This window comes from Silurus aristotelis (assembly GCF_946808225.1).
Source record: "Silurus aristotelis genome assembly, chromosome: 21".
Lineage (NCBI taxonomy): Eukaryota > Metazoa > Chordata > Actinopteri > Siluriformes > Siluridae > Silurus > Silurus aristotelis.
In genome coordinates, this window is record NC_139594.1 from 8430332 (window position 1) to 8496475 (window position 66144).

The 66144-nt window shown below is 38.0% G+C and overlaps 2 protein-coding genes across 3 annotated transcripts in view; both read right to left on the minus strand.

The window, feature by feature from the left end:
• gna12a (guanine nucleotide binding protein (G protein) alpha 12a) overlaps positions 1-555 on the minus strand; it is a 41906-nt gene extending 41351 nt beyond the window's left edge. Inside the window, exon 1 of the mRNA XM_083524552.1 lies at positions 1-555. This exon is cut by the window's left edge and continues 207 nt beyond it. Within this exon, the coding sequence (XP_083380678.1) occupies positions 1-111 (111 nt within the window). The 5' untranslated portion in view covers positions 112-555.
• A 5887-nt stretch (positions 556-6442) lies between these two features.
• card11 (caspase recruitment domain family, member 11) lies at positions 6443-44639 on the minus strand. Of its 2 annotated transcripts, none has more exons than XM_083524357.1 (24): positions 44462-44639; positions 29197-29414; positions 23379-23516; positions 22822-23147; positions 22472-22651; positions 22222-22368; positions 20787-20912; positions 20474-20674; positions 20102-20269; positions 19949-19997; positions 19777-19862; positions 19561-19667; positions 19430-19470; positions 19223-19346; positions 18897-19095; positions 18647-18773; positions 17829-18069; positions 16600-16684; positions 16393-16485; positions 16169-16289; positions 14607-14792; positions 11565-11689; positions 10776-10891; positions 6443-8561 (listed from the first exon to the last, which is right to left on the minus strand). In XM_083524357.1, the coding sequence occupies exons 2-24, from the start codon at positions 29396-29398 to the stop codon at positions 8357-8359; spliced, it is 3393 nt and encodes a 1130-aa protein (XP_083380483.1). In that variant the 5' UTR covers positions 29399-29414; positions 44462-44639; the 3' UTR covers positions 6443-8356. The 2 variants fall into 2 exon arrangements, with proteins under 2 accessions (XP_083380483.1, XP_083380482.1); XM_083524356.1 differs by having other exon boundaries at positions 19949-20015; positions 44462-44638.
• Between the last annotated feature and the right edge of the window lie 21505 nt (positions 44640-66144).

Below are 66144 nucleotides of genomic sequence, written 5' to 3' on the forward strand. Positions count from 1 at the left end.
TCGCGCCCGGTTCGCGTCCCGTTCGCGCGCGCCGTTCTTCCCGTTGCTCCTTTCTTGGCCTGGATCCGCGGGGAGCAGACACCGGCTCAGGGTGCGCACCACGCCAGCCATGTCTTTCGCTTCTTTTAGCCCGAAACACGAGATAAAACCGAACAACAGAAAGCAAAAAAAAAAAACAGTCTTGTTCAGCGCTCGTGCGTTACATAGATCGGGTTTGTCATCGGTAAAGCAGCGCAGCGCGCTCAGTCCTGCGTGCTCACACCACCACAGTACACATCAGCTGAACGCACAGGAGACTCATCCCCTGAAGGAACACACACACACATCACATCCCCGATGGTCAAAAAAACTTTTAAAGTCATGCAAAAAGTTTGACGCGTCAAAACAAATCCAATTTCGAAAAAGAAATACAGCTTCCTCCTTTTTGACGCATTTCAAGAGTTATCTAGATTTTATAAAGTTCTGAGAGTGTGAGACTGTCTACTCTTTACCACTGCTTCCAAACTTCTCTCTCTCTCTTTCTTTCTCTTTCGCCCCCCGCGTAGAAATGTTCATTTCTAAGCACTAGCACTAGGGGGCGCTCTAGGGCAACATCAGTATAACGCAAAAGTATTGTCCAAACCCTCCACCACATCATTAAATTCAGCTTAGGTCCAAATGTCATATCCCCCTTTTTTTTTTCTGTGGACACCTATAACCTTAGACTCATTCGGTCCCATTCCAGATGTATTCCATCTTTCCTGTTATAAAAAGCTCCACTCTTTTGTTCCTCTTCCTCTTTTTCTTCTTCTTCTTCTTTATTCGGCTTCTCCCATTAGGGGTCGCCACAGCGGATCATCCGTCTCCATACCCCCCTGTCCTCTACATCTGCCTCTTTCAAACCAACTACCTGCATGTCTTCCCCTCACCACATCCATAAACCTCCTCCTTGGATTTCCTTTATTCCACCTTCCTGGTGGCTCTATCCTCAGCATTCTCCCACCAATATACCCCATGTCCCACCTCTGCACATGTCCAAACCATCTCAATCTCGCCTCCCTCACTTTGTCTCCAAAACGTCCTACATGCGCTGTCCCTCTAATAAACTCATTTCTAATCCTGTCCATCTTCGTCACTTCCAACGGAAACCTCAACATCTTCAGCTCTGCTACCTCCAGCTCCACCTCCTGTCTCTTACTCAATGCCACTGTTTATAATCCATACAACATCGCAGCTCTCACCACAGTCCTATAAACTTTCCCTTCCACTCTTGCAGATACTCTTCTATCACAAAGCTCCACTCTTCTGTTAAGGCTTTTAAATAGTTTTAGGGGTTTGTGATCATTCAGCTACAAGAGCATAAATGAGATCAAACGCTGATGTTGAGGGAGAAGGTCCGGGGTCCAGTTCATTCTGAGGTGAGGGCGTTGTGGAGGACATTCGAGTTCTTCCACTCTAACCTTTTCAAACCATGTATAGCGCTTTTAACAAAGGACGTTGTTCAAAGGAAGCTTTACAGAGATAAAGATGTTATAAAATGTGAATTTTTATTTTAGTGCCTATAAGTTAATGCCTAATGAGTGAGCCAGTGGTGACAATGGCAAGGAAATTCATTTCAAGGATACAAGAAAAAAAAACCTTGAGGAACCAGATTAAAAACGGAACCACATGTGGACCAAATGTCCAGTCATTACAGATCCATCGTTGTTTACTGGTGTACTGTTCAGTGGACTGTTTATTTGAGCAGATTGTTTATATGAATTACAGTCAGTAAATTCATGGCTCTTTAGGCTGCTCATGTCTTCATAGAGCTCACTTTGTGCACAGGTACATTGTCATGCTGAAGCAGTTTTGAGATCTAGTGAATAAATCCTTCAATAAAGGTGCAATTTCGAGCATATATACTTACAGCCTGTTTGTAACCTATATGATAAATTTTGTGATTTCTGATTCGGCTTTGCTGCTATTAAAAAGAGGAAGGGAAAAGCCTGAAGAAAACTCACAGGACATCTACAAATATCAAATACAGACCTGCTCACAAAAATATGATAACATTATACCGACATGTCCAGCCCCTCATACAACTGGGCAGTGTTACAATAAATGTTAATTGACCTAAAATTCAATTGCCTCAGACACTTGCCCCTTCTTTTTAATCAGCATAACATGTCTTCTCTTTCTTTTTATGTGGACATTTTATATGAACAAATTATCTATCTATCTATCTATCTATCTATCTATCTATCTATCTATCTATCTATCTATCTATCTATCTATCTATCTATCTATCTATCTATCTATCTATCTATCTATCTGCATTATACAGTATGTGGGTTAGTGTTAGTCTACGCTAGGTATATATTACAGGGTTTTTTCAGTAGGGGGCAGTGTTTGTCTGTGCTTTGATTAGAGTTCATCTGCTCAAACTTATGCTCCTGATATTCATCATTGTTTAAAGAGATTAGTTATTAAACTCATATCTATTCAAGTGAACTACAGGAAAGAGAAAATGTGAAATGATGATGTAAATCATCAGTGAGAAACCAACAAGTCATAATTTAATAACGTAACTGAAGAAAAAAAAACCTTTTCTTTTTTTACCATGTTAAATGATCCACTATTATTTAGAAAAAAATAAATACATATTCATATTGTGATTAACTAAATAATTGCATGCAACCAGTAAACAGTAGATACAATCTGGCATTTAAGTAGCAGAAGTGTAAAAAAAAAAAGTAAGAAGTAAGAAGAGTAAGAAGTAAAATTAAGGAAGTATTATGATGAGTACTGCTGACCCCAAACCTGTGACAGAGATCTTTTAGACCCACATTAGCATATAAACAATATAACATCCCATCTCTGCATTTGGCTAGGGAGTAAATTAGGGGGTGGATTTTTATGCTTGAAAACAAACACTTTCTGATTACTAGAGGCTCAAAGCTTAGCCATTATTTCATTGATGTGTGTAGGGGAAACATTTAATGGAAAAGCTTTCACGTTGATTTTAAAGGAGGAGGTTAATTGGCCTAGTTTTTTTTTCAGGGAGAAAAAAGAAATTAGCAGAAGCTGGCAAGATGGTGGGAAAGAAGGATGGAAGGAAGGAAGGAAGGCAGGAAAGAAGGGAGGAAGGAAGGAAATAGAGAGAGAGAGAGAGAGAGAGAGAGAGAGAGAGAGAGAGAGAGAGAGAGAGAGAGAGAGAGAGGAGAGACTTCAAGAGAGCAGTGCCACCATGATTACACATTTTGAACACTACATCAAAAACCGAAAACATAAACAGGCATTTTTCTTGTTGGTCGAAAGGAAAATTGCTCTTGTGAAGAGGGGGCTGAATAGAAGCTGGATGAACAGCAATTGGCGCAATCTCTTTACGCTGAAAAAAAAACATTGGAGAACCGAAAAGCGGATAATGTTCGGTTTCCAAACAACTCGTTCACGATGGAAGCCTCGGAGGCCTCGCCACCATGATGCAGAATGCGAGACATGCACGTTTAATACGTCTATGAGTTTAGCATTTGGCATTAAGCAACAAATAGGGTAGAATATGACACGAGCACAGACCCGGCCAAGTTTCTCTCTAACAGCCAGGAACAAGTGCAAGAAAGAACAAAAAGAAGGAAAAAGCTCAATGTGAAATCGGACTTCACTTTTAAGTTTTGTCTCATTTTCGTTCTGAGTTTAATGCTTGAGATAATGAGAACGACTGATTTTTTGGACTACAATAGCACACTTGCTATGCATTAGGGTTGTGACATTTTATGCTCAGTAGAGCTATTATTGCATTCTTTTATAGATTAAGGAAAAAACAATTGACTATTTTGTTTAGATAATATCTAAATGTTTTATTCACTGTTCTGCCTTAAATGTGTAACATTACTGGAAATAAACATGAAGCGTAAAATACAATCATTTCCAAATGTATTCAAAAATATACTTCATGCATAATTTATGCCTAATAGAAAATGTGTTAATAAAAGAAAGTCTGATTTCTGTTAGATGTTAAGCCTTATTATTTATAGACCCAAGTATCATTTGGCTTTCAGATGTTTTTCTCTTTGCTAAGGGTTTGAAACAACTGAACAATTAATAATAAAAAAATAATCATAAACAAACATCAGTCTGCTATTCAACATGTTGTTCGACCTAATTAAGGGAAATGAACAAATCTCATCAGGCATGAAGCCTCTCTGGCTGAAATCATGAATTCTTGTTAAAACATCAAATTACTTTGTACTGACATGAAAGCAAATAAATAATTAAATCCCTTACTGCTACTGTACATCCTGGAATACTGGGATCTAAAATAACATGCTGTGGGAACATTAGATTAGTCTGAAAGATGAATAGAGAAGGAGTGCCTTGGATTTTTATCTCTTATTTCTCTCATCAAATGAGACTTTATTCTATTCGGATGTGATTATTCAGGAAAAGTGCTCTTTTATAGGAGCTCCTTTTGAGAAAGCGAAGCACAGAAAGCATTTGACAAACAGGAAAGCAGGTTGAAACAAGGAGAAAAAATATTAATTATCGTCTCTATATGACTGAGAAACTCTGTGAGAAGTCAAGACTTTTGTTTGTTTAATGGCTCCTTTGTCAGACTGAGCAAACCGGGAGACATGCACGAGACGAAAATGAAGCTGGTGTGTTCAGCGCCTCCGCTTCACTGAGCACGATACTTCCCAAACATACATTAGGAACGTTTCACAATTCTAATCAAAACAATGATCTAGAAAACATGTTCCATCACAGACAATAACAAGAGACAGTGGGCTTCATATGTGAGAACGAAAGCCGCATATTAACCCCCAGTTTAGTGAAAGCAGGACACTCAAGATGACTTGGGCTCTGAGTCGTGGGTGTAACAGGAGGGCTGTTTAGAAACATCTTGCATGGTGCAGCGAGGTGCAGATGGCGAGCGCGAGTCTGATGTAGAAATCCTGATGTCTGACACATACACTCACACATAAACACGCACTCACTCTGATGGAGTGTTTATGACGACACATCAGCTCCTACGATCCTTGCAGATTTGACTGACGGCCGCACTGAACAGTCTGCTAAGCCATCTGCCAAAGCGACACCCCAGTGATGTGTGCGCTGCTTCCTGTGGCAGCTGGCTGAAAAAAGGTTTTAAATACTACGTTCTTCAATGGAAGTCCAACCCTTTTTAGAGAGCATGCTTCTCGGATGACCTGCTCACCTCTTAAGCCTCCGAGGAGCAGATGTATTGCACACATGACTTCTGTAACTGGAGCAGTAACTGGTGCACCAGAACCAATCTACAGTTACTGTATGTATAGTTATTTAAAAAAAATTGCAAAATGTGCAGATTGTTTATTTCATTAGTATGGACTATTGTGTGTAAGTACATGATATTAAAGTCCATGTTAGACAGATGTTAAAAAGGGTTAGGGGCATTAATACTTATAAAACCCCCTTGTATGTCTGTGAGTAATAATCATAATTCTATTGTGATTCTCACTAAACCCTGAAAGCATGTGCGTTTGTCTGTGTGCAGTATTTGTGTGCACTTCGGGTTTAATAACAAACTTGGATTTTTTTATGTGAAGAGGCTTGAGAAAAGCTATATATAAATGAAATCATATTATTCTTTCTGGAAATGTGAATTCTGCTAATTAGAGGTTGAAGAAGTCTCGAACTGGATGCTAATAAGATAAATTGTTTGTGACATTTCTAAAGTCATTAAGTCCAATTTAGTGCACATTAATAGTTAATAGTTTTGCAGCTACCCTGAGAAACTTCACATTTGAATATCTTGCAATGCGAAGTCAGGCATGTGTGCAGTTGTGCAAGCTCGATATTCACACCTCTGCCGTCCTCCTTCCCTTGTATGGTTTGTGTTTAGGGCAACGACATAATCATGCTGACTATTTACCAGAGTAAACAGGACTTTCCACTATGCAAAACACACAGTAAAATAAAATAAAAAAGAAATCATGCAGCGACACAGGATGATTCGTTTACTTTCTCTCTCAGGTACACATTACCAGGCACCAGCGAGTCAAAGCACTCGAACACACTCATGAATCATTTTCAGTGTAAAACCAGGAGAAAAGATGACAAGTCTCAAGTGCGTGCCTGTGTGTTTTTGTAAATCAGGAGATCCAGGAGTGTTTACAGAGTGATATTTCCAGTCGCAGTGGAAACTCAAGTTTTACCGTAAGAGCTGTCGTCTTCAGTGACGCTGCTCTGAGAGGAACCACCGCCACCACACATGGTACAGACCTGTCAATCGCAGCCCTAACCAACTGAAATTTCCACTGCTTGACTCGTGACAGGTTTAAGGATTTCTTGTCTGTTTTTTTTTTCAAATGCCCCGTTTCAATCTGTTTATAGTTTGCAAAAGTGGAAATTGGCAAAGCTTCAGAGAAATTAGTGAGGAAACAGGCTGAAACAAGCACTAGACTTGTTCAGAAAGCAACAGCTCCAGTGGCATTACAGGAAATAGGGCTTTCAAAACACGTTTAATGTACAACAAAACGTACAGTTATACGCTGCTCAAGGAGACCGGAAAACAAACGAAAAAAAATAATAATACAATCGGTTTATACAAACAGTTGCTACTGTATTAAACTGAACATGACTGTACTTGTAATAAATATAGTTGAAACACAAAAACATTTATGTAAAGGCAAGACACTACAGTCAAAAACAAACCCAACAAAAAAAACAAAAAACAATAGATATCGCATTCAGCATTTGCCAGCTGATTGCTTCCAAGTATATTTGTGTAATGAAAAAAGAACATCAATTTATGCAAGTGAGCTTTTGCATAATTAAATATGCATACATTTGCATGTTTGATAAAACATAAATCGAGCCTTTTGATGCTGTTAGGATTGAAATTTCACTGTGAAGATGCTCTTAAGCGTGAGACTTGGAAAATCATTTCCTTACTGTTTCAACAAGAAAATAAAATGCCTTCAAATGGCATAATTTTGTACACCATTCCAACAGCAGTGTGCATTATGGGGAATTTCCTTTCTTTATTCCTTCAAAAATGAGGGGAAGACATAAACGTCACGTAAAAAAAAACGAAAAAAAAAACAAAAGAGTTGGCTGACTGTACAAAATCTCCAAATGATGTTCAGAAAGGGTTTTTTTGTAACGGTTAAGAGCTTTTATAAACGGTTTATAAAAGGAAATCTTAGACGTATGTTATAACGGCACATTAACTGACTTATTACACAAAACAAGCTTTCTCTTAATTTAGCTCATTTTGAACGATATGGATGAATTTTTGATATTTCTTAGGCTACAGTTTAAGAGAAAACATGTTATAGATGTATCCGTAATTGATGTAAGTACCTGTTGTGTCTTGCCATCAACATAATTGGTAGCGACACTTCATTATTATGCAATTACACAATTATGCACAAGTTTGACTAATATGAAAGCTTGGTCCAACAGTGCAACACCCCTTTTATTCACCGTAGTGAGAACGTTCGGCCTTCCGAGGCAAACAGTCCAAAAACCTTTTGGTTTCTTCCGGTTTCTTTTTTCCTACAAATAACTTGTTGAAGTGTTTCAGAGCTAAAAATTTGACCTTTAAAAGAAACATCATAATATTCATACCACTGAGACAATTGTTCGGTCAACTTAATGCTGCATGTTTTTTTTTTTCGATACCCAATTCACTATACAGCATACACATACACCTACAGTATGAATAGATCCTATAACAAGCAAAGAGAAGTCATCCACCTACACATCGTCTGTGCACACTACAGAAGAGGGAACGACGCAGCCTTTCGGTTTAAAAAAATAAAAAATAAATAAAAAATACAGTGCATGTTGGCTATAAAATAAATAAACCGACAACACGAAGATGGAGTGAAATAAATCAGAGCGCTGGTCTATCATTTAAGCGACGCAATGATAAGGGCATCGAATTCGTTTTTTGGATTATCAACATTCATCTTGTTTGTGGTCACTCAGTATGATAAATGAGAACTGCAACGAACATTTGCGAGGGAAAGGGGTAGTGGAGGGAATCCAAGGAAACGCAATGGACCGTGCCTTATTGGGTATTATACATAGAACGTGAGCAAAATAATGTTTTATTGACCACAGCAGCACATTTGGAGGATGAATGATGTACGGTGAAAAGAGGCCGCTTCCATCTCTGGCTGACTGTTAACAGAAAAGGCCATCCTTCTAGGCGCGCTTTCTTTTATCACTGCACAGGAACCACATACCTCTGCATCACTTCCTCTTTGCATTGCAGTGGCTTTGCGAATACATTCCAGCTGCACCACAAACTCTGACAGAGTGTCAGAGATCAGTGTAACCTACACTGTCACTGTGTGTCTTTCTGTCGGCATCTGTGGCTCTCATTCTGTTCTCACGGTCAGGTGTTCTACAGCAGGTCCTGCTCCACCCAAACGGTTTTCCTCTGCTCCTCCAAGATCTTGTCCTTAATGAGCCTGAGGAGATCTTCCACTCCGCTCCATGAGTCAGGCTCCACGGTGGCATAGAGACATGGCAAGGCTTCCAGCTCTTTCTCCTTAGCGCGACACATCTTGAGGAAATCCTCCTCCGAGTCCACCTTCAAAGGCAGCCTCCTGCAAAAGGTTCAGGACCATTAGTCACAATTCTCAAACAGGAGAAATGCTGCTGCTTTTATGTGTGTAAAATGAAGGCAGGAAGCTACACATTTGCACTCATGGTGAACTACAATAATTCAGTCAGTATCAAGTGTTGCTCATTAAGTCGTTCACTGAGACCAAGTTGCCAGGTCTGTAAAATGTAATTAATTGGGTTTGGACAAGCGAGATAAATTTAGCCACGTTAGAGCTTGTGGACACATTACAACCTTCCAAAAATCATTGCAATTTATATGTCTGCTCTTTGCTGTTATAATAAACTTCACTCTACCGGGAAGGCATTCCTACCGTGGCCGAGAAGTGCAAAACACATTAACAAATCAGAAAACTAATTAACAAATCAGAAAACTAATTAACAAATCCAAAAACAAAACAACAAATCCAAAAACAAAACAACAAATCCAAAAACAAAACAACAAATCCAAAAACAAAACAACAAATCCAAAAACAAATTACCAAATCCAAAAACAAATTAACAAACCCAAAAACAAATTAACAAATCCGAAAACAAATTAACAAATCCAAAAACAAATTAACAAATCCAAAAACAAAACAACAAATCCGAAAACAAATTAACAAATTAAAAAACAAAACAACAAATCCAAAAACACTAACAAATCTGAAAACAAATTAACAAATTAGAAAACACTAACAAATCCAAAAACAAAATAACAAATCCGAAAACAAATTAACAAATTCAAAAACAAATTAACAAATCCGAAAACAAATTAACAAATTCAAAAACACATTAACAAATCCAAAAAACACAACGACAATCCAGACAAACCGGAAAAGGTAGGTATAGTTTGCGAATGGAAACTTACAGATCATTGGACAAGACACCTGTCAGTCAAGATATACAGGTGAGTGACAGGTGTCTCGTCCAATGATCTGTAAGTTTCCATTCACAAACTATACCTACCTTTTCCGGTTTGTCTGACTTGTCGTTGTGTTTTTTTGTGCAACGATTCAGACAAACCGGAAAAGGTAGGTAATTTGTGAATTGAAACTTACAGATTTTTGCATTTGTTAATTTGTTTTTGGATTTGTTAATTTGTTTTTGGATTTGTTAATGTGTTTTGCACTTCTCGGCCACCGTACATTCCACTAGATTTGGGAGCATGGCTTTAGAGATTTCTCATCAGTCAGCAACAAAAGCATTAGAGAGATCAGGAATTGATGTTGGTTGAGGAGGTCAGTGGGGTGCAGTAAGTGTTTCAGTTCATCCCAAAGGTGTTCTGTATGGGTAAAATCATGATTCTGTGCAGGATACTTAGTTATTCTGTATAGGAGCTTTGTCATTAACAGAATTGAGCTCCGGTGAGGGGAAAAATGTTTCTATACAGTTGTGGCTTTTAATTTCGTAAAAACATTCAAGGGAAGAATCGCATGTAGGTGTAATGGCCAGGAGACCACAAACCTTTGGACCTATTGTGTATAATTTATAAATTGTACTAATACAGTTGATGAAATTAGCGATGTGTGTTTCTCTATATATGATGTTGTGGAGCACTGGAATTCACATGCTTATAGCTGTTGGATATCCTGGATATATTCACTTGAACATCATGTCTGGATTTTTCCAATTTGGTCTGTTTGAGAAACTAGGAGGAGGTTTAATAATAATTATAGTAATAATTAAGTACAATTTCTGTACTTCAGCTTGGGAAAACCCTTTTCCATAAGAGTTCCATATTTTGTACTAAAATACTACATCTATATCTCTAAAATCCAGGTTAGGGTTATATATCAAACTAATGTTCCATTCCACCATCACTAAGTACATCATATACCTGCTGATTTGTAGCTAATAGCAACTTGAACAAGATCACACTTAGCTAGGAAAGGTTCTGTAGGCATAAAGCTTGTTTATACCAACGAATTTGTTCATTTGTTAAAATTCCTTACTGAACCTGATATCTGCAATAACACACTCATGGCACGTAAAAAAACATTACAAACACTTCCATGGAGTAATATTAAGCATATTTTTCGTTCCTTTATAGTGGGTTTTGCCTGTTTGGGGTTTTTTTTCTCTTCAGAATTTAGCCATACACAAAAACGTTGAAAAAACAACAGGATTAAAGACAAAAAGTCAGTTGATGCCTACATGTTTACTGAAAGTCTGATTTTAAGGCTTTGGGGTATTTATTTTTTAGGCAAGATGCTTACTTTAATTTCTTGATGTTCCTCTCGCAGATTTTGATGAAGATAACGATGGGGTAGATTTCTCTCCTGAGCAATTCTTTAGCGCAGCTCAGATCTGCTTCCAGGAGACAGTGTTTACTCTGCGACAGAACATTAGCAGTGTTAGAACAATGAACGCAGTTAATGTGCAGCTTTAGCTATAAATAAAAAAAGAACGCAAGAACTGTACAGATTCCAACAGCGTAGACATGCAGTTTGCTTGTTTTCTGAATTTTGGGTGTTCAACCGTGATTAAGGTTTTGTTTCCCAACTCGTGTTGTGCCGTTCTTTTTTTTTTTCCACACAGCTCTGTGTGGTTCACCATTCACTGTGGAAAAAAGTTCATGCATCTCCTGACAGGTTAATAACTGAAGCATGAAAACGAAGCCTTTGACCACCTGACAAAACCCCAAGGAGCTCTCTCCCTCTCGCTGGTCTCAGGGGAAGGCCAAGCCCCAGAGTATCACTTCTTTCACAGCCAACCAAACCAATTTCTTGCTTAAGCTCTACACTGCTCTCCAGCCCTCTGTGTGAATACAAGTGGAGGATCAGAGCAGATCTCTATGAATTAGATGTCAGAGTGTCAGTGCAATTGTCACCCAAGAGCTTCGGGTCAGTGAGCGATCCGTATAAAAAATGACACAGCTCATACAAGGGGACATCTCTTTCAAACGAGACGCATTGTGACAAAGAAATGGCGGTACAAAAAAATAATAAATGAATAAATCCATCACTGTACTAATCAAACTTATCGTCAAAGAGTCCTTTATATACCTTAAAGGCAACGGCTTCGATGTTCTCGGGGGTGATGCACTCGTACGTGCTCGCCTGCCTTTCCTTTGAAAAGATGATAGGCTCTATCTTCTGCTTCATGAGGAACTCTTCTTTCGTCAGGATGTCTAAAAGGATGTAAAATACAAATTCAGTCCACAAGAAAATGTTTAATATGTGGACAGGGAAGATATTAGTTCAATTCAAATACATAGATTGAGAATGTACGTTTTTAATTAATACATTTATGCCTATAAGTTTATCTCTAATTCCCAAGTCCATTCCCAAACAGTAGCTGGAAGCTCAGTTCTCTTGTAGCTTCCAGAGAAAATATGGATAAAAACTTGAGAGGAACCAGACTCAAAGGGAACCCATTAAAACATGTAAGATCATGCTGTGTTATCACAATTATAATACGCCTGTAATTACGCCTAATCTGTTCCAACATGTATGTTTACTTATAACAAGGCATATCTCTTCAGAAGATCCCCAGCACCTACAATCTGCCACTGTTGTGCTCTATCCACTGTATCCACCCCAGTGGCTCTGTATCATGGCTGACCCTGGGCTCTGACCCCATTTACCTAACAAACTTATTACATATGAAGCGAAACATTTCAGTATGCTGTAACATACATTATAACAAATAAAACGGCTAATTGTATATCCAGTTTAAATCCATTACATTTTACAAAATAATTTTTTGTATAGTCTTAATTTTTACACACCATGTAATTGAAAGATGTTGCTTTAAAATATTATCTCTAGCAAGAAAAACCTGTCCACTTCTTGTGTACTTTTTTAATTGCTGAATTTTCAAATCCTGATGCCCTGTGACCTCAGCGTGTGGTTGAACTGCTGATTTCAGCATGAATGTCTTACGCATTAAAGGACGATCTGTCACATAAACATAGCGAGAATGATGCATGGGTTTTTAATATCAGGAGTTCAGAGACTGTTTTGGCCTATATGTTTGTCTAATTCAGAACAGGTGACTCATCAATCATTTGTGATATGATTTCGTTTTGATTGCATTATATGGTGGAGTCATATAGAATGGAAAAAGCTTTCAATTTTCCTGTAACTAACAAATAAAATAAAAAATTGCTGAGGATTGCATTCACATCTGAATTAAATGTTACACTGTAAAAGCAGAACTTTTCTGTGTTGATTCATGTTTTATAATGATTTAGAAATTCGGTCCTGAAAACCTGTATTTCTTTTACAGAAAATATACATTTGAATTGCCTCTTTAACATACAACAGTGGTCTCCAACCCCTGGGCTCAATTGGATCAATTGGTACCGGCCCGCACAGAAAGAATACATAACTTACATTATTTCCGTTTTATTTATTATCACATTCTGAACGATGATTTATTTAGGAAAACATCTGTCTATGACTCACTCTTGATGCATGTCAAGATGCCTCGGTCACATGTCTTACCTTCATCCACTACCTTCTTAAAGGGGCTACTCCGACCGCTAACACATAATACATTACCGCTAAACTGAAACCCCCCCAAGCTAGCACAATGAACAACACAGTGGATTCACGTTTATTATTATATTTAGAAAATACCAGTTTTTATGCCCGTCTCATCACTTTATTTTGTTGTATTTATCCGCCACACCTTAAAGGCCGGTCCGTGAAAATATTGTCTGACATTAAACCGTTCCGTGGCGCAAAAAAGATTGGGGACCGCTGACATACAATATACGGCTGAGACTAAATGTTTCTTACATGCTCAAAATGCAAATGTATGAGAATATCCTGTCTGCACATCATTTGCATTATTTTCAAAACTCACTGTAACGGATCATGTTTTCTTTAGCACATACATATTCCATATATAAATAACATATCAATACCAAAACCCACATTCATCTCCATTAAAATCAGCAACTTTATTTGGATGTATTAGTACGGACTCACTGAGACAGAATTATTAATACAGTGTCTGTCAAAAATCACCTAGTCTTTTATCACTTGCATAGACACATACTGTACATGTTCCTTTTGTTTCTATGCAACAAACTAGGGTAACACTCAAATAATGGACAGTGAATAAAAGTTCTGTGGACAGATGAGTCCAAATCTGACACTTTTGGCTCTTACAGAAGAAATGATTTAACATGCAGAACACCTACCCCACCATCTAATTCAGTCTGGACTGTGGCTAATTGGAATTCATTCAAGACAATGAACCGAATTGTACGTCCGAACTCTGTAGGCATTATTTAGAAAGCAAACAGTCGACTGCAGTGTTCTATATTAAGGAAGGTCAAAAAGAAACATCCAACTAGATGAATTATTTCAGCTGTTTATGCTATTCATGCTATGGGACAATTTTACAATAAAAATAAAGGTTTAACATCTGTACATTTATATACTTTGTTGGTCAAAGTCAATCAACATCTAACATCTTTTCACCTGTTCTCCATGTTAAATCATTTTTTTTCTGTTAAGAGTCAAAAATGTCACAATTTTCTTCCAGTCATTTACTGTACAATTTTTGTGTTTTTGCCTTTTACATGGTTGCATACAAACAAAAGGAAGATGCATGTGTCTATGCAAGTAATAAAAAAACTTTTACATATGTTAAAGATTTACCTTCTATTTACATTAGGGAATTGGGCAGACACCCTTATTCAGGATTGAGATGGTTCGGACATGTGCAGAGGAGGGACATGGGGTATATCGGTAGGAAAGTGCTGAGGATGGAGCCACCAGGAAGGAGGAAAAGAGGAAGACCAAATAAGAGGTTTATGGATGTGGTGAGGGAAGACATGCAGGTAGTTGGGTTTAAAGAGGCAGATGTAGAGGACAAGGGGGGGTTTGGAGACGGATGATCCACTGTGGCGACCCCTAATGGGAGAAGCCGAAAGAAGAAGAAGAAGAAGATACAACTAGCAGATATGGGTTTGAGGGCCTTGCTTAGGGGCCCCAGGACTGGCATCTTACCACTGAAGCTACCACCTCCCACCTTGTAAGAATAGATCTTGTATTTCATGTATCAGTCTCACACTGTTAACTATTGCTTACCTGGCTTGCAGATGTTAAACTCCATTGCTCCTCCTGAGTTGAGGAACTTCTGGATGATGGTTTTGGCCAGGATGTTGGGAGAGAAGAGCACGGGTCGTTTGCGAGGGCAGTGATGTGGCGTCACCGGACTGTACGGGATCAGGCTTAGATCGCTCTTGTTCAGATCATTCTCTGAGTCTGATGAATCTAAAGGATGATACACACTGTTCATATAGCAGGATTTGTAGAAAAAAAAAACACAAATTTTTAGCTTATCCACAATATAACTGTGGTCTAGTTAATGTTGTTAGCTGCAGGACAGCTGGATGCCAATTATGTAAGGTTGAAATAAACATAACATTCCCAAACATGGCTCTCAAAATAATCCAAATGTGTACTGTTTATTGTAAATGTTTACATATAAATATGTGCTTGATGAATAATCCAATCACAGATTTATTCTGCCTTCTGATATTAATAATAACCTCCACTCTTCTGGTAATGCCTTCCGTTACCTTTTCGAGCATGGCTGTGAGAAATCGTGTTCAATACGCTACGAGAGCAAACCATGCCTTAATACCGCTCACTTTGTCCATGATTGTGTTTTCATGAAGACCGTGATGGCCAGGTGTCTAAAAATGGTGTACATTCCTATCAATATTTTATTGCAGATTAAATTATATAGCTGCGCTGCCCGCTTATTGTATTCTGCCATATTTACCTTTAAGAACAGACTGACAAGATGGTGCGAAGTAAACAGGAGTTCTATAAAACGCAGGGGTGTCTAAAAAGTGTACTATTATACACTTGCTAAAAATTTCCTTAAGCAAGTTCTAAATAATTTTCAGGTTTGTTGTACATTAAATGATGCTGTCAAGGTAGCCTTCTGTACCTACATGAACCAACAAGTCAAGTTTATTTACAGCTTTACAGAAATTAACAGTTAAGGTGAACAGTGTGTATTTATCTCTGATGAGCAGCAATGGCGACTGTGGCAAGAAATAAACTCCCTTAGTTATAAGGAAAGAAACCTTGAGAGAAACCAGACTCAAAAGGGGAACCCATCCTCAGTTGGGTGACATCAAGAGTGTGATTATGAATCTTTAAACAATACAGAACACTGGAGAGTGACACAACCGCATACTTAAGTTTCCCCATGTGTATTTAAAAGAGAGAAGAAAGTCATTTGTAAAATAAAAAAAATTATGCAATTTTAGTATACATTATACTCACAGCTATAGGTATTTATAGTCTGGTATACATGATTTAGAGACACGGTATAAAGTAGAACTAAAAATCATAAAAGAAATTTAATGAGGACCAGTTATCATTATCACATTTGCATAAAGCTAACATGCTTTTCGTTCATTATTATCCATGTTGACATTTTGCAGTGACGTGTCTTTGGCAACCCATCAGCTTGAAGCTCAGCAGAAATTGATGACAAATTCTAAATGATGTACAGTACTCTGAGCAGAAAAAAGTTCATAAATAGTGGAAGCTATAGATCATAAAGCTATTATATGAGCCTTCAGACCCATGGGTGAGAATGAAACAAAGCAGACTGAATCTGTCATGCTTACCCTCAGGCTTCATGGTTTCAAAGCCTGGTTTGGGAAGATATGACAGATTGCCGGCGTTGAGGATGCGTACGCGATCGTTGCTGTCCATCCTCTTGTACTTGTTATCTGCCCTGCTGACAAACTGACACCAAGAATCTCTATCAATCTCTGCAGCACACAGCCATCATCTTTACTCAGAGCTACTCTCTCATCCTGTCTAAGTCAGGCCAGAGGCACTCTTTTACCTGCAGGATCTGACAGATGAAGATGCTGGCTCTGGACAGGCGTGGACTGCTCTTAGGGTCCGACAGAGCAGATTCCTCGGGCTGCAACGTATTCTAAGGACAAATAGGAGAAACACAATTGTATTGGGATTCATGCCTAGCTGCACTTTGTTCTGTTCTGTTTTTGCCAAAAAAAAACACTGCACATAAACTAAGCCATTGGCTAACCCTGAGTCCCCTCAGACTATCTGTCTCTTCTCGGCTGCCACGACACATCAGCTTCTGGATCTTCACCAGGAGGAGCTGCTGGGCCCTGAGGGGGAGGAAGGACGGTAAGTTCACATCGCAACAAACAGTCACATTCACCACATACAAACACTCTCTGGTTTGTTTTGTACTTTACAATGAACATCCAGCTGAACCATTTCATCATTTCTAAAACCTTTGTTAAATTCCCTATATTGTGTAGCTTTTTCTGCTCAGTAAGGAATGCAAAACATGACCTCACTGTTACAAGGTTCAACCTGGCATTATGTTTATATTCGCATTCACCTGGTGAGGGGGGTCAAATGATTTTATTTCACATTGTTGTTTTTTTTAGTGTAATGTTTCTAAATTCAGAGAAAAACTTGCATAAGATCTATAAAGCAGACAAACACCCTCTAGAATAAATACAAAACTGCAACGCAGCATTGAAAAATCAATATCTATATTCGATTTATACTCTGGCGATCGGAGGATTGGAGCGGTAAATGTTCTACATATGTTAAATGAGAGGAACAAAACCTCTCATGGTACAAAACAGGTTCTAAGTAATTCTCAGTTTGAGTTAAAAAAATCAATAAAAAATAAAAATTAGAAAGTCTTTAAAAGCAGAAAGCTCATATTATATCGAACATTAACGCACTCATAGCAGACAGCATCAAGAATTCACTAGCAACATGCTTTATATGCCTAAAATACATACAGAACATTCTACTGTAATTAGTAAAGACTGAAATGATTCAGAATTAAATTTCAGGTTTACAAACTACAGCTTTTATATACAGAGAATTGATATTGTACATGGTAGGAAATAACATTGTGTGTTTCTAATTGTCTCATGATCTTTTAACACTTTTTAATTATGAATGAGATCCAGAGACTGCTTAATAAAAAAGGTCAAAGTTATAAAAAACACAAGGTATTTGACCTTACAGAATAACACGTCTAACTGTGTTTGCACACAGTTTTGATGTAAAATTAGAAATTTTAAACCGTAGGCCTTGCTGAGTTATAAAGATTTCTACTATACGGTTTTGTTAGCTGGAATGACAAACCCTACCACAAATGATCTTTATCCATGTTTACATTTGAAATGTATCTTGCTTGTAATTTTTTTGTATATTTTAAATAAAGAAATCACACTATTTATCATTCTGAGACGGACAAGACAGCCTGCAGAAGTGGGTCCTGACCTGCTGTAGCTGGGGATGGTGCCTTTATCCAGGTCCTTGTCAGTATACGGGTCTACACGTGCACACAGCCACTCGCACTTGCCATGGTACCGTGTATCCAAAACGTGGAGCACCTCGTCACAATGTACGTTTAGTGAGCAGCTGTCTGATTGGCCCGAGATGTTCAGGTTGGTTCGGATATAGAAAGAGTCGCCTGACACTGCTCGGCCCTCCTCTATGTCCTTCTGCAGACGCCGATAACCTGGAGAGCGGAGCAGATGTAGGCACACCCACATACAATAAAAAAAAAAAAAATGCTTCTGCTCTGTTGCTCCATGTGCCTTTAAGGCTGTGATCATACGAATAATAACACAGAGCAAAAATGCCAGTGACCCCTAATTCCTGTGGGAGGTAAATGAACTACTGTGAGGATTTCAATAGTGAGCACTAGTTTTACATTCACATCTGCTAATGGATGGATGGATCCTCCATATATACATACGCTATTTGGAAAAAAGTATTGACCTGACTTTCCCAGCTACGGTATATGTGGTTCTTCTACAAACTGTTACAATTAAGTTGGATGCACACAATTTGCTGTGAATGTAATAGAATTTTCCCTTCATTTGAACTAGGAGACCCAAATCTGTTCCAGCATGACAATGCCCCTGTGCACAAATCTATCTCCATGAAGATACGGTTTAAATAGATTGGAGCAGAAGATGTTGAGAACTGAGCCCCAAGACTCCTCACCCTACATCACTACCTATACTTTTTACTCATGCCTTTGTGCACACAAATCTCCACAAAAAAAACAGAAAACAAGCATCTATTCTCACCCTCAAAGTTACTTCTGTAATGAAGCTGGACAGGGCCAGTGCACCTCTGGAGTGTCCAATGAGCCTCTTCCTGAGTGCATGTATCCAAAGATACGCTCTGGCTTTCTCCCCGGATACAGCCGTTTAACTAGGAGAAAATAGAACACGAAACGCTCATGAAGTCTTTTAATTTAAATCTGGAAAAGAATGTAAAGTAAGGTAAAAGCCTGCTTAAGTAATTTGGATAAAAGCTAAGACAGAGCTGAGTCACCCATAAGAGGTGATGTCCCATTCTTAAGCCAGCCATTTCAGCATTGGAGCCAGGAATAACAGAGGAAACGAATATGCCACTGTCGTTGCCTCCCACCAGAGTAATGTCTTCCAGGAGAGAGTCTCCTAGGAGAGAAAGCTCCTGCACTGGGGGCAAAGTGGTAGGACGAGCACACGATGTGAGAGATGGACGAAATGGTCTGGAGTGAGGAGAGAATAAACACACATTAAAACACACACATTTAAGAAATTACTAATGGGTAAATAATTATAATCTATGACCAAATTGCTAGCAGAGGAAAATTGGCATTGACTCGATAAAAGTACCTCTCTAGTGAAAATTTTCTGAAGATGTTGTTGACCTGCTCCAGATCGTAAGAGTCCATACCCTCTGACTGATGGGAGGATGACGAAGAGTGGATGGAGGGTGGGCCGTATGTGTCTCCATCATCTATGGCAAAGTAAAAGAGGGGCAAAGGAGATGTTACTGAGGGAAAATGATTTTTAATTATATAAAATTTGTCATGTTTTTACCTATGTCTACACCGTCTCCATCAGAGTCAACTGTGTCAAGGCTGAAACAAAACAAAGAGGTTCAATTGCATTTCTTTGCGTCATGCTTAAAATCTGTGCTCAGGAAAGTACAATACTGTACTCTTGAATACCATCGTGGCAGAAATTCGTGGTCTCCTTCTTTAGTCCTCCTGAGGATGGAGGCCTTCTCTGGAGGCTCAGCTGTTGTGGACATGATGCTGTGGTTTCTGCTACGAGCCTGCAGGCAACAAGAACCAAAAAGAAATATATTAGACAAAAAAAACCCCACGAATTAAAAAGTAAAGAAACACTGAAGCCGAATTTAAGAAGAATGTCCATTCACTTACTTGTGTGCCAAAAAGTGGGTTTACCATCATGGGGTGAGCATCTGGGCTTACGGCATCCGAGATCTCCCCATTGGTGTGATGCATAGCTGTACATAGGCAGAAAAAGTCAGTGTGGTCTGTGCCACTCACTCTGACATGCACAGGCTGTCAATTACCAAAAAAATATATTTACCTTGGAAGTCCAACAATTTGGGTGGTGAGATTGGCGATTTTGCTCTTGTCTGAGGAGGGTAGGGGAACTGTGTCAAAAGCACAACATTCTGGTCCAGAAATATGTACTTTAAAAAGCAAAAATCAATAAAAGTTTAATTTCAGCCAGGCTTACCCCTTTGAGATTTGGTCGCCGTTTAATCTTTGTTTGGACATCAGTGATTGGTGGGGAAAAGAAGTCCTCTGATGTCTCCTCACCAGAGTCCTCAGATGGCCCTTCCATCTTGCTGTCTACAGGTTCACTGAGCAGAAGCTTGGTCATTGGTATATCTCGAGGTAAACTCTATAAAGCAAATGGTAGAACACAAAGTCACATCATACTCTCACTTATACAGTGATTTTCGGTGGAAGAATGGAGACTGTTACTCCCTTTTACATACCAGAACAATTTTTATTAAAGATAATATACAATTGGGTCCATAAACTAGTGCCTGTCTGCATAACAAATGGCTTTCTGTTGTCATAAAAATCAGTAAACCTTCCACACCTGGGTAAGATCCAGGCATTGGTCTTTGGAGAGGCGCCTTATTCTTGACTCTAATGTGACAAGCCTAGCTTCTTTACGCATTATCTCGATGTGGAGCTCATCGCTCCTCTCCTCCAGCTCCCGGATCTGCTTACGGTACTTGTCTTTGTCAATCAGACACTGAGACACCTGGTTCTGGGCTTCGTCTCGAGCTCGAAAAGCCTATCAGACATACAACAGTTATTGTTTTTGTTTCTATAATACACACCATTAATAGCATTGTGTAATAACATTCAGAATTTGGCATTATCCAAAAGGTATCATTGTGTCCAACCTGGTCCCGCTCACGTTCCACTTCCTCCAGCTGGAACATGATGGTGTTTATACGGTTCTTATACATCTCGCAATCTTTGACCAGAGTGGAACACTTCAGCTCAAGGTCCTCCTTCTCCTCAAGGTACTACGGATGAAAGCAAACATTTCTAATCTCAGTGACCCCGGGCAAAAAAAAAGACATGCACAAATGAGATTAATAGAATGCAGAGTGCAGCAAAGCTCTAAGGCACCTCCAGACTAGAAACTCTGGGTCTCAAGTGGCATCGTGCTATAAAACTTACACTTTCATCTTTCTTTGTCAGCCTCCAAAAAAAAAAAAAAGAAAAAAAGAATTGAGACAGAATGTGAGAAGAGCTCAGCGCTATTTTAGTCTGAGACAAGTTCCTGTCGTTGGCAGAATTTTAACACTTTTTTTTTTGCATGGCAGGTCGAAACCACTGCTAATTAAAAATGCAGCACATTGAAAGACTGACTTCACAGAGCAGTCAGCGTTATCAGGTCGTGTTCTATTGCGACAAAAGGAACTGGTTTCGGCCTGATTGAAAATGTTTAGCCAATTATCTAATGCGGTGCTGGGATCATATCGTGCTCAGGACACCCTCAGGAAAAGTTTTGAAAAGCATAAAACAACATATAAGATAATAAATACATAATGGTCGAATGCATCATTATGCAAACCGCAGCAAAGCAAATATTTTCTAATAACTGCATGTGAGTGTGTTTTATTGCTCTGCCAAGTTACAGCAAATAATTAAGGAATGACATGTCTTTTTCTTTATCGGTTTACAGTAACGTTTGAAACAATGCAAGCTCCTCTTATCACTTTTCAGCAGTTTAAACATTCTTTGACAAGTCAAGTAAAGTTTATTTCTATAGAGCTTTTCACAACAGACATTGTCTTAAAGCAGCTTTACAGAATTTTAAGAGATAAGGTGAACGGTGTGTATCCCTGATAAAGCTGCCATGGCAACTGTGTCAAGGAAAAACTCCCTTAGATGTTATGAGGAAGAAACCTTGAGAGGAACCAGACTCAAAAGAGGAACCCATCCTCATTTGGGTGACATCAAGAGTGTGATTAAAGTCACTCCTTAAAGCTTCAACATTTCAACAATAAAATGTTTTTGTCACTGTGTATGAACTATGAACTGGTATACTACTGGTAATAAGCACATTATTATTGTTATAGAAACCTGTGATTTGCCTTGCAGTAGTTCTGGACTCAGAGCTGCTGATGTATGTTAAATAAAATAACTCACAACCTTCTGACCAGTCAAAATCAAGGATTCGACAGTGCTGATGTAAAAGGCACAATAATAACCAGCACAGATCGCACCGCGTTCAAACTGAATTATCTTGACACCGAGCTGACCTAAACTGGACAGGAATAAACAGAAAATGATGTGAGAGCAAGCAGATCGAGTAGCTGGACTCACCTTATCCCTGAGTTCTTCAGCTTGGCGCAATTCTTCATGCAGGTTATAAAGTCTATTCACCAGCTCCTGACGATCCTCCAGAGCTTCCTGGCGGTCATGTTCCAGAATGTCCCTGAGAGCCTTGTCTGAGTCTGTTAGTGGCCCAGGCTGCACCATGAAAATAATAATAAAAAAATAAACTTTAGTGAGAGAGTTTCAGTAAATAGACATAGTCCCTTCACATTTCAGAACCACTGTTGCTTCATTTGACCTGTATGAGTGACTGAAGCTCCTGAAGTTTGATCTTCAGGACTTCGTTTTCGCGCTCCAGCTCATAGATCTGCTCTTTGCGTGGACGGTTTTCTATATCGTTCTTCAGTTTCAGAGACTGTTTCCTCTCCATTTTGCATTCCTCCTCCAACTTGTTCAGTTTGTGCTTCAGTTGGTCAATCTGAAAGGCGATGCCAAGAAAAAAGGAAAGGAGGAAACCTTTTTGTGCTTAAAGCGTTTTGGCACACAATATTACATATATAATTATTATTATACAGTATGTGTAAGAATAGAGATTAAGAGTGGATTAAGATTTTATTTCAAAAAAATCTTTTGTCCCTGCCCTCTGACCTCTAGCTGCAGGTCTCGACTCCTCATGACGGCCATGTTCTTCTCTTCGCTGAGCTGAGCGTAGCGCATGGCCAGCTGGTAATTGTCATCTTTCACTTTAATGAGCTCGTCGTTGCAGTTGTTCCGCTCCTCCTTTATCTTGTTGTAGCGTTCCTGGAAGGTGCGCAGCTCCTGATTGGCCAGCCGAAGCTTCTTCTGTTCGTCCTCCAGCGTGCGGCACTTGGCCATGATGTCTACACGCTGCACATCTCTGGCCTTCGCCTGTTGTTGCAGCTTCATGACTTCATTCATTAGGAACTGGGTCAGGCCCTCCGGGCCCTCCTCTACTATAAATGCAAAGAAGAGCATGAGCAGTTACACACTTTTTACATGCTCTGCAAGACACCGACACACCTTGAGAACATTTTGGAGGAAAATCGGGAAATAATTATTCAAATATTAAAATGAATGAGAGTTTAAAAAACGTGTGGACTACCGAATGGAGTTGCGCTAATGGGCTTCTTTGATCATTTATCATTTAACAACACCGTGAGCGATTTGCAGAGTTGGAGATTTACCGATGATAGAAGAGCACCTCCGAGTGGGTTCTTTGCCTGTGACCATCTTGTACAAGTCGGGGTAGTATAACTCCAGACTTTCCAGGAATACCCGATAGCCTCGCTCACCTTTAGAGTGAAGAATGTCCAGCAATCGACCTAAAAAAAAGTTTCACAGTTCTCCTTACTGAGTGTGATTGTGGAGGTTTTAAGCCATTGGTGAAGAAAACAACCAATTAACTAATACAAGGATTAGGATTTGGAGGATGTTTAGCTTTTTAAAAACTACAGCGTTTGAAGGGATAAAATGCTAAAGCAGTAAGTGAGGGTAAATTCAGACCTGGAGATATAGCATTATTCATCCTATTTATATCACAGCTAGGTTCACAAGGACCTTTTTTTAAGAACGATGCTTTGATTGACAGCACAGACCAACACATGCATGCATGAAAAAGATCCTGTCCTGTTCATGCTACATGAACGAGTGATATATGATCACATGAATAAATGCATATTGTGTCTAGTTCTGTAATCATTCAACTGAAAGGAAGGCTCTGTTGATGGACACAAGCTTTCGTGCTGCATGCTAAATGATTTTAGCCAATTTTAGACATTTTACATCTGTCATCAATTCATCTGAACTGTGGAAAAATAATCAAAACAACCATTAAAAAAACAAACATAAGATTACCTGTGAGGTACAAGCTGACATGCTAATCAGCTATGAATTGATATCAGTTAATCAATGCCATGTGACAAGGTTATCTGATGTGCAGAGGCTGATGGGAGACATCGACCTAGGCATAATCCTTAAACAATAAAAGTCCTGAGCACTAGCAGTTAGCAAACTCAGTCTCACAGAAAATACATTTGCATCCAGCGTTCTTTTGCAGCAACATCTTTTTTTTATTGTATATACAAATATTCTGGTGCAAGGAAATGTCACAAATCTGTGTGACTGCTTCTACAGCAACATAATGTAACCAGGCTAACATATATCACTGTTTCATAACACTTTAGTGCTCGAAAAACAACTCTACACGGCAATCACGCTCAGGCATGTGGTTATGTGGTATGGCAACATGAGTCTTTTTTAAAAAACAGGCAGTATTTAGGCTGTTTCTGAAAATAACATTTCCATACCACATTACAACGTGACTTAAAAGCCTGTCTGTGTTTGTTTTCGCATGAAGTGGCTAATGTTACAAATAGGTACAGTTTTTAAAATGCATATCAATTGTATTCAACTCGCTGAGAAACGTGTCACACAGAGCATTCGAGTGAAAGTTTCATTTGTTTCAATGCACCCAATCTGTTTCCCAGAACGTCCGTATACAGAGAGGATGCTGCAAAGAAAAGTTGTAGCAATTCTTTTTTATTTTTGTTGCACTTAAGTCCCGACCTCACGTTTGATTTTGCCTTTCTCGGTTCCTGTTTCATCTATTCTGCATTTGGATGATTGGTGGAAGATTAGTCCTACAGCACTGTCAGCTTCTTTAATACTACCAGATATTTGAATTGTATTCTGCCTCGCTTGTCAGCCACTTTGGATAAAAGCATCTGCCAAATGATTAAATGCAAATGTACCCCCCCCTCCCCCCGGCCTCTAAGAAGTGCATTTTCTGCAAACTGTGTTTGTATTTTCTGTAAATAGTAGTATCAGTACATGTAGTACTTTGACTCTAAAACAGCACTAAAAACTGATGATGTGCCTGCGCCAAAGTCAGATGGAACAGAACATTAGTCACTAGAGAGATGTTTACATGGAGTAAGATCTAAACAAGGTCTGATGTTATTTTTCCAGACAGCAAAGACTTGAAAAATATTATACAAAATTTGTTACACAGATAGATGTATATACATCGATCAGGCATAACAATAAGACTGCCTGCCTAATATTATGTTGGTCCCCCTTTTGCTACCAAAACATGGGTCCTGACCCACCGATCATAAACAGCATTAATTTCGTCTGTTAGATCGGACCACACGAACCTGCCTTCGCTCCTTACGTGCATCAATAGGCCTTAGCCACCACCCATCCTCACGTTTGCCCATTTTTCCAGCTTCTAATACATTAACTTTAAAGACAAAATGTTCAGTTTCTGCTTAATATATTCCACCCACTAACAGGTGTAATGATGATGAGATAATCAGTGTTATTCACTTCACTGGTCATAATGTTATAATTTTTTGCCTGATTGGTGTGTTGTATATGTATAAACAACATTATGTATATTAATTGCTTTTACAGCCATATGTATGTGGTTCTTCCCCAAATTGTTACCACAAAGTTAAATACAAACAATCGTATACGATGTCTCAGGATCCTTCACTGACACTTGGAGACCAAAATCTGTTCTTGAATGACAATGTCCATGTGCACAAAGCCAGCTCCATAAAGATTTGGTTTGAATGGTTTGGAGTGGAAGATTTTAAGTGGTCTGCTAGAAAGCTCTGACCTTAACCCTATTAAATGCCTCTGGAATGAATTGAGATGCTGACTCCACCCCTGGCCTCCTCACTCTACATTACACTGTGGCAAAATAAGCACAAATCTCCTTAAGCACACTCCAAACTTTAGTGGAACATCTTCCCTAAACACTATTAGAAGCACTGACCTACATCAATTCTAATATTTGTTCCATAAAATTGTATTAATTTATTCCCAATAGTTTATTCGTAGCGTTTCTCTTGGCTGCACTGCTTCCAGTATGTGTATGTGATGCCATTTCAATCTAATCTGCCCAGGGTCTTCAAAGTCAATACTGCTGACGTTTTGACAATAGCCTCTTTAAGAATTAGCTCTGTTTCTTTAACCAATCAGATGTCATATTCTCCTCACAGGGCCTGCTAACTGGCACAGAATAGCATCAGCATTTTTTCTTCCTCTAAATGGTTAGTCAGAGAGAAACTGTTACACCTTCGACTGCCAAAACACATTTGTAGTTTTTTGCACACATTAATACATTAGAGTTAGACTTTTTTTTAAACTTGGTTTTTTGCTTTAGTAAAATTATATTTACCCTCTATATGCGAAATGCCTCTCTCTGTAATGTATTGATGGTTTCTATAATCACGACATGATAGTGGTGGTATTAAGAGGTGGATTAAGTCAGGTAAGTCCCAGGTACCAAATGCACGGCCCGCCACTTATATATATACAGTGAGGAAAATAAGTAAGAAATCACAATATATGATTTTTGAACTATTTATTTGTATGATACAGCTGCAAATAAGTATTTGAACACCTGTCTATCAGCTAGAATTCTGACCCTCAAAGACCTGTTAGTCTGCCTTTAAAATGTCCACCTCCACTACATGTATTATCCTAAATTAGATGCACCTTTTTGAGGTCGTTAGCTGCATAAAGACACCTGTCCACCCCATACAATCAGTAAGAATCCAACTACTAACATGGCCAAGACCAAAGAGCTGTCCAAAGACACTAGAGACAAAATTGTACACCTCCACAAGGCTGGAAAGGGCTACGGGGAAATTGCCAAGCAGCTTGGTGAAAAAAGGTCCACTGTTGGAGCAATCATTAGAAAATGGAAGAAGCTAAACATGACTGTCAATCTCCCTCGGACTGGGGCTCCATGCAAGATCTCACCTCGTGGGGTCTCAATGATCCTAAGGAAGGTAAGAAATCAGCCCAGAACTACACGGGAGGAGCTGGTCAATGACCTGAAAAGAGCTGGGACCACCGTTTCCAAGGTTACTGTTGGTAATACACTAAGACGTCATGGTTTGAAATCATGCATGGCACGGAAGGTTCCCCTGCTTAAACCAGCACATGTCCAGGCACGTCTTAAGTTTGCCAATGACCATTTGGATGATACAGAGGAGTCATGGGAGAAAGTCATGTGGTCAGATGAGACCAAAAAATAACTTTTGGGTCATAATTCCACTAAACGTGTTTGAAAGAAGAAAAATGATGAGTACCATCCCAAGAACACCATTCCTACTGTGAAGCAGTAGCATCATAGCATCATGCTTTGGGGGTGTTTTTCTGCACATGGGACAGGGCGACTGCACTGTATTAAGGAGAGGATGACCGGGGCCATGTATTGCAAGATTTTGGGGAACAACCTCCTTCCCTCAGTTAGAGCATTGAAGATAGGTCGAGGCTGGGTCTTCCAACATGACAATGACCCGAAGCACACAGCCAGGATAACCAAGGAGTGGCTCTGTAAGAAGCATATCAAGGTTCTGGCGTGGCCTAGCCAGTCTCCAGACCTAAACCCAATAGAGAATCTTTAGAGGGAGCTCAAACTCCGTGTTTCTCAGCGTCACTGAGCTCCGTCCAAAGATTCTCTATTGGGTTTAGGTCTGGAGACTGGCTAGGCCATGCCAGAACCTTGATATGCTTCTTACAAAACCACTCCTTGGTTATCCTGGCTGTGTGCTTCGGGTCATTGTCATGTTGGAAGACCCAGCCTCGACCCATCTTCAATGCTCTAACTGAGGGAAGGAGATTGTTCCCCAAAATCTCGCAATACATGGCCCCGGTCATCCTCTCCTTAATGCAGTCGCCCTGTCCCATGTGCAGAAAAACACCCCTGAAGCATGATGCTACCACCCCCATGCTTCACAGTAGGGATGGTGTTCTTGGGATGGTACTCATCATTCTTCTTTCTCCAAACACGTTTAGTGGAATTATGACCCAAAAGTTCTATTTTGGTCTCATCTGACCACATGACTTTCTCCCATGACTCCTCTGGATCATCCAAATGGTCATTGGCAAACTAAAGACGTGCCTGGACATGTGCTGGTTTAAGCAGGGGAACCTTCCGTGCCATGCATGATTTCACCAAGCTGCTTGGCAATTTCCCCGTAGCCCTCTCCAGCCTTGTGGAGGTGTACAATTTTGTCTCTAGTGTCTTTGGACAGCTCTTTGGTCTTGGCTATGTTAGTAGTTGGATTCTTACTGATTGTATGGGGTGGACAGGTGTCTTTATGCAGCTAACGACCTCAAACAGGTGCATCTAATTTAGGATAATACATGTAGTGGAGGTGGACATTTTAAAGGCAGACTAACAGGTCTTTGAGGGTCAGAATTCTAGCTGATAGACAGGTGTTCAAATACTTATTTGCAGCTGTATCATACAAATAAAAAGTTTAAAAATCATATATTGTGATTTCTGGATTTTTTTTTTAGATTATGTCTCTCATGCACCTACGATGACAATTTCAGACCCCTCCATGATTTCTAAGTGGAAGAACTTGCAAAATAGCAGGGTGTTCAAATACTTATTTTCCTCACTGTATATATATATATATATATATATATATATATATATATATATATATATATATATATATATATATATATATATATATATATATAAAAACACTGTGGTCGAGGAAGGAGTGAACTGAAAAATATAGCAGCTGCAGTAGCAGCTCATGGGATTAAAAGCCTCCATTCATCATCATATTACACAACTGGAACAGCACAGTGAGAGATGTAGTGACTGAGTAACTGATTGATGGTGCGATTTGCATGTAAATGTTTTCTGCACAGCATTTGCATTCTCATATTCCATAGTGTTTAGTCTTGCTGTCATAGCAGACTGGAATAGGACCGAATGAGAGTCAGTGAGAAGGAGCAGGCACCAAAAAAAATTGCTCCTGCATATATACAGCACAAAATACGCAGCAAAAATTTCACACTGGGATGTGACACTATAGACACACACCTGTGCCTAGACTGGATCACAAGACTGTATAACATGCAAATGCACACATGCTTATTCTCTCTCTCTCTCTCTCTCTCTCTCTCTCTCTCTCTCTCTCTCTCTCTCTCTCTCTCTCACACACACACACACACACACGGTACCTGCACGATTGGGCTTTGTCTGCAACAGTACAGAGGTTAGCACCTCATCCTCGTCCTGTTCATCAATGACCTTGCACTGCCTCAGATATGAGGTCAGCTTGTTAGGGTTAATGTAACGGCACAGGATGTACCGGTTCTTCTCGACATCCTCCCACAGTGCCTCCTCTTCCTCCAGGATGTTTTCAGATCCTCCGTTCTCCATCTCTCCCTATTCAGATCTGAGGTAAAATAAAACAATAAATAAATAAAAACCCACTATTACAGGTTGCTATTGAAAAGAACATGTTTAAATAATCTGTTTATTAAAAGATACTGTTTGAAAAGATGCTGTGGTGGACAGTAAGACATTTTTTTTATGTTACATTTTTTGAATAACTACTGTACTGTATTTTCATTTTGGAAAACGTCGATTTTACTACTTTTAATTGTGTAATATTTTTCTATTGACTCTAATTGTGTCTGTAACAATAACAAAACTCAATCCCTCAGAAAGTCTAATGTACAGAAAAATGGAACACTGAATTCCACCAACTATTTCAATATTGTACTGCTAGATTAGCACTGTGGCTTCTGATACTTAAATATAGTCAAAACAAATACTCAATACTTTTTACTCCAGCCGCAATGTAAAAGTGGTACTCTTTATTGTACTGGAGTCATATATACTGGGGATGCGTACTATAAATCAAATACAGAAATAAGGTGTCATCATCTCTTTACTACTTCAACAGAAAATGCACAAATAGTCTTGGGCCTTAGGGTTGAATTCAGAAACGGCAAATAGTTACGCCGATATTTACACATGAAAGTTAAGAGTATTCGGACATAGGCTACGAAGTTTCTTGAGTCGATTTCTGGAGCTGCAAATTCAGATTATGCAAATGACCTCCGTGTTGTTCATGCCTTCAGGCATGCCAGAGTAAAAGCATCGAAAACATTTTTCATCATCATACTTAAACATAAGAACTTGCTTTTAAGCCTAAAATTTCATAGAATAAGAACAGAATTAATCTGCTTTTGGTAATTTTCTCTCCTTTCAAAATTGCAAATGAGAAATTTCTAAAATATTGAATAAACTTTGAATCTTCTAAATAAAAGAGCCCAGCATTTAAATAAACATTTAATACAAATTCAGTATACTGACAATATAATGCAGCATGAATAGTTTATATACAGATCACATGAATCTAGTTTACGTGGTAACTAACAAACAATGTGGCTTTTGCCTTTATTCTACAGCAGGGGTCTCCAATCTTTTCCAGAAAGGGCCGGTGTGGGTGCAGGTTTTTATTCCAACCAAGCGAGTCCACACCAAATTCTACCTGTTCAAATCTAATAATTGTCATTGTAAATGACTATCAGCTGTGACCATTGATTGGTTGGAATGAAAACCTGCACCCACACTGGCACTTTCTGGAAAAGATTGGAGACCCCTGTTCTACAGTATACAAAATAGCACTTGATGCAGTGCATCCTATAATGAATGCCATTTCTAATATTAGGCACAACTATTTTAAGTTGCTGAACTGCTGAAAGAATTTCCTGTTAATAAAAAATGCAGATAATTGGTAAGGATTAGGATACTGTTGGTCCCATGCAAAAAAAAAAAAAAAGAAAAATTCAGTCTGATATACTCTGGTAAATCAAGCTGTCAGACATTGCTCTTCACTTGATCCAATATTGTGCAAGAACACCTGGCTTGGGTCCAAGGTCAGAATTGGTAAATGAGACACACCTTGGTCTTTGGGCAAACACAGACTCTATGCAACCCTCTTATGACACTGTAGTTACACTGAAGTTTAAATATTAAATTGATATTAAATCCTCAATGTGTGCGCATAACTCAACTCTGAACATTTTCGAGACTGCATCAGATACGTATATCTGTATATCTGAGACTCTATCAAGCACAGTTTTGTAATTCGGTGCTGCCCTAAATTGTTGTTTTATATAAACTGATATTCTCTGGTTACTCCTCCTGTATTGTCTTCTCACTATGATTCACACATAAAATTCTGCAAAACTAACACTCAAATCTCTCACAGTCTATTGTGTGGTAACCATAGCCTACTGCAAGATCCTTTCAGCATAACTAACATGACCACTAGCCTTCTCTTCCATTCAACATGTGCATTTATTTACATTTAGTCTCCTCACTGTGGCAGCTTGCAAAGATGTCAGGGATATTATTGGGATATCATGTTTCTAAGCTGTCCCAAGGAATATATAGACAAAGAATAGATAGATAGATAGATAGATAGATAGATAGATAGATAGATAGATAGATAGATAGATAGATAGATAGAGAGAGAGAGAGAGAGAGAGAGAGAGAGAGAGAGAGAGAGAGAGAGAGAGAGAGAGAGAGAGAGCTTTGAAAAAGTCACAGAAATGTGTTTGCTGGCAAAAATTTGCAGTTCATGCTGAACCTTTAATCTCTCTTTCAGGTCTACATAAACTCTGGAAGCTTTGAAAAGCTTTTTTTTTTTTTGTCTACCTAAAATAAATTTTTTTGACATGATCAAAACTTACCATCTGATAGCAAACTTGACCAATGTAGACTATTTTGGACCTCTACACAGGGTGGGGTTATATTGCAAGTTTTTTCCAAATTTAACAACAAATTCTTGATTAAGATTACACTTATTTTGTTTCTTACATAATGCAATTATGTATATTAATACTGCTTTTTATATACAAGTTCCTTCCCTGTTTATGGAACGCTATTAAATTACTACGGTTATGCACAGAAACAGAAATAAACTGCTACGTTCCCTCCACTGGCTCCCTATATCTGCCTGCATTGGATGTAAAAACACTAATGCGCACCAAATAAGCTACAAAACTGCCCCTTCGTCCTCAAAGCACTTATCTCACTCTGCACTGCACCACGCTTCCTCCGATCATCCTCAACCACTGCTCGACTTATACAAAAATCTTTCAGGTACAAGGAAGACATGTTTCAAGACTCTTCTCTCTTCTGGAACCTAAGTGGCGGGGTCACTAGCAGTCTTCAAATGATGCACAAACACCGTAATCTTCCAGCAGTACTTACAATAATGCTTCTATTAAAAAAAAAAACTAACTTTTCTAACTATACTCAATCACAGCCAACAGAGTTTTTAGACTGATGGTATACTTAGTTCACTTTGACCCAGTGAACCCATCTCTGAATGCATTTATTGATAGAGGCTTCAAAGGTGCTTTTATAATTCGCTCAGCATGCAGGTGTCTACCAAATGGCATAAAATGTGAATGTATTTATTGTACTGTATATAAAAGAAAAAGTTTTAGAAAAACATTATATGGACAAAAGATTGATCATAAGATTCGTATGTGCTTTTTGAGCATCCCATTCCATGTTCAATCCCCATTTGCAATACAATCAATTCTTCTGGGAAGATGTGTTACTCGATTTTAGAGTGTGCTTATGCAGTAAGGTAATGATGTAGGGTGAGGTGGCTGGGGTGCAGTCAGGTCTCCGATTTATCCGGTCAGTAGGGTTGAGATCCAAGATCTATATTTATTGTCTACTCTAACTCATGTATCTTTGTGGAGCTGGCTTTGTGCACAGGAATATTGTCCTACTTAGACAGGTTTGGGTCTCCTAGTTCAAGTAAGAATTGTAATGCTTTAATAACCAAAGACCTCCTATACAATTGTGTGCCTTCAACTTTTCAACACTTTGGGGAAGAACCACATATGGTTGGAAATGTCAGGTGAAGTTCATACAGAATAAATCATATGCAGATGTAGACACAATCAACAGAGACAATCTGAATTTTTAAACAAGTTCCAGTTCCTGAAGTGGTCTCGTATCCCACAGATACTGTACAAGGGGACCTCCAGTATCGTTCGTTTTGACATTACGAAGGTTTAGAACTTACGCAATATCCAGGTACAACATTGCATGACTGCACTTCAGCCAAAGATTGCAACATACCATGTGCTACAGTAGGTTAATAGTAATTAAATAATAATAAAACAAATCATTAATGAATATGTCTCCAAATTTGTAAACAACCAGAAACATGTTATTATAAGTATTAAGCATGTTATTATGACTTATTTTAGTATTTGCCTTCCCGGCTATCTTTATGCGGGTGAAGCCGGTTCCTATTACACACTGTAAAGAAAACACATCCGGTACATGTCTCTACAACGGAGCATTTGTCTTCCAAAACCGGTCTGTAGAATGTGAGCATTCAGTGAGTAAATTATGCTGAAATTTGGGAAATTGGTGAAATTTGCCCTTGGGCCTAAACAATGGAGAATTCTCTGTGAGAATTCAAACAGCCCATCAGCCTATAAAGAGAGATGAATGTTTTGCCCTCCAGGTTCATCTGTGAGTTGCATCAGCTAGGCATTTACTACAGTGGGTTTGTGTCTAATTTGAATTCTTACCAAAAGAAGAGTGTCCATGCTGTCACATGGCATGTTGGAAAAAAACACAGTGCTGAATTGCTTATTTATAAAAAAAAAAAAAAAGATTTATGTTAACTATTTTTTCAGATTTTTATAACAAAACAGATGTCTAGTTTGGAAAGTATAGCCATGACATGCAGCTATGGCATGACATTATTTGAAGTTAATGGTAGAAAATACATTTCATATACTATATATATTTCAAATACAGTATATTCAAGCTGCATTATAATTCCAAGCTCAAACGAAACACGCAACTGTTGCATCAGATGGTCCAGACAGTTTATCTTAGTTAAGGGCCATAAAAATGCAAACGAGGTGTCAAGGGAAAGTGTGGGCCTCTGACCATGCCGGACTCCACAAAACGCACCGAAACTCTGAGTGACACGACACAAGGTGTTGTTCTTGTATACCTGGATGAAGGAGACAGCCTTATGAATAAGTATATGCTCAGGGAAAAAAAGTTACATTTTTATGAGCTGCTACATCCCCGTAGAAATATATTCCCTAATGAATGTTAAGGTAAATGTTAGAGCTGCTTGTGGATAGTGGCATGAAAAAACACTGCTCCATATTTTCTCTGTGACAGAGGTGCTGAATATTTATATTAAAACCTTTCGATATGGAAAATTGGGTTATTTTTACAGTGTGGAAGCAAGGAGTAGATGTAATCAGCGTAGAAATTGGCTTCAATATTGATTAAGGTGTGTGTTGGGGTGTCTATAAAACCTGTGTGAGAACTATATACATCATGCAGGATATTAGAACCGTAAGAGTTATTAGTCATTGCATTGGTGATGAGAGTGACATTTAATGCTGCAGTCAGGGCAGAGCTTTAGGGCCTGATGGCATTCTTTATCAGAGAGAATCCATTTACGCATGACCTGCTCAGAGGGGGTCTGCTGATAACCTGAACGGGGTCAGTCATCCACTGAAAACTTGAGAAGATTCGAAATGATGCCTCCGACAAGACAATCCAGTGCCCCACGAACAAGCGAATTGGAAACATTGCCACATTACTCATGGTTGTATGAGCGCGATTTGCCATAAGCTTCATCATTACGCATGTATTTCCTGCATCTGAAGCAGTCCATGTGTGAACCTGGTCACCTGATGCTCCATAATTACTGCATTGTCTCTCTTTCACTTCTGAACACCTTTGCGATTCTGATAGCATCCATATGGCTACACAGTCGTTTTTTGGGGGGTTTTTTTTGCATTTTTCGGTGCCATAAATCTGATAAAGACCACAGATTAGATGCGTGCTGAGGAGAGATCTGGCCTTAGGACAGATTGCACTTGAATGAAACTACGATGATGCCCATCATCAAATTCATTTCCTGAGTCATTTAAAGGTGTGACACTGACATTCATAGTGAAAATTTTAACCAAATTGAAAATTTATTATTCACATTAGTGGCAGAAATGAATAGTAAGAGTAAAGGAACTAGTTAATTTTCAGCAGTTTAAGCAGAAAAGAAATCATGCTTCTAAATCTCTCTGTCTGACCTGACCTGACCTGACCTGACCTGACCTGGCACTGACCTGACCTGGCACTGAGCTTTTTAAGGTCTTCGGTCTCTAGTATGGCTAAAAAACATCTAGACATTAAAATATTTTTATTTGTGTATGTGTTGATGTGCTACTGTGTTAATGTGCCATAATTTGATCTTTATATTTAATATTAAGTATATTACTTAGTAAATACTGCAACACTATTGGTAAATATTGGTAAAAGTTGGTGAAAAAAATAGTATTAAAAGTAAAAAGTAAAAAAATTGCAGGATATCTTTTATATATATATATATATATATATATATATATATATATATATATTTTTTTTTTTTTTTTTTTATTATTATTTTATTTTTTATTTTATTTTATTTTTTATTTTTTTTAATCTGGGGAAGTCTAGAAAAAGTCTGGAGGCACAGGGTGTTTATAATCATCATTATAATTCATTTTAAAAACCTATAAATCTCATCATAATATGATATTTGTAAAATAAGATAAAAAACAAGGGCAAGGGGTGAGTAATGTATCTCTGTGTAAACAGATGATTTTATGATGTCTCTAATCACCGAGTAGTCACATTAACTAACATGCAGTCATAATGTAATATAGATTACATTCACTGCATTTACTACATCTGCATGTGGGTAACCTTTAGATCTTTCCCAGGACATGAGTCTCTATTTGTTGTGCTGGTTTTCCAGTAAAATGTACTTCTTATTAGTGACAATATGTAATATATTTATAATTTTTTCAATAGTGAAACTAACATTTTGCAGTATATAGTTGGGTCCAAATGTCTGAGAACACACTGGAATTTTGTTGTTTTTATTATTTATAAATGAAAATGTACAATATAAATTAATATAGAATTTTTTTGTAGAAATAATTACAAGATGTTTTGGTCATGTTTCACACAAATCTTGAGTCTAATCCCAGTACGCACTGTCAAAGAAATGTTCGCATTCATATAGACACTGTATTAAATTGGACTTTACAATCAGGTTCTGGGTGAAATCACTTTAAAGATTTTTTTGGATTACATTTCTAAATCTTGCAAAACAAACATTTTCCTTAGAGGTGTTGGAACCCATTGCATATATTTAAAAAACAACCTTAAATATGTTTTTCTCTTTTGCACCATTTATCAATATCAATACAGTCACAGTGATTACAGGTAAAGATTCAATCTGCAGCGGCTCATGCTAGAACTATGGATTCTATAGCATTTTTATGTCCCGTTTCAAGAATTTCTCTTAAAAAGAGAAAATCCTGACAATTCCACATATCGAAGGAGTGAATAAAGATAATTGCTAAAGTATGCTAAAATGAGTAGAACATATCTTTGAAAATTAAATATTAAAAGTAAAACACACACACACACACACACACACACACACACACACACACACACACACACACACACACACACACACACACACATCTGTATTACCCAAACAGAGTAATGAACATCAAAATATTCAATTACATTTTTTCATTTATTTCATTTTACTTAATCAACTTAATTTGTACCAATTTAATTGATTACTCAATTTAATCAATATAATAAGTGTATTATATAAATTATATTTATTATATTTTATTTGTATAAAATATAAATTATTTAACTAAGAAGGCATTTTATTAAATAAAAATTTTTTATATATATATAAACAGTTCATATGTTGACGTTCCCAAATCTTAATAATAATAATAAACGACGAGCAAGTATATGTTTTGCAACCAGTAACCATACTGAAATTGAACTGAACTGTGACTTAAAAACGTATCAAACCGTGAATTGTGTGTACTGTTACACCCCTAATACATACATTACAAAATGTACACATTTTATAGAAAGATTATACATATGAAAATTATATTTTTCATCATTTTATATTAATAACAGTAACACAAAAAAAATGGATACCAACCGAATACAAAATGATCTGATGAAAATATCATTTTAATATTTATAATATATTCAATCAAATAAAGTGTTAGTTGTAAACTGTTCTATTATTTACACAGTAGAAATCTTTGTTAATTTCATACAAACAGCCTTTGTTAGATTACCAGTGATGTGAAGGGATAAGCCCTCGCTTTTCTGAACTTTTCCAAACAAATGTTTTAAATGTGATCCATAGCTCGATTGTTGTTATTTTCAGAATTAACTGTTGACATTTTGAAACAATTTACCTGTTTATTCCTTCAGAAAGTGCATTCATAATAAATAGTTCAAAGAAATTTGACCTAAATGCTTATGGGTTGCCTAAATGGTTATGCTTCCCTGTAGAGATACTGTATATTATTTCTACATATACACACACACACACACACACACACACACACACACACACACACACACACACACACACACACATTTTGTATATCTCTCTTTAGAGAGAAAGAGAGAGAGAGAGAGAGAGAGAGAGAGAGAGAGAGAGAGAGAGAGAGAGAGAGAGAGAGAGAGAGAGAGAGAGAGAGAGACAGAGAGAGAGAGTCTTTTGGTTGCAAAACAACATGAAATATGCTCGAGATCATATTGTGGATCCACCATTAAAAAAAGGTGATTTGTGCTCCACCTTCAGAGACACAATATAAGTGGGCCCAAGGAATCACTGATATCAAATCAGTCTAAACAACATTAGCGAAATGTCTGCATGTCCGGCATTGATAACAGCTGTACACTGTTAAACATTCAATGTGTCTCATGTACTGCCTCTGCTGGCAGAAAAATGAAACCAGGTGTGAGCCCATTAGCAGCCCCTCCTACTGATTAATAAGCTAAGACTTTCAGGTTCTCATGAGGGTGCAGCCATGTGACCAACAGGAAGCCGAAAGAGACATCAGTGAATAAATGAGCAGCGCAAACAGGGCGATTTAGTAAGAATAAGCAGCTTCACAGAGAGGCTTGCACTCCTTTTGTTTTCTAGCTCAGGTGATAACTGACTGGAAACAATCCACAGGGATTTCCCCCTTATTCTCTCAACATAACATTGTCAGAATTTCTGCGCATCGTCTTTATGACTCAGCCGACTTGTCAACGGAGCCCGAGCTGCGTTTATACGCTCGTACGTGTACACACTCGAGCGCTTGTGCTTTTGCCCACAGCTTACAATACAACCCTAACCAAGTTTCCTCTCAGCTTATTTTTGGAGGAGGTGACTAACATCTTCACTTCCTCATTTCGAGAACAGATGTTCAATCTCGCCCCTTCGTCTGAGATCAAGCTCTGAAAGGTGGAGACAAGGTCGCACAAGCTTTATGTTTACTTGGAGGACTACAACGGGGTGCGGCGTTGTTCTAAAATAAATAAATAAAAACAAAATTACATTTTTTTAATGCATCATCAAAAATAAACATTAGACACTTAGATGTTGAAAAAAAAAAACGGATCGGCCCAAAGAGTTGAAAACGATCCGATTTTATAGACGTACCACCCCAAAGTTGTTCACAAACATCGATCTGTCGTGCACTTGATTGAACCCGAGTTCTATTATTTTTGCAAAGCGAGTCACACAGTTTGGTCCTGTTTCACTATAGTTTCCTTTTAGTCTTCTTCCCCCGGGACTGGGACTGAAACTGTTTCACACTTGTGGTGGAGAGCAATGTCGAGCGGAAGTGCTCACCACGTGTTCTAGCCACTTTGTCTGATTTTAGAACAACCACGAGCCAACAGAGCGTCTCCAGCCAATAGGCTGCAGCCGTGCTTCTCCAGCCTACAAGTACATAGGAACTGCAGTGAGCTGTTTTGTGTGAAACTGAAACACAATGTAAAGCAGTGCAGCGGCCTCCCCCGACCAAGACCTTAATACTGCTAGAATTTCACTTTTGCAGACTTGGAGATGCTGAGAGGCTTTACTCAGGGCTGCTTTGGGAAAGTGCAGATCAGAGATAAGGAGCTTTAAAAGGCACCAAATGTCATATAGATTACACTAAAACAAAAAAGCATGCTGTGTTCCTGTATTCTGTTTTCCAGAATATGCAATAGATTGAAGCGGGCAAAATTCCGAGGAACCACCATTTGAAATTTCAATTCTGCTGGATAGTATATGAATTGTATACGTGATAGCGTTTTAAAGGCGACCTGACAAACAAACGCAGTGAAAGCTGCATGCGGTAAAGCGAATAATTAGTCGGCGTGCGAGTGCTTTCAATCTGTTTGTTTGGATGGAGCTGTGAAAAGACACAATGGACCACTTTCATGTACACATAACGCGAAGAGGATACGTTCCTGATAACTGACAAATTGAGTTTTATGGTCACTTCAAGCAAAACAACATTCCAAATCAATTGTCTCTAATTAATTTCCCCAGCATTTAAGGAATCTACTTATTTGTAATTCTTCTTCGTTTTGAACTGGACTTTTTGCACCCATTAGCAATCTATAAGCCATTCCTTTTCCATTTATTACCTCCGGAAAATATTTTTTCACAAAACTCCACAGCTTCTGTAATGGATCCGTTTTGCTTCCTTGCATGTATATTTATCTGTTCCGAAGGCATGACCTTCCTGAGGCGAAAGCACCCACATTCAAATTTATTCCTGCTCGTGATTTCAAAGGTGGACCGGATGAGCGTGAAAGTTTCTTGACAATCCAAGTGTAATATTTAGTTGAAGGAGCTCATTCACTGGATGTATTAAAAATGCTAGAACCAGAACAAAAGACCTGCTTAAAAGAAGCTTAAAACATGTCTGGACCTCGAAATGCCTTTTCATTATACACCAATTCTGCTATGAAATCTGATTGGCCTGGAAGGGGAGGTGTCGATTTGTTTCCGGCACTCGTTGTAATACAGCTACGCAGAATGACAAAGCTTTTAAAATAGATGCTTGTGTAAACAGATATCTTTTTTTTCATAAGGAGTCTCCAGGGTCAGCACCTTGTAAAAGCCAGATTGTTTATTCTACCCTTGAAAGTTATTGTGACAGATTCTTATTAGTTTGCCAGAGAGAGTGAATAAAGAAATCAACAAGTTTAAAGGACAAATGTTTAACACGGCCATGATAAAACCGTTACAAACATTTCCCAGTGATATATTTAACTACAAATGGAGAAAACTGCTAATTATAAACAAATATACTTTTGGCTTATTTGTTGTGATTATAAACGGCATAAGAATGTGCTGTTATTGGAAAATAATTCACTTCTGATGGCAAGTGCTTTATGCAATGCTGCATCACGCCTGACTATTTTCCTAACACATTAATAACTTTCCTTGCAAATAGCAAAACCTGTATTACACATTTCTGTGTAACTGATTAGAAAAAGCCTACACTATCGCTATACATGTCTATAGCAGGAGAACGTGTTAACACTTTTGGATTAACTTTTTTGGATTTGAAAGCAAAAATCCAACATGACAAGGCTGCTTTGATTAAGCAATCCTACTAATGACAGACCGATGACAGGAACACAAACTATTGGCAGTTGATTCACAATGAAATGCATTGTTTTTTTTGCGGTGCCGAGCGAGCAGGTAAACTCTAAAGGTGATGCAATCCAACACTGAATGCCCCCAACATAAACAGATGCGGCTTTGTTAAGAGCGTAAGCTGACACGTGAAGGTATGCGTGCTTGCTTTGCAGCCAAAATGTTCAACTCTGGCCTAAACCAAGACGAGTATCCTCCATAACAAAAATAAACCTGCAATGTACTGCAGCAGAAACAAAATCAGTGTTTTGAACTTTAATATGAACTAAAGATCCATTACAGAACAAGCACTTTTCCTGGAATTTATAAATACTGCTATTTCATGTCCCAATGTAATTTTCACATATTTTAATAGGCTGCGCTCTGTGATGAGGCTTGTTAAAAGGTGCCAATTATTTTAACACCACGAGACCCCTTGGGATTTTATAGAAATAAATCGCAGTGGGAAACAGAAAATGAACCCTGAAAAAAAAAAAAAAGCGTTCAAGAAAGAAAGAAAGTTAACAAATGTCCTGGCAACCCGTACATGGAGCTGATATTTTAAAGTACATCCAAAACTGGGTGCATAATGTCCCCTGCTAGAACGGCTACTCTCCCTTCGATGGAAAAGGTGAGGAAGCTAATAGGGCCAGCAGGATGAGGTCAAATTATAAAGGACAGGTTTCAAATTGAATTTTTTTTGCTCGTCTGGAGCATGTCCTTGATTATAAAAAAGGGCTGTGTGACATGCTGCTCAATTTGTTAAACAAAGTTGAGGTTTAAAAGCAAACCGAATCAGGCAACTGTTCGGTATTCACAGAGGATCCTTGTCTGTCACACCACCGGCTATTCAAATGACATTTCCATTAACCCTTTGTGCTGCCACATGCTGTGAACTTGGACCACCCTGAATGTGCATGAACTTGTGTGCTTGAGGTTCAGGAACCTAAATGCCGTTATTAGCATTGCTGAAAGTACATGCGTAGCCGGCATGTCGCCCTAAATAGTGTCAATGATCAGCAACAGGAAGGACAAATCTTAAAACGTAACAGATAACAGACAAAGTATGAGCATTCACAGAGCTAGCATACAATGCAAATGAATTCATCAACTTATAGTAAATGAAAAATGACCCAGATCATGGGCGGCGTATTAACGAACCCAAATGCCGGCACGTGCTTATATTTCAATAGCAAATGAAAACTATGGCATCAGAATTCTCGTAGCAGTTTTTAATAAAGCTGCTACGAGAAGAGATTAATCTTTAGGCTCTTTTACTTTCCCTGCCTAAATTCCAGCCATTCCTTCCTTTAAGCACAGAAAATGATTTTAATTCCAGAAGAGGTATGCATAACCGGTGCTAGACGCATAAAGCATTAAACATTTAGAGATGATTTGTTGGTCGAACCGTGCTTAACATGGTTGTGGAAAGAACTATTGTAGAAATGTTTTTTGTCTTGACTCCTGAAACCTTTTTAAGAAGTAAAAACAAGAACTGAAGATGCACCTTATTTGAATGTAAAATGTTTCCTATTAAAGGGTGTAGAAAATCTACAAAGCACAGCAATGCAGGGTGAAATACTGCACGCCACAGTAAATCAGCGCTGGTGTAATTAAACATTAAAAGTCCTTGTTTTCCTCAACTTCATAGATTAGGATCGTATGTACAATAGTTGACACAAGTTTCATTAAAAACATTTAAATAATTTGAAACCAATGTCATATGTATAAACTTGTCATACAGGCTTGTAATGGTTGTACGCAGAGAGCTGACATATAGTAAGTTATAGGAAGTATACATATTTGAAATTCTGGTTTCTATCAAATCTAGGCTAAAGAGTCGATTACAATGCAATGTGGCATGAAGTAGGTCACATGATAATTGCAGCATCCACCAGATTAACATAACAACCGTGAGAAGCTAGCTACTAATCAAAGCACGTCTAAGAGTTTCAATGTGACAATACGTGACGCTCGATGAAGTGTTTGAGCAGTTGAGCAGTGTCATAATTTATTTAATTTACATCAGTATTATCCCATATAGAGTTTCAGTATCAGAAATGGGAGAGAATGCGTGGCATCGTGCCATCACTATGAGTACCAACCAAAAATAGTATGTTTTGAATATCCAAGGGCATTTTTAATAATTGATGAAAGGCAAAAAAACAAGAGGTAATCAGTAAAAAAAATGTGTGAAGGTAAAGGATATGGGTGGGTGGGTGGGGGTGGGGTAACACAATTTTTTCTTCTTACAACCACATCCTACAAATGCATCTGTCATTTCGTTTGATTTCATAAAAATTTTTTTAATAGATCAGGTTGTAGTTTCAACAGCCAAATCCCATCCACCATCAAGCTCTCACCATCATATCACGATAGCTGATAATCATTGTAGATGATGGCTTTCACATGGTAGCTGCATTTTATTTTTCACCACAGAACAGTGTCAATTCTTTGAGAATATTTGCTATCTACACTCTTCAGCATACATGTCTCGTCTAGCGGAGACCAGCAATTAGCTAGTGTCTGGTAATTGGCTGAGGAAGGAAGAGCATGCCATCCTTACCACACTAACACTATGGGCAATTTACATCCCTTTAAATCTTATTGTCTCAATTAAAATTTTCCCAAAGATAGGGCAAACGATTTCCTGTTTTACTCTCCTTAATAAAAAAAAAAATTATACTTCCACTGCCAATGCAAGAGGTGATTTAGTGGTCATCCTCTTACATATTCATATACAGGGGTCCTTTAGTTACTAAATGTTTAGTTTATCCAGAGACCTTTAGTATGAAACGGCAGGCGTTAGCTGTATGGTTTTACAGGGAACTTTGTGGAAGCTTTCCAGCAACACAATCCAATCTTTCAGGTTGTAGATTACAATTTTTTTTTTTATGATTGTATTGTGAATTAGTCATAACATACGCAATTATCCATAATTCAGAACAGGAAGTATTTCATGATGAGGCATAAATAAATAAAGGATTTCGAAATGTGGCTGAGAATTGTGAGAAAATGCTAAATAAAAGGTTGAATCACAATAGTTAATCTGATTTTTATATTTTATATATTTATAAAGAGAGAGAGAGAGAGAGAGAGAGAGAGAGAGAGAGAGAGAGAGAGAGAGAGAGAGAGAGAGAGAGAGAGAAAGAAAGAGAGAGAGAGAGAGAGAGAGAAGCCTTTATAAAAAAAATTTATAATACAAACTATTTATTCAGAAATAGGCTAAATTAAATGACTGATATACAAGATGACCTTTAAACAGTTACTTGCTCCTGTAACAATATATTGTAGTTGATCCTGAGAGAACAGTACACTAGATGACGCAGTATAGAATAATTTATCGTGGTATTATTGATCACAATCTTGATCCAGGATATCATATTGAACAACACTGAGAAGCTAAGGAGAAGTTCTACTTTGAGTTTTAGAGAAGAGGGGGGGGGGGGGGGAGAAGGGGGGGGGGGTCGTCCCATCACATCTTTTTACAAAGCAAAATCACTCTGCATTGCTGCAATGATGAAAAGTGCGTCTGTGAAGTATCTTCAGTATCTTCACGTTCCTTTCGGTATTTCTTAGTCAAATTGTAGCAAAAAAATTAAAAAATAAGATAAAAATTAAGAAGAAAGAAAGAAAGAAAGAAAGAAAGAAAGAAAGAAAGAAAGAAAGAAAGAAAGAAAGAAAGAAAAACAGCTTGAATAATTTGAATTTAAATCCATAATTTGATCCACCCCGAAAGGTACGTTTCCCCTCTCCAACCTAAACACCGTGTACTTTCATTAAACCTTCAAGAGGCTTCAAGTTTTCCTGAGCGCTGATCGAGCAGGTTCCAGCGCGCGAGCACGCGTCTGCGTAAAAACACTCCGACTTCCGACTTCCACCGAGGCAACAAGAACAATAAAACGCATATTTACCTGCAAAATAGCGCGACTTGAGCGAGTTTAGTGGGACACAGACATTCCGACAGGTTGAAGCACGATGTAAAATCTCAGCAAGGAGAAGCAGGTCGGGTTTAAGTTCCTGCACCTGACTGAGAGGAACAGAGACTAGATCACCAAAAAGTGCGTGCGCGCGCGTGTGTGTGTGTGTGTGTGTGTGTTCATAGGCGGAGTTACACAAGTTACAAGTTAGATTTAATTAGTTAAATACTCCAGTGTGTGCGGGAGATTAGATCATTCACAAGACTCCCTCAAAAATGATCTTTAAAATATATATCTAAAAAAAATTATAAAAAATAAAGGACTTAAAACAAATGAACTCTTATGCATCTACTGCACCAAAGCAAGAATGGCAACTAGAATAAAATATAAGTTTTTACATGCACATGGTCGGAAGCGAACTGTCGCGTGCTTCATGTGCGGTAACTACTGGCTGATGTCTGAAGCGCGAGACAGAGAAGAAGCACTGAGTGCTACAGATGTTACTTTAGTATTAAAGAAAGGAACAATACAACACAACTAAACTATTGCCTGCTTTTTTTTTTATTTTTTTAATACGATATCGTTTCAGATGTTTTGAAAAGTTCCTTGTTCATGTCCATGTTCATTACTTACACTAAAGTCATTGGTTTTTTTTTATTCATATTTAAAAGGCAAACACGTAAAACTTACAAAATAATAAATTAAAATGGAGTAGCAGGAAGAAGCATTCAATGCACTGAAAATATAAATACTACATTTTACCTGCAGGCTTTTGCATGTGGGAGCGGGACAGAATAGAATAGAATAGAATAAAATAGAATAGAATAGAATAGAATAGCCTTTATTTGTCACAAATACATTACAGCACAGTGAAATTCGTTCTTTGCATATCCCAGCTTGCTCAGAAGCTGGGGTCAGACATGAAACGGCACTCCTGGAGCAGAGGCTTAAGGGCCTTGCTCAAGGGCCCAAGATTGGCGATACCAGGGCTTGAACCGCCGACCTTCCGATCAGTAACCCAGCACCTTAACCAAATATTGCAGATGGGAGAAAATAATATATATTTTTGCGGTAGAGAGACTGAGAAATCTGTCCCGTGCAGGTCTCTATTACAAGCCTTACCCTGCATCCAAAAATGACCTCCTAGGTCTTTTTGTTAAAGCCTTATATTCCATAGATGCTTCAAACTTATTTTTTACTTTTTCTTCCTCCACTTATAAAACAAATCCACCCTGTGATCACTTTTTTTATTGCTATTATATAACTGCTCAAGCATCAATTTTTTAATGTGTACAGTATTTTCGAACCAGACAGATTTGTTTTTCCTTTGACAAACAATTCTTGTTTAGTTGGAATAAAAATATGTCCATCTTCTCGTTGTACACTGTGATAGAACGGTATGGGGATGCAGTGCATAACAGCTTGTTGTGTTTGGGGATATGTTTTAGCAGGTGACCCCTGTGCACGCCTACAATGTGCATGTGAGCATCAAAACTAGACCATGGGGCAACGAAAGAGGGTGGTCTAGTCTGATGAATCACATTTCTCTTTCTAAGTGCATGTGCATCGCTTATCTGGGGAGGAGATGGCACCAGGATGCACTACAGGAAACCTGGGGTCATGGCTTTCTTGCAGATTTTACTTTGACACGTACTCCCTAAATATTGATGTAGACAAAGTACACCATTTTGTTGCAACAGCATTCCCTAATGGTCCTCGTTCAGCACGATTATGTGCCTTGTCACATTGCGAAAACTGTTCAAGAATGGTTTGAGGAATATGTCAGAGTTCAAGGTGGTGCCTTGGCCTATAAAATTCACTAGATTTCAATTCATTCGAGCATCTGTGGGATGTGCTAGACAAATTAGTCTGATTTATGAAGGCTCCACTTTGCTATTTACTGCTATATATGGACTGCTGCCAATGTCTTAGTGCCAGATACCACAACATGCCTTTAGAGGTCTTGTGGAGACTATGACTCAATGGCTTACAGCTGCTTTGGTGGTATAATGCAAACCGACACAATATTAGGCGTGTTTAATGCTATGGCTGACTGTGTTTATTAGCGAATAACATCTAAAAAACGAACTAAAATCAGAGATACACAAACACAATGGATACATGAAATAGTGTGCAGTGTCTAAAGTAGTGAGAAGAAAATACAGCTGTGCAAATCATGTTCTCAGTAATGGCTTGGGAGTCGTTGTGTTCTGGTCTATTGTATTTGTGTGCCACAGGAGACTGGAGGCGCACTCGATATATTCAAACCACCCATTAAAATTGATAAATATCTATCTAAATTAATTAGAAGATTAAAATTAACTTTAATAATGCATGATTGTTTTTCCTCCACTATAACAACCCAAAATAAATAAAACACAGACCCTCTGGCTATGCATCGCAGGCCCCTTGAGGTCACTGAACTGCCTTTTGAGAACCTCTGGCTTAACTAAATAATGTCCAGTACAGTACACCTTCAGGTTTTCACTCAAACAGCAGCATCCCTTTACCTGTAAATATATATTGAACGGACCCTTACATGGATATGTATATGATTTTATATAATAATGTCTTATTCTTAGCATAGTTTAGATGAAACACTAAGAGATTTAGTACTAGGGATTAACCAAACAAAAATGTAAGTATAAATATGATGATTTGGATAATCGTGGCTTGTGATGTGACAAAAAAGATCACAGACACTTTGGTGGTCCTCAGATTCCACATCAATGGGTGATGGGACAGCAGTGCAGAATATGGCAGGTGCTATATTAAATTCATCTGTTATTCCTAACAGAATGCAATTCTTTGCACTAACACAAAAATGTCTGAACATAATGTAACTATAATTTTAGGCCACTCAAGATTTTACACTCCATCAACTGTAAACCATATTTTCATGCAGAACATTTGGGGTATTGTCATGCTGGAACAGGTTTGTGTCTCCTGGCTCAAGAGAAGAGAATGTTCACTTGAGAAATATTGAGAAATCTCACAGACACCTGCACACACACACACACACACACACACACACACACACACACACACACACAGACACCTGCACACACACACACACACACACACACACACACACACACACACACACACACACACACACACACACACAGACACCTGCACACACACACACGCACACACACACACGCACACACACACACACACACACACACACACACACACACACACACACACACACAGAGGTTATACATTTATTTTCTTCTGTTTCATGAAATTTGTAATTGTTTAAATGATGTAACTCAATTCAACATGAACCCAGTGACACTTCTGGAAACAACATATTGCAAAAGACTGAACGATGAACGATGAAGTTAAGATTAGCAATAACATTCACAGGAAGTGTCATCTTTTCCTATAAGGACGTTAATGACTCAAAGACAATGTTTTTTTTTTTCATGTTGGCCCGATAACAGAGTGTAACCAAGCATCGACAAGAGATTATAAACACTTCATTTGTTTTTCAGTTACTTTTATGTGTTTATAGCTTTGTGGCATCAAACAGACTTTAACATCAGAAACTGACATGCAAGCAGTTTCAGCAGTTGGTATCAATCACAAATGGTTTTCTTCATGTTGAACTATAGTACCATATTCTGGCTCTAAAAAGCTTAGCATTTGGGTGAGCTCTTATTAGCACTGTGATAAAGGTCTTATTAGCATAACTTTGTGTTTCACTGATTCCACATTTGCTGAGGCAAGACCTTTTTTGGCATTCCAAACCTGATCCGGTTACAACAGAACTGTCTAGAAAATACGTAAATTTTTCTTTTACAATCAAGAGCCTTGCAGCACTATATATATATATATATATATATATATATATATATATATATATATATATATATATATATATATATATATATATATATATATATATATATATATCATCAAATCAATATCTGGTGGTACTACATTTTGGCTTTAAATTCCTACACATACATGCTTGTCCTACACACACACAGAGTCAGGGATTTTGTAGGATTAGAGTCAAGTGTATGATTAACCAATTATACCAACCTGGTGCTAATGATCATCAATTTTATATGTAGGTTAAAACACAGTCATCCACTGCAACAGAATCAGCCACGTCAGAGGCTTAAACCTGGACAAGGAACAGTCAAACTCTGAGGCGATATGGAAGACAGTTTTATGTCACAGGACATACACCATGGCAAGATTGAGCGAAGCATCAAAACACAAGGTAAGTATACTGTATCAGCAAGGTCTCTTACAGCAGACTGGACTTTTAAGATGTGCTAATCAAACTATTTTTTAAAAATCACAAAAGAAATGGGCAATGCTCATAGATGCAGTGGTCTGGCAAATCAACTTAATGCAGCAGATTAAAGACACATCATGCACTGGAACACTGGAAAATGTCTAGTAGTGTCATCTCAAAGAACTTGTCTGCTGACAGGAGAAGTCTGGCCAGAAGTGGTTTTCATTTAAGAATTGCAGTCTAAACTCCATACCTCTGACATGGAAACAAAATGAATGGACTATGCATGAAAACATAGGGAATGGGGTGCAGAAAAATGGCAGCACAGTAGTAGGTGCTCTGGACTGATAAGTTAAAAATTTTTATATTTGGCTGTAACAGGAGGCAGTTTGTTTGCTGAAGGGCTGGAGAGCAGTACAATAATAAGTATCTGCAGGCAATAGTGAAGCATAGTTAAGGTTTCTTTTGCAAGTTCGGGACTGCAATTTTGGAAATGGATTTGAAGATTTGGTCAGGATTAATGGTGTCCTTAGTGCTGAGAAATACAGGCAGATTTATACCTATCATGCCTCTATGATTCTACATGGATGCCTCCATGTATCGTCACGAAGGCATTCGATTGGCACCAAATTTATTCTGCAGCAGGACAAAACATGCAGCCAATGTCATGAAGAAATATCTGCAGCTTAGAGAAGAACAAGGAGTCCTGAAAGTGATGGTTTGACCCCCACAGAGCCGTGCTCGCAGTGTCATCAAGTCTGTCTGAAATTGACATAAAGAACCAGAAGGACTTGAGGCAGCCTACATACTCAGAAGGTCTATTAGTTTTCCGATATGTTTGAAACAATATACCTGCGGAGTTTCTTCAAAAACTGTGTGAAGGTGTACCTAGATGAAATAATGCTGTTTTGCCTGGCAAAAGGGGGGTCACACCAAATATTGATTTGGATTTCTCTTTTGTTCATTTGCTTATTTTTTGCGTTTTGTTCTACTTATGGAGGCATTCTTACTTTACAGCATTTTTTCACACCTGCCTAAAACTGAACTGTTAAAGCCATTTCTATGGAATGTAAACAGTTCTAGTATAACGTAATTCTGCACAGTTAATTTTTTTAGAAAAGTAATGATTTTTATTTTGTTTTTATTTTGAGATTCATAATTAAACAGTCAAACGAAGAACTTTTCAAGGATTCAAGACTTTTATTCACTGACGTTTTGTGTTAAGTACAAAAGAACTTTGAAGTCCTGGGCTAGTGAGTCAGCTTGTTGCACTCACATGAACATTATGGAAGAACAATTGTAAATGTATTATATTTGATATTAATATATATATCATAACTAGTGTTGGAACTTGGTCCCAACTTGGGGTGGTTTTGATTTCTGAGCCAAATTCAGATGCCTTAACCACTAAGCTACCACCTCCTGATACCCAATTACAAATCATACTCTAGGGAAAATCTTGCTTTTTGCTTTGTATAGGCTAAAATCCATGCTTATAATGCGTACACAGACCGGATCTGTCACCAGCTGTACAGTAAGTGAAAGTCCTCCAGAGATTATTTGGCATAATGTTCCACTGTCGACAATTGACTCATAAAAGTTTCTCAGTGGTGGACTGAGGTATGCATCAGGACAGGGACGCCTGACAAAAAGTTGTGCATTTTTTTACTCGGGTGTGTGGGAGTGAGGGGTCTGAAGGTTAAAGTCCTGGTCAGGCGGAGTCACTGTGGTTTAAATAACAAACAGAATAATGTTGAAGTGGGAGACTAAGCAAATGAAATATCCCTGTCAACCAAAGTAGTAGCCAAATGCTGTATTTATAGGACTGTGGTGAGACCTGTGATGTTGTATGGTTTAGAGACAGTGGTATTAAATGAAAGACAGGAAGTGGAGCTGGAGGTAGCAGAGCTGAAGATGTTGAGATTTTCGTTAAGAGTGACGACAATGGACAGAATTAAAAATGAGTTTATTGGAGGGACAGCGCATGTAGGACGTTCAGGAGACAAGGTGAGGGAGGCGAGATTGAGATGGTTTGGACATGTTCAGAGGAGGGACATGGGGTGTATCGGTAGGAAAATGCTGAGGATGAAGCCACCAGGAAGGAAGAAAAGAGGAAGATCAAGGAGGAGGTTTATGGATGTGGTGAGAGAAGACATGCAGGTAGTTGGGTTGAAAGAGGCAGATGTAGAGGACAGGGGGTATGGAGACGAATGATCCGCTATAGCGACCCCTAATGGGAGAAGGTGAAAGAAGAAGAAGATTCATTTGTAATAATAATAATACAATTGACCATTATAACTGATACCTATTCTCATTTTAATTTATAGAATCATTTGTTTGATTCACATTCACTTAGGCCATGCACTGTTTTTTCAAGAATGTATGGGGAAAAAAAGATTTAGTGTGGTTTTGTGTAACACCTGAAAAGACTAATAGGTACAGCAGGAGTCATCAATCCAGTTTTGAAAGGCCAAGACATTTGATTCAGGGTGCCAATAAATGATGTGACTATCTCTCAGGGATTCGAACGAGGGATCCAATGATTACATTTATAAAACAGCTGCTTGAAATATGGCACACTGTTTAAACACACAGTTATTAAGTGCCAACTGCAATGCAAATGCTTAATAGTAAGTACTTTCGTTTCAGTCATGGTGGAAGAGGAGCTATAGAAGAATCTTATACGCAGAGCCAAGAGCTGCAAGATACCACAAATAATGATAAAAGGGAAGCTGTACAATAAGAAAAGTCAAGTACCATTGCCATTCAGAAATGCATGTAGCGAAAGAAAGAGTTATGGTGAGATAAGCAGGTCTGGAAATTCGTCTTGAAAGTTGCAAGAGATTCTGCAAGATAATAAGAGGAAGGTAGCTTAGTCCTCTGTTGCGGAACCACAAATGAGAGGCGTGTGGAGAGAAAATTTTAACCAGCTAATTAAGGGTGCTTCAGATGACAATCATCCACAGACCTCAGTAGACAGGATGTAGTGAAGCATCCATTCAGTGTCTCAGTGTAGGTGGGTGCTGAACCAGAGACAGTCCTGATGGCAAAATATAAGACACTGGCTACCAATAAGATGTTGCTCTAAGCTGAGAAAAGATGTTCATTTGAACTTGGATTACAAGTTGAGCAACAGGCACAGGACCAGGTTATTGGAATGTAAGATATGAAGGTCGTTTGTTTCTCAGACAATATGTTCCTGACATAGATGATGCTGATGAGAAACTAATATGATGGTTATGTTGGGATGGATGGCAGAATTATCTGGGAAGGCAAGAAGCCCCTTCATCCATTGCTTGAGGAGCCCAACTATTATATCAGTGAGTTTATTGAACGCTATGAATAAAAAGATATATAGCCTTAACTTTATGTAGTTCAAATTACTTACCGATCTAATAGTCAAATCTACTCAGTTACTTACTACTAACATTAAAATGACCAGCACTCATTTTCATATAAAGCTGTATTCTTTATAAACTAGTTTTAAAACATAAGTATATAATGCTATTCAATGACATGGGCTATGATGTAGCCGTGTCTTGTAACAGGAAGTGAAACTAAAAAGTCTGCCATCCAGTGGCCAAATATAATAAAGGGCAAAAGAGAACATCGACGAACCAGTGAGAATATCGTACAATCAGAAAAACAGTTATTTATAATTTGTAGTTTAATAAATTATATGTGTATCACAAGAATAAAAATAACAAATATTTATAAACTGTTTATAAATAAAAACAATAAATATATATTCATGTAATTACATAAATTATGTTCATTTACTCTCTCTCTCTCTCTCTCTCTCTCTCTCTCTCTCTCTCTCTCTCTCTCTCTCTCTGTGTGTATATATATATATATATATATATATATATATATATATATATATATATATATATATATATATATATATATATATATATAGCATATATAACTGTATACAAATTTTCTTAATTCTATAAAAGTCTAAAATTAAGATTGAAATATTTGTTCAAAGAATAATCTTGAATAAACAGTATTTATTGGTCACTATTTAATTTTATGCCAGTTTTTAATTTCCGCCTTATTAATTCCTTAGTGCAAAATTTTCCCTGATTCTTATCTTCTCCAGGTGATCCAAGTGATTAAAACATGGGTCATTAGGTTTTACATGAAGCTTTGGAGCATGTGTTAGCTCAAATTCTAAAATCCATGTAAATATGTCTAAGATTTTCCTTTAATTTGATTTTAATTTCTAATACATTTCTTTTATAAGATAAAAAAGTACAAGAGAAGCAGGAAGTGGTAGCTCAGTGGTTACAATGTTGAACTTCCGAACGAAAGTCTGTTCACCTTCCAGCCTTGCCAAGCTGCTTCTTCCGGGCCCTTAAGCAAGACCCTTAGCCCCCCCGTGAACTGCTCAGTTGTATAAATATGATCATCTTAAATTGCTCATGATAAGGCTGTCTGCCAAATGCTGTAAATGTAAATGCAATGTTACTAGTGGGCTTTCGGACCCCACGTGAACATTAATATCTACAGAAATGAAACTACCACAATCTGATTGTTTTTTATTCAATCCACCACAAAACATAGATAGTATTTGTGTGATAGATTATCAGTACAACTGCAAGACATGCTCTTTAAAACTGTTGGGATGAAACAGATAATTTCTATTTAAACATATTCTGAAGGCCTTTTTTATCCCAACAAATTCTGCAACTAATTGCAACACCATGAACTACTTAGACCTTCATAAGCTACATTGTTCTCATCTCCTGCACTTGCACCTGTAGCACCTCTCTGCCAGTTCATATTCTGTAGCTGGAATAAAAAGTGTTGTAGAGGCCAAATAATACATTATGCATGATGGGAAAATAAGAGATTGCTTTTAACTTTGCCCCTATAGGTTCATCCGACAAAGTCTAGTAAATGCATTGAGTGCAAATCATTCTTGTATTTATTTATATCTGTTATGTTATAAGTAAACAAGACTATAGAAGATATTTTTTATGACTACCAGTTTTTTTCAACATTTAGATGAAGCACGAATCCTATACATTCTATAAAAAAATCTGATTGATAAACATGATACATTTATAATAATCCACTCCTTTTTATACATCATCCTTCCTATATTTGCATTTTTTTCTTTTAAAATGCCATTTTATTGTTTACAATGTTACAGTTTTTATGACTCAAGTCAACAGAATTTAAAATATTTAAGAAAAATTGACCTTAATTTGGATTTCTGTTTTATTATAAGGAAATAATGAGGTTTTGACAAATAGACAAATAAATGCTTGTAATAATAACTAAATAAATTCTGTGAATTGAATGTTGGTCTAAAACAAATGTAGAAATGTCTATATAGATTGAGTACAACCAAGAGGACAAAAAAAACCCACTTGCGATACACTGGGAAATGTCAGCGATGTGTTGTTCTTCCAGATGGAAACATTGTGAATGGCATGTGCTAAAGGTATTGCATCCACCAAAACACCAGCTGTGGAAAGTCCTGGAGTAATCAGAGGTAAGAGAGATGAGGGTGAATGTCTGCCAGTTTGCCATCCCCAAGCCTGCCAACCGGGCTTTGTTAACCCTCTGAGGGAGAGAGAGAGAGAAAGAGAGAGAGAGAGAGAGAGAGAGAGAGAGAGAGAGAGAGAGAGAGAGAGAGAGAGAGAGAGAGAGAGAGAGAGAGAGAGAGAGAGAGATGGAGTGAAATGTTGGGGAAGCCCTCAGATAAGAATTAGTGCTCTTACAGGTGTTGTTAGAAATATTTTGTTTTGCAAGTGCCAGCCGTTAGTGTAAGCTAGAGGTGTGGGTACACCACACTAGCCTGTGTTGATGAGCTGAGTATCATAGACACACCAGTTCCTAGAGGAAGCCCCTTTTCCAAGCAATGAGTGACCAACAGGAGCTGCCAATAGTTTCAGAATCATTTGAGAAAATCCATCTAGAGCACCATAAACAATGGTCTTCAGCAAGGCAAATGGAGGTTACAGTTCCTTGTAGTGGGCTGAAACAATCCTCAGATTAGTTCCCCAAAGCCAAATATATATATATAAAAAAAAGAATTTCTCTCTGTTTCTTGAAAAGAGTGTGAAAAATATGGCTCCAACATCAATATGTACCATCTATGTACAAAGAGAAATGCAAATGTGTGAACCACAACTGATGTGTTAAAAGATGCATTATTGCATGTTCAAAGCTGTACCTATGACAAACCAGTCAACCTTTTTCATCAGTACCAAACCAATATATATTCTCCAGTTCACTGTATAATATAGATTACATAATGCAGTATGTAATGTATATTTCTCATCAGAACCTAAAAGTCACCTACTCTCCGGAAAGACGCAGAATAAGAGTTAAAAATCAATTTGCACCCTAGCTCACAGTGTCTGATGTTTCAATCTTCCTTCCATTGAATTTTTTTATTTTTGTTCATCTTTAAGTACACATCAGAAATGTTGATTAGCTTGTGCAAATAACAGCAATCTAAATTCTACCTCTGTTTCCACGAGCAACCACTGAGAATTACAATGGGCGTAAGAAACCGAAACAAATAGCTTTTTTATCGACTGCAGCTGTTATATTTAGAAAGGCAAAAATGCTGGTCTAATATGTGATCCATGCTGTAGTGCTTCATTGTTCATTTTCTGTAACTTATTTTATCCTGGTCACAGACCAGGATCTGGCACCTACCCAGGTACCAGTCCATCACAGGACACTGTGCATACACTTATTCACACCTAGATAGGCATAGATAAGCTTGTTTTTTAAAACAAGCTTAAACCAAGGAAACCCAGAGAACCCTGGGAAAACCCAAATACAAAAAAGACATTATTAGGAGAACAGACAGTAACCCTTTATGCTGTATTCCCAGTATCTGTGCATCCTCTTCAATGTATCATGTTTAAAGGATACCAAAATATGTATAGAATCTCATGCATAGATTATAAGCAATACCTGAGCCAATTTAGGGTCCTGAAATGGTTGAAAAAAATACTGTATATGTAGCTTAAATGTCTGTTGACATTTTTTTTTTTTTTACATCAAAGTAAGAGCAGACAGGAGGGCATGTCCTTCACTCTTCTAATGTAATCGGAGGTTTTTCCAGTCTATCCGTCATTATGGTAATGTACTCATAGCAGCACAAAGAGACAGAGCATGGATCGATATCCTATTTTTAATATTATTAGTTAAGTGCAATTGATTTGGCTAAGAATGCCAGTAGAGGATTGCCTGGATTTAAAATGAGCTTTCTCCTTGGTTAAATTGAAGAAGAAGAAAAAAGGAAAATAAAAGATTTATCTTTATTCTATCAAATGCCACCTTTTTGAAAGTGAATTGTGAATGTCATCAGGTAAATCCTTGTAAATGTTTCAGGCCAAGAAGAGTGTTATATAAAATTCAGGTTTGTATGCGAGCTCAATGGGGCAGAAATCATGTGCTTAAGCATGTGCAAAAATAAGAGCCTTTGGAAAACTTAAATTGACAGGAAATAAAAACAACGAGCGGCATCTGCTTTCTGGCACCAAGCATTTATAATTAAAATATACCTGCAAGATGGTGACATTTTAGGCCAAAAGCTCCTGATCCTGAATAAATAAAGAAATTGTTCATGTTATCAAAATGGGACAAAGAAATGAAGACATTCTCAATAGCACACTATAATGTCTGAAAGAAAGTGCCAAAATCTCAGAGGCAGGTACTGTTATGTTGGACATAAACCACCTGACGTTAAGCACCGATTAGCGAATTGAGCTTGATTAAAAGTGGAAGTGCTTTCTGAAAACTATGACATTGCTGCAACATGGCCAGATTCAGAAACTTCCCAACAAAAAAAAAAAAGATTATACACATTTGGGTAATTTCCCATATTTTCTGTAAAGTACACTGATGCACAATCATCCACAAAAGCATTTGTCAGTATATCCAACACATTAATCATGTATATTTGTACACCAAATAGATTTCCACACTGCGCTGTTCTGCTGAGAACACAGCTGTCATCACGTGTGTCATGTAATGATTGTAAGCATCGGGTGCACGCGTAGATTTATTTAAACAAGTGAAATAAATAACAAAAATAAACCAACATTGAGAAACGAGAACCATGAACATGAACATGAACACAAGATATAACTCAAAAACAGGCAGATATATCATATAACACCAACAAAATGCTTATCTGACATGCAGGGGCTGATGGGTAATGTGTTTATTTTAATTTGTGCCCAATCTTAAAAAAAAACGTGTGTACTGGTGTCAGTGCTTGACAAGTCCATAGAAATAAAGGCAATGCTGCAAGTGATTCTTTTTGCATGTGATTCAAGTGACTAAGCTTAATTTTGCCACAAATTTAGTGTACATGATTCCCATGTGACTTCTGTTAGCTTCTTAATCACACCATGAATGAGATGACATGCATAAGTGTTCACCCCCTCGAACATACATATTGCAGTGCTAGAATGTTGATCTGAAATGGACTTAACAGAGATAACAGTACGCAGTAAATGTAATCAATAATTTGGTTTAATTTGTAAGTCACTGTGTTTAGATGGATGGCTTCCTATACTATTTTATTACAAAATATATATGGAGATGAAAAATACCATGGTATATTATTATTATTATTATTATTATTATTTTATTTTTATAAACACGTTTTTTCTTTTTCTTGTTTTTTGTGTTTTAGGTATGTCTTACCCTTAACACGCCTGTCTTATATCTTCTAACACGCTACAATCCGTCACGCTCCTTGAGATCTCAAAACTCCGGACTTCTAGAAGTTCCTATAATAGCAAAGTCCATGAATATTATGAACAGCAGCTATGCCAATTTCTCTCCACTGCTTCTCTTTCTTGACCCATCCCAAGGCATCCTGAGGTTGCTCCAGCCCCAGACACGTCCCACCTCATAAAGATTATGGACCTTTAAAGAAGTAGATGCCGACCCCGCAGACCATCTAGGGACGTACCAGCGCCAATTGGATCTTCATTCAGAGTTTTGAGATTGGACCTCTTTGAGTGGCATGGAGAAGCTGGTGTTGGATCTGTGATGATCGCAAATGTTGAGCTTTTTTATGAGTTGCTTAGTGACTCCTGGTTCCATGATCTCAAATGACTGTATAAGACTGTAGAAAGGACATTACTCATAATCTTACATTCCAGTGCTCATGTTAGTTCTCTCTCTCCAGTGTTCTGTATGGTTTAAAGACTATAATCACACTCTTGATATTACCCAAGTGAGGATGGGTTCCCCTTTTGAGTCTGGTTCCTCTCCAGGTTTCTTCCTCATAACGTCTAAAGGAGTTTTTCCTTGCCACAGTCATCATGGCTGCTCATCAGGGAAAAATACACACCATTCACCTTAACTGTTAATTTCTGTAAATCTGCTTTGAGACAATGTCTGTTGTGAAAAGCGCTATAGAAATAAACTTGAATTTGACTTGACTTGACTTGACATGTATTTATATTTAACATCAATAAAGGGTGAATATTTTTTTTTTCAGTTTTGTTTGTTGTTTATTTGTTTGCAAACTTTTTAATCCTCCACTTCAAACCGAATTAAGACTGTGGCACTACAAACATGTAGAAAAGTTCAAAGCGGGGTGAATACTTAGGCAACCATTGTAAATTAAAATTTAGTTTAATATTAAAGAAAAAAAGAACTCCATAGTGCAGTCTGTAACTTTATTTTTTTTATCTCCCTATTTAAAAAGCATGCAAAGCTCTTCCTAATAATCTGGTTGGATTTCTTTTTATTTTGAATATAAAGTCTAGACAAGGCTTAAGCATGAGCTGGCTTTATATTTCAGAAAGCTGGTAGAATAACAGACTTGAAAAGATTGTGGAATTTGAAATGCAGAACACATAACTTCGTCTTAGGCTTTTATGCTCACGCCATAAAATCTTTCTCACGTAGTTGCATCAGTGGCAAACAAACCAGGCCCTCTATGCAGCAGAAACCAGACCAATGGCTTTAATCTATCAGATTTTAACAAGGAACACAAACACACACAAAACCTCACAACATAGAGACACCCAGTGAAAACCAATGAAGACCATGCATAGAGTGGGTTAATAAAAGCCATGACCCTTGAAGCGTTACCTCTAAGGACTTTTCTAATAACTTCAATCTGATGAATCATGCATGGCGGTAGATCATGTTACAATGCTTGAATGAGAAAGCAGGTCACGGATTGTGCATGCAATCACATCTCTGCACAATGATAACAATGAAATTGGAAGGAATATACTTCAGGAAGGAAGAAAGGCTACTATCAGCATTCAGTAGCCGTAATACGAGGTCTGGAAAAAAAAATCAAGGGAAAACAAACTTGTAATTGTAAACCCAAGCTGTATGAATATTACAATGGAGACAATATTCTCAAAAACGTTTAGACGCCTAAAGCTTACTTTATGCTGCGTCTTTTATAAATATTCGAAACTGGAGGTGACCGAACGAGCATGTCACATCCTCCTGGCTCCTGATCATGGACTGATGTGGTTACTTTATGCCTTAATTGAGACCCCCAGGGGCTGTTAGCTATGAAAGCTGCTATCGTTTTCTACAGTCTTTGTTGCTTTTAAGGTCAAGAGCCTTTTTTGTAAAATTGCCCGGAATTTAACATGCGCTAAATGCTGCTCCTGTTTTTACTTTCATATATACAAACGAATAAGATCTTTCGGCATCTAGCCAGTCCAGCTCTAGTGTTCTAGTGCTCAATTTCTTGTTGTATGATGGATTTCTGTTCAAGCTCTTCTTCACATGGCCAGACTCTCTGTTTTTGTGATTCTATCAATATACTAGTACATGTGTGACCTTTAAAAAAGGGTCTTATTTCAAAATGAGCATTTATTTATATTTACTGCGTATAGCAGATGCCTTTATCGAGCGACTTAGTTATCCTGTTCATACAAAGGAGTAGTTATGGGGCTTTCTGAGGGAGCTACGAGAGAGACCTTTGTTAGGCTGAGATTTGAACTCACGACCTTTGGATCCAGAGACCAAGGCCTTAACTACTAAGCTACCACCTCACATGCAGTTGCATAATTCAATTGCATGTGCTTGAATTTTTGTGAAGCATCAGCACTTTCAAGCTGCCACTGTTGGGTCTTTGAGTAAGGCAATTAACCTTCTCTGCTCCTAAGATGTTGTATCATTCCTGACCCTGCGCTCTTACGCCAACATCATATCAAAGGCAAATTGATATTTAACAAATAAAGGCAGTAACATTACAGATGTTACGTTGTTCAACTCAAAGCCAAACCTCAGATGCAAAGATAAAACAGAGCAAATGCCTTTTTAAATTTGTCTCAAATCAGTTGTTCTCGACACAAAGTCGAGAACCTGATAGAAATCTGCCGATGTTTGAGCACGGCTGAGCATAGCTTTCTGGTGATTGAACTGTTCATAGACAAAACAAATGATGTTTGAGACAATATACAAAATGCAGCCGCTTCAACGAGAAACACTGGTCGCAGATCCATGTCTAGACCTTTAATTTCACCTTGGAGCGTGATATCTCTACCGTAACAAAGCTATCAGCAGCACACACTGAACTCTGCAGGGTTTCCTGTGATTCCTTTCTTCCCATTTCAGGAGGCATCCTGACCTGCATCAGCAATGCTCCAGCACCACGAGGTGAGTCGTGAGTTCTTGCTTGTTCTGTCGCTGTGTTGAGTCGAACCATGCCGGAGAAGCTCTTTGAGATCTCGCCGAACTTCTTCTAACATCATGACCATACGCTGTGTTCTTGTTTGCACGTTATTTTTCTGATTTATTGATTTATTTTGCGCTTCGGCCTCTAAGCAGAGCTCATGTTCGTCATGAAGACGTTTATCCTCTTCCCTTGAAAGCATTCCACCTCCGGGGTGATGTTTAATGACATTCATATTAGCTCAGCGTCTGTTAATTAATACCGAGTAAACACCCCGAGAGATTTTGCTCAATAGAAAATGATGTTTGCATCGTACACAAGGCAATCCGCCAGCGTCGAATTAGCCGCTATTGTATCGAATTATGCTTGATTTCTTCAGCTTACTGGACTCGTATAAACGCCGTAACATGGGAAATTCATTTTAGCAGCTGGTAAAAGTGTTCCTCATTCCTGTGTGCTGAAATTTTTCCAAAGAAAATGAAGTGTCCTGGTAGATTATTTTTTTGCATCTTCACTCCCAATATTAAATCATTCCAATATTAAAGAAAGGGTTACAGCAACTCGCTCTCCGAGTTCCAGATGTCCACTGAACATCCACCTGCCAGATGTGCCTGGTCTTATTTTAGATTCTTTATTATTCCATTAGTGACCACAATAAGTCCTTTTCATGTGGCCTAAACAACACCACACACATGTTGTAGACATTTTATTTGATCCAAAACCCATTAATAATTTAAAATCCAGTCTTCAGGACTTGATTTATTTAGTGACACATTGTAAACACACACACACACACACACACACACACACACACACACACACACACTCACGCGCAAAGACACTGGACCTATGTTCTGATTCCGAGGTTAATTTAATGCTAAGGCATTCTCCTTCAGACTTAATTATACTTTCCAGCGTTTTGTCTGATAAGTTTGTAATTCCCAGGATGACAGGCTGAATTGTGTCTGATTAATTTTTATCAAACGTAAACGAGACGGTCAGGGTGACTTTCTTTTTGCTCTGTCAGTAATGAGCAGGTCACGCACACTGCAACAGACTGTCTTCAAAAATAGTTTTTTGAATGGCTAATAATGTTTGTTTTTTAACATGTATTCTTTTTACTTTTTGTGAAGTGAAAAACTTCTTTTTTAAACTTCTACATAATCCGCTGAAAAAATCCAGCTTGGTCTGAAGAGATTTCAATACACATTCCAAGCTGGTCAAGCAGGTGCACCCTGGTTTCCCAAACTAGGGGTCATGACCCCTTTGTGCGGTTGCTCAATACATGCCTGAGAGAAACTCACAATCTTGGGTTTCGTTCTATTTGCTTTAGTAATAATTAAAAGGATTTTGTATGCAAAAAAATCCTGTAGTCACATTCTTATGTGCCACATTTAAGTTACATGCTGAGTACATGAGTACATGCTGTTTTATTTTCTTTCCTTCTCTTGACATGCTGCAATAGTGTAGTTCAACAAAGGAAAAAAAAACATTCAACCATCTCCCTTCATTATATATATATATAATTCTAAACCATTATTATTTGCTAACACCAATCTGATTTCTGAATAGAAAAAGCTTTACAGTTTATGACAGTAATCAGGAGGACATACTGTTTTAAAAAGCGACAGAAGTCCTCCGTGTGCTTAACATCATTTTGTATGGAAACCAGATGAACAGGGATATTGTGTCTCTGGTGTGCCTTGTAATGTCATGCGTCAAGTAAAAACCAGGCTCTTCTGCTTAGCTTCAGGCCGTGTCACACCACCCCATAATAATATAACACATCCCATTAGACTGGTAAGTGCAGTGAATATTCCTGTGGGCTTTTAGTCACTTATGTTACGCATTCATATGTTACTAACATAATAAAAATGTTCGTAGGTTATAATAATAACTCTGGAATTTAAAATAAAGGTCTAAGTTTGTGGCTGCTGAAAATTCATAATGTCTATTTTGGGTTATTTGCTTAAAAACATGGAAAACCTTCTGGTAGACCATCATTACCAGGTGGTAATTAAACAAATCCATGATGTAGCATTAGTAGCATTATTCAGAATGGTAGACATTCTTTTCTCTGGTAAAAGAGCACAACCAGGTTGTTTTCTAGTAAGCTATTAGCTTGTCAGATTGCAATGCTGCATCTTTCATCAAAGTACAACTGTTCCTTAGGAGGGCAAACCAAATTTTTATTCTAAAAATACAGAGCAAAAACCTAAACTGATCACTAGGCTTGCAACAACCACACAATCATGCACAGCTTTTAAATAGTATATCATTATCACACAATCGTCTGGCATACTCTAATCTGGTAGTGTACACTTTTGGACATAGATACATGTGGTTTAAAACCTAGACATAGACAGACAGTGACACCAAAGGTTTATTTTATACTGTTATTCTTGTCTTGCAAAACTTAAAAATGAAATTTCACTGCTGAACCACACTTTTGGATTTGCACACATTCGCTCTTATTTTTATGGCCTTAAACGATGACATAATATTTGATACTTATAGTTGGATACTCAAAGATATTAATGTTTTAGTGTTTTTATTTTACTTGATCTTCTTTTTTTTTTTTTATTCGAACATTTGTGTAACTCTTTGACCAAATCTATGGTTTCAGGCACACGATCCGAACTATTTTGCGTACTATTCAAAACAGGGCTACAGGGCTGCAGTCCTGGAGGGCCAGAACTTTGCAGACCTCATTTAACAACCCTGATTTGAATAATTATCAAGGCCATTGTGGCTGAATTTGGTGTATTAGAAAGGGAAAGTAGAAATCTCTGCAGGCATGCAGCTCCGTTTTAAATAGGATGCAAAACGGTACTCACAAAATAAGGAGTGTGTCTGGAATCACAGTATTCATCAAATACACTGTATGGAGAATTTTTCTGGACATCTAACAATAGGATTATTATATACTTTGTACATCCCATTACACATTTTCTGTTCTAATAACCTCCAGTCTTCTGGGAAGATGTTCCACTTTTTGGATTTTGGAGTGTGCTTGTGGAGATTTGTGCTTCTTCAGCCACAAGAGTGTTAGTAAAGTCAGATATTGATGTAGGATGATTAGGCCTGGGGTTCAGTCAGCATTCCATTTCATCCCAAAGGTGTTCAATATGTTTGGGGTTCATAGGGTCCTTGTCATGCTGGAACAGGTTTGGGTCTCCTAGTTCAAGGGAAGGGAAAATGTAAGGCTACTACCTCCAATTACATTGTGTACCTCCGACTTTGTGGTCACAGTTTGGGGAACCACTACATATCAATTAATCAACGAAATTTTATTTATAGAGTGCCTTACAACAACCAAAAGGAGCACAAGGCGCTTTCCAGTAAAAACATCCATAGACAACAAATTATAACAACACAATGTACATAAAATAGTCTAATCAGAGGCTACGTGTCAAAAGCTTGTATGAATAAATGTGTTTTCAAGTGCGATTTAAAAACACTCAGCACAGTGAGTGTGCTGGAAGTGCGTTCCACAGCTTTGGTCCCTGGACGGCAAATGACTGGCCTCCAAACTTTTTATATTTGAACTTGGGAGTGACCAGAAAGGTATGTTCAGAGGAGCGAAAAGTTCTGGCTGGTTGGTAGACCGTTACTAATTCGGCGAGGTAGGCCGGGGCCAGACCATTGATGGCCTTGAACACAAACAGCAGGACCTTATACTCAACCCTAAGCCGCACCGGAAGCCAGTGAAGCGAGTGGAGGACAGGGGTGATGTGTGGACATATGAAAGGAAAAGTCAGGTGTCCCAATACTTTTGTCCATAATAGTGTTGTTACTGAAAGTACATCAAGGATTAACCTGCATGGTCAGATTAAAAAGCATACAAATATTATTTTATCCCCTATTTACCAAGATATAAATAGAAATAGTCACGTTCGTATCGATTGAAGATGTAGCTTATTTTCTCTTAAATTAATTTAATTCCCAGAACTTGCTAAAATAAAAGAGTCTATTACAGTCTACTACTTTTATTGGACATATGGTGCTCTGAGAGTGCTTATATTTACTATATACTATATTGTGATGTTCCAGTGTTTGTTTCACTCTGTCAGTGTGCAAACTGAAACTGGTACTAAAGTAAACAATACATTTGTCATGAGTATGAACTTCTCACTTCAGAGCCTATCACATATAGATGAAATGGATAAAGGGATGCCAGTCTCATCAGATAAAACTTTACAGGAATTTACAAAACAGTGTAAACAGGCTATCCACTGGGCTATCAGTGTGTGTGACTTCTTTAGAATCTACATATTTCTGTTCTCAGAGCAAAAACAGAGAAAGAATTGGTCATATTGTGTCGGATGTGAGTTACTTGATATTAATTTATTATCAATAAAAAATTTATATAAATGCAATATTGTACACACATTTGGGCTTTCGTACTCAATATTGGCATGGTTGTTATTCGGCTATAGGCGCAATGCTGTTTGCTAATTGTATTCATTACGTACAGGATAATTGCAGGATAATTGCACGCCACATAATTACTGCCTAATTGTTTTGTGCTGTATACGTGAAAATTACAATTGTGCACGTTTTGATATGCATGTTGAATTTTTAAGGTTTTTTTCAGATCATAATTGCTATGACCTAAAAATCACTGAACACTTTGGTTTGTGCTAAAGCTTAAACCCCAACCTGGTGAGCATTTTTATTCACTATCTATCCAAAACAATGTGTACACTGTCCACCACAGGCTATCCCAGGCCAGACAGATCATGCGCTCCTCAAGCTAGTTTCAAGATCAGGTGCCCATGCAGAACAGAACCCACATTGTTTCAGCGTTTCATCCTTCCATAAAGTGTACACAGAGCGAACCAAGGGTTGATGGGCTGTAGTTTCTATAATGTGCCAAAGAGGGCACTGTGGGGCTACACTTCATACAAGACACAATGTACTCAGAGACGGTGTAACAAAGTATTTGACTTGTAGTGAAAATCTATTTGAATTACTTTAACCAAATTGTATTTGCTGTCTCTTTGTATTCTGCTTCATCTTATGTAGAGTTGTATTCTTGGGATTTGTCTAGAAATAGGTCAAATTTTGACCATTCATAATGACGAGCAACAATGCATACTGTACATTGTGAAGGACTCAAAACAATAATGTTTCATGATCAATAATCAGATACCGCAATCACTCCTTCAAGCTTTTTTGATTATGACGTGGCAGTTTTGTTTGTATATATCACAGAGACACGGGTCTCGGATTCAGCCACACTCATACAATACAAAACCGAAACCTACTTAGCAAAAGGGCACAAGGCATACATTCTAGCACTGCTGGCTTACTTGCACTGGGTCCAGATCAGTGTGTAGCTCTCAGCAGTGGCTTCCAGCTTCCTGCTTGGATGACAGAGCCTTTGCTTCTGCTGAGCTTTTTTTTTCTTTTTATGATCCACACAGTGTGTTGGCAAGGAGACAGGCAGTCACATCCACTAATGAGTAATAGGGGCTTGAGATAGGCTTTAAAACAGGAATGTAAATGAAACACATATCTTGCCACCACACATCTGTTCCTAAGTAAAGGAGTTTCATCTGACATATGATGCTTGCTGGTAGGGAATGATTACATCAGACGATTGAATCAAAAAAAGTAAAAAGAATTTCCTCTTCAAGACCGTGGTGCATGGTGTTTGCACAGATAAAAACCAGAAAAAAACGGAAACATGGTTTGGAAATCAATTTTCCATCATTCCTCCCTTGAAGCAATCCAAACAAATGCCTTTTGTTTGCAGAAAATGAAGATAAACAC

Bases quoted from the DNA above. Each gene is read 5' to 3' on its own strand.
- card11 (XM_083524356.1), bottom strand. From the start codon at position 29,398: ATGGAGAACGGAGGATCTGAAAACATCCTGGAGGAAGAGGAGGCACTG. The intron at 20,016-20,101 runs GTAAGCCTGGCT...CTTTTGACACAG, and splicing joins GGCGACCAAATCTCAAAGGG to TTCCCCTACCCTCCTCAGAC. The intron at 18,774-18,896 runs GTGACTCAGCTC...ATTTTCTCCTAG, and splicing joins TGGGACATCACCTCTTATGG to TTAAACGGCTGTATCCGGGG.